This window comes from Crinia signifera, chromosome 19 (genome assembly GCF_055691185.1).
Source record: "Crinia signifera chromosome 19, ASM5569118v1, whole genome shotgun sequence".
In the NCBI taxonomy this organism is placed as follows: domain Eukaryota; kingdom Metazoa; phylum Chordata; class Amphibia; order Anura; family Myobatrachidae; genus Crinia; species Crinia signifera.
Genome location: NC_139226.1, coordinates 122,056,235 through 122,128,323, shown reverse-complemented (window position 1 = coordinate 122,128,323; position 72,089 = coordinate 122,056,235). Strand labels below are relative to the sequence as shown.

Here is a 72,089-nt window from a genome sequence, read left to right as displayed (position 1 = left end):
TTAAGGTACTTATGTATTAGCCAGGCACCCGGCTACGCTACGCTGACAATGTAGCTTTGGCTAAGTTGTCAGCGTAGCCTTTGCCGTGCGCCCGGCTAATACTTAAGGGGCTGGCGGTCGGAGGGTGGGAGATGCCGGCCGCCCTGCTATTACTTACAGCAGCCAGGGCGGGTGGCGGTGTGGTGAAGGCTGAAGGGTGGGCGGCGGAGGGGGGAGATCCTGGCAGCACTTGCTATTCAGTGTACTGCTGATGGGGGAGCATCACATGGTTTCCCTGCTCCCCCAGTGGCACTACTTTAATAGCGTACCCAGGGAGGACTGTCATGGCGGCCGTGATGCGGGGATCTGAGTGCCGGAGTTAATTTTATAAAATGTGGCGAGCCCCGCGAGGGGATGCAGATCCGCGTCCCCTCGCGGCACTCACCGCACTTTATAAAATTAACTTCACGACTACGTGGACACTGGGGGTATGACGTGGATAGTGGGGATATGATCCTTTATGTATTAGCACAGCTCCAGTTACGTAAATTAAGTAATTTGCGCAAGTTACCTAGTTTACGTAGCCAGCATAGTGGTGTATTGGTATTCTCAATACACCACTATGCAAACTACGTAATGGGCTAATACATAAGTACCAATGTTAATTCTGTATTTAAGGTAAAATGGGTACTTGTGTATTATCATGGGGCCCAAGTTTCTTACGTACGGCACCATAGGAAAATCGCATCGCATGGGCCATTGTAACGGCCGTGCGATGCGATGCGATCCAATCTTCCTATGCACTGCTCCCTTAGCCCCGGAGGATCGCATCGCACCTACCGCATATATAGGGTGTACTATGCCATTACATTACCTATACAATTATATAATTGTAAGACATAAATGAGATTTTAGCCCCCCCCCCCACTATCCACGCCACCGCGAAGTGTGGCGAGTGGCAGTGGAACGCGTCCTCAGACCTTTTCATACCCCTACTATCCACAATGGCGTGGAGTTGATCTTATATAGTTTGGCGAGCGCAGCGAGCCACCGAGCGTGAAGGGGACGCGGATTACTTTACATGTATTCCGCGTCCGCTCGCCACGCTTTGGCCTCGGTGGCTCGCTACACTTTATAAAATTAACGCCACGAGCACGTGGACACTGGGGGTATGACGTGGATAGTGGGGATATGATCCTTTATGTATTAGCACAGCTCCAGTTACGTAAGTTACGCAATTTGCGTAAGATACGTAGTTTACGTAGCTAGCATAGTGGTGTATCGGTATTCTCAATACACCACTACGTAATGGGCGCCCGGCTAATACATAAGTACAAAAGTTAATTCTGTATCTAAGGTAAAATGGGTGCTTGTGTATTATCACGGCGCCCAAGTTTCTTACGTACGGCACCATAGGAAAATCGCATCGCATGGGCCATTGTAACGGCCGTGCGATGCGATGCGATCCAATCTTCCTATGCTCTGCTCCCTTAGCCCCGGAGGATCGCTTCGCACCTACCGCATATATAGGGTGTACTATGCCATTACATTACCTATACAATTATATAATTGTATGACATACAATGAGGTTTTACCCCCCCCCCCCCCACCCACCCCCACACTATCCACACCACCGCGAAGTGTGGCGAGCGGCGGTGGATTGCGTCCTCAGACCTTTTCATACCCCTACTATCCACAATGGCGTGGAGTTGATCTTATATAGTTTGGCGAGAGCAGCGAGCCACCGAGCGTGAAGGGGACGCGGATTACTTTACATGTATTCCGCGTCCGCTCGCCACGCTTTGGCCTCGGTGGCTCGCTACACTTTATAAAATTAACGCCACGAGCACGTGGACACTGGGGGTATGACGTGGATAGTGGGGATATGATCCTTTATGTATTAGCACAGCTCCAGTTACGTAAGTTACGCAATTTGCGTAAGATACGTAGTTTACGTAGCTAGCATAGTGGTGTATCGGTATTCTCAATACACCACTACGTAATGGGCGCCCGGCTAATACATAAGTACAAAAGTTAATTCTGTATCTAAGGTAAAATGGGTGCTTGTGTATTATCACGGCGCCCAAGTTTCTTACGTACGGCACCATAGGAAAATCGCATCGCATGGGCCATTGTAACGGCCGTGCGATGCGATGCGATCCAATCTTCCTATGCACTGCTCCCTTAGCCCCGGAGGATCGCTTCGCACCTACCGCATATATAGGGTGTACTATGCCATTACATTACCTATACAATTATATAATTGTATGACATACAATGAGGTTTTACCCCCCCCCCACCCACCCCCACACTATCCACACCACCGCGAAGTGTGGCGAGCGGCGGTGGATTGCGTCCTCAGACCTTTTCATACCCCTACTATCCACAATGGCGTGGAGTTGATCTTATATAGTTTGGCGAGCGCAGCGAGCCACCGAGCGTGAAGGGGACGCGGATTACTTTACATGTATTCCACGTCCGCTCGCCACGCTTTGGCCTCGGTGGCTCGCTACACTTTATAAAATTAATGCCACGAGCACGTGGACACTGGGGGTATGACGTGAATAGTGGGGATATGATCCTTTATGTATTAGCACAGCTCCAGTTACGTAAGTTACGCAATTTGCGTAAGATACGTAGTTTACGTAGCTAGCATAGTGGTGTATCGGTATTCTCAATACACCACTACGTAATGGGTGCCCGGCTAATACATAAGTACAAAAGTTAATTCTGTATCTAAGGTAAAATGGGTGCTTGTGTATTATCACGGCGCCCAAGTTTCTTACGTACGGCACCATAGGAAAATCGCATCGCATGGGCCATTGTAACGGCCGTGCGATGCGATGCGATCCAATCTTCCTATGCACTGCTCCCTTAGCCCCGGAGGATCGCTTCGCACCTACCGCATAGATAGGGTGTACTATGCCATTACATTACCTATACAATTATATAATTGTATGACATACAATGAGGTTTTACCCCCCCCCCACCCACCCCCACACTATCCACACCACCGCGAAGTGTGGCGAGCGGCGGTGGATTGCGTCCTCAGACCTTTTCATACCCCTACTATCCACAATGGCGTGGAGTTGATCTTATATAGTTTGGCGAGCGTAGCGAGCCACCGAGCGTGAAGGGGACGCGGATTACTTTACATGTATTCCGCGTCCGCTCGCCACGCTTTGGCCTCGGTGGCTCGCTACACTTTATAAAATTAACGCCACGAGCACGTGGACACTGGGGGTATGACGTGGATAGTGGGGATATGATCCTTTATGTATTAGCACAGCTCCAGTTACGTAAGTTACGCAATTTGCGTAAGATACGTAGTTTACGTAGCTAGCATAGTGGTGTATCGGTATTCTCAATACACCACTACGTAATGGGCGCCCGGCTAATACATAAGTACAAAAGTTAATTCTGTATCTAAGGTAAAATGGGTGCTTGTGTATTATCACGGCGCCCAAGTTTCTTACGTACGGCACCATAGGAAAATCGCATCGCATCGGCCGTTGTAACGGCCGTGCGATGCGATGCGATCCAATCTTCCTATGCACTGCTCCCTTAGCCCCGGAGGATCGCTTCGCACCTACCGCATATATAGGGTGTACTATGCCATTACATTACCTATACAATTATATAATTGTATGACATACAATGAGGTTTTACCCCCCCCCCACCCACCCCCACACTATCCACACCACCGCGAAGTGTGGCGAGCGGCGGTGGATTGCGTCCTCAGACCTTTTCATACCCCTACTATCCACAATGGCGTGGAGTTGATCTTATATAGTTTGGCGAGCGCAGCGAGCCACCGAGCGTGAAGGGGACGCGGATTACTTTACATGTATTCCGCGTCCGCTCGCCATGCTTTGGCCTCGGTGGCTCGCTACACTTTATAAAATTAACGCCACGAGCACGTGGACACTGGGGGTATGACGTGGATAGTGGGGATATGATCCTTTATGTATTAGCACAGCTCCAGTTACGTAAGTTACGCAATTTGCGTAAGATACGTAGTTTACGTAGCTAGCATAGTGGTGTATCGGTATTCTCAATACACCACTACGTAATGGGCGCCCGGCTAATACATAAGTACAAAAGTTAATTCTGTATCTAAGGTAAAATGGGTGCTTGTGTATTATCACGGCGCCCAAGTTTCTTACGTACGGCACCAAAGGAAAATCGCATCGCATCGGCCGTTGTAACGGCCATGCAATGCAATGCGATCCAATCTTCCTATGTAATTTATTCACTGCTCCCTTAGCCCCGTGGGATCGCATCGCACCTCCCGCATATATAGGGTGTACTATGCCATTACAATACCTATACAATTATATAATTGTATGACATACAATGAGGTTTTAGCCCCTCCCCCCCCCACCCCCACACTATCCACACCACCGTGAAGTGTGGCGAGCGGCGGTAGATTGCGTCCTCAGACCTTTTCATACCCCTACTATCCACAATGGCGTGGAGTTGATTTTATATAGTTTGCCCGATGTATTCTGTGTGCGCTCGCCACACTATATAAAATCAACTCCCCACCGACGTGGATAGTAGGGGTATGAAAAGGTCGTAGGACGTGTTCCGCTCAGCTCACCATGCTTCAAGGTGGCGTGGATAGTAAGGGGGTGTCTAAAACCTCGTTGTATGTCATTATTGTATACCTAATGGCATTGTACACCCTATACATTATAAATAAAAGAGCACTGAATACATTACATAGGAAAATCAGATTGCATCGCATCGTACAGCACTTACAATGGCCCATGAGATGCGATGCAATGTGATTTCCCTGCGCAGAATAGCCCACTAAGCAAATAGCTTAGTGGGCGCCGTGATAATACACAAGTACCGTAAAACGTAGATATGTTGGTGTGGATAGGTGCTGCTTTGTTTCAATTTTTTTATTACTTATAGTCATAGACACTGTAGTTTATGTAGATGTTAGTGTATTGATGAATCATACAGGTGGAAATTAGAGCTGTGAGGTTCATAATGATTGTGGTTTATTAAAGTACATAATCAAAATGCAGTCCTATCAAAAGTCCTCTCAGATTCTGCCATAAGAGATAGTTTATTTCTCTCAGTATCCCTGGATACTTAAGATTGATATTTCTTCGAAATATGGATTGCACTGTTAAAGAGCCAATGATTAGAAAATCTCTCTCTTTTGTAGATAAGGAAAGTCAGGGGGTGACCCCACTAACACCTACTGGTAAACAAACATTGGTCCCAGAACAAAGGTGATGTTGTCACATGCTTTTGAGAATATCTTTATTTAAGCAGCATGGTATACCGCACTAAAACAGCCAAAACACAACGAAGACACCATGATACGAATTGTTCATAAATTAATTTAATATATCAGTGTCTATGTGAGAAACCTGTTTGTCATATTGATATACTGTAAACAAACCATAAGATAGTGCGTAGTCAGTAAGCAACCATATTTTAAAACACTTTATCCTTCCCTTGTTTTCACTTATTGTTGCCTTATGTGTGTTTTACATATTTTGCTAGTTTTTAACCATACTAATAAAGGTTACATTTGACTTTGTGAGAGACCATATAGGTGCACCACATCATAGACATGCTTTCTCTTTTCTTGCCCATGATAATCCAATGTTTTTGTCTAGTGCTGGCACACCTCCCATTAGATTAATTGTCATTACAATTATAAAATACAGAACAATACTATAGGGGGTTCTTTTTTCTTTCCCTCAAAAATAATGTGCGAGTAACAACCTCGCTTCACCTTTAACAGCCACGTTCAAGGGGTAAATTAGGTTCACTTCAACCCTGATGACGCTAGGACTTTTGAATGGACAAGGCTGCTACAGGAGGCTGGGCAAAGCAAACACAGGACTGGAGTCATAATGGGACACAAAAGGAAGGACCAGACACACGAGACAAATACAAACTTTAGCACACTACCATGTGCGACTTGCCTGGGACCACTGCAGCAGCTGTATACACGAGCACCACAGCCCTGGAGATGAAATTACCAAGCACTGGGTATTGAACCACAATGGCATTAGAGGTGCATTCCCAGGCAGTGTATAAATTTATTATTTATTTATTTATTTATTTGCAGTTTCTTATATAGCGCAGCAGATTCCGTTGCGCTTTACAATAGTAGACAGTGATAAAACAAACTGGGTAACAGACAGACTTGGTGGTTAGAGGGCCCTGCTGCGAGCTTACAATCTATTAGGTATATAGGAGGGAAACACAAGGACAGGCATCAGTAATAGCATAGCAGTCCCAACAAGTTACAAGTCCAGAAGGGAAGCTATATAATACATAAGTGCCTCAGAGGGTTATGCGTGTAGAACTTAAATATGATAGGCTTGCCTGAAGAGGTGAGTTTTCAGGGAGAGTCTAATTGTGCATGGAAGGGCATTCCATAGGATGGGAGCAGCCCAATGAAAGTCCTGTAATAGTGAATGGGAGCTAGTGATCCGCTCAGATGAGAGACGTAAATCTTGTGCAGAGCGGAGTGATCGAGATGGGAGATATTGTGTGATAAGTGCAGAGATATATGCTGGTGCAGTATGGTTAATAGCTTTATATGCAAGTAGAAGTGTTTTATATTGAATACGGTAATATACAGGCAACCAATGGAGGGACTGGCAGAGCGGATCAGCAGACGATGAGCGTCTTGCAAGGAAGATCAGCCTAGCAGCAGCATTTAAAATGGATTGCAGTGGTGAGAGTCTGTTCTTGGGAAGTCCAGTTAGGAGACTATTGCAATAATCAATGCGGGATATAATAAGTGCATGGATAAGAGATTTAGTAGTGTCTTGTGTGAGATACGGTCGTATTATGGATATGTTTTTTAGATGCATGTAACATGATTTGGAGACAGATTGAATGTGGGGAACAAAGGACAGGTCAGAGTCGAGGGTAACCCCTAAGCAACGAGCTTGTGGGGTAGGGTAGATTGTCGAGTTGTCAACAGTGATGGAGATATCAGGATGGTAACTGTTCTTAGTTGGCGGGAATATAAGTAATTCAGTTTTGGAAATATTGAGTTTGAGTTGGCGAGAAGACATCCAAAGTGAGATGGCAGAGAGACATTCAGAGACTCGGCCCAAAACCACTGGTGACAACTCTGGGGTTGATAGATAGATTTGAGTATCATCCACATATAAGTGATACTGAAATCCGAAGGAGCTGATTAGTTTGCCAAGCGAGGAGGTATAGATTGAGAAAAGCAGAGGACCTAAGACTGAGCCTTGCGGAACTCCGACTGACAGAGGTAGTGAAGAGGAAATAGAGTCAGAGAAGCGAACACTGAAAGAGCGATCAGATAGGTAAGATGAGAACCAGGAAAGGGCTGTATCATTAAGACCTAGGGAGTGTAGTGTTTGTAAAAGGAGAGTGTGATCCACAGTGTCAAATGCAGCAGAAAGATCTAGAAGAATAAGCAGTGAGTAATGGCCTTTAGACTTAGCTGTTACCAGATCATTCACCACTTTAGTCAGCGCTGTCTCAGTGGAGTGTTGAGAGCGAAAGCCTGACTGAAGCGGGTCTAATAGGGTGTTGGAGTTAAGAAAGTTTGTTAGGCGAGAGTAGACAAGTCTCTCGAGTAGCTTGGAGAGGCATGGGAGCTGAGAGATAGGACGATAGTTAGAGAGAGAGTTAGGGTCAGAATTGTGTTTTTTCAGAATGGGAGTAATCGCTGCATGTTTGAGCAGAGACGGAAAAGTACCAGTAGCAAGAGAGAGATTGCAGATTTTAGTTAAGGTTGGAATAAGCACAGGAGATAGATTTTTAATGACTTGTGCAGGTATAGGATCAAGAGGAGAGGTAGTAGAGTAGGAGGATAAGAGGAGTGCGGATACTTCCTTTTCATTTGTGGGCTCAAACGAAGAGAAAGTGCCAGAGGGTTCAGGTGCGGCAGAAAGAGGGTTAGAGATTGTGGAGCATACCATTTCGTCTCGGATGTTATCAATCTTGTCCTTAAAGTAGGAGGCAAGTTCTTGTGCACTGATGGTAGCCAGTGGGGGAGGAGGGGGAGGGTACAGAAGAGACTTAAATGTGTTAAAAAGTCGCCTAGGGTTGGTGGCATGAGAAGAGATGAGAGATTGGTAGTATGTTTGTTTGGCCGTGTCCAAAGCATTGCAGTATGAGTGGTAGCTAGTCTTATATGTGAGGAAATCAGTAATATTACGAGATTTACGCCATTGGCGTTCAACTTTACGTGACTGATTTCGTAGTTGTCTTGTTGTGTTGGAGTGCCACGGTTGGCATCTAAGCCTACGTGGGGTATAATGGGTAGCTGGAGCCACTTCATCAAGGGCTGTTTCAAGAGTCTGGTAGAGGTGGGAAACAGCAGAGTCAGGAGAGGTAAATGTAGAAATTAGTGAGAGCTGTTGTTGCAGGGAGGTGGAAAGTTGTGGAAAATTAATAGCATTAGTATTTCTGCGGGTTAGAGTAGGCTTGCATGATTTCTGTCTCAGTGAGCTTGAGGTAATGGAGGAGATTGAGAGAGTAATGAGATTGTGATCAGAGAGAGGGAAGGGAGTGTTAGTAAAATCAGAGACTGAGCACAGCCTGGTGAAAACGAGGTCAAGGCAATATTGTAAAGACAGATAAGGGACAGGGCCAGTTTGCAGAGCAGAGATGGCACAGGCAGATAGATACAGACAGTACACACAGCAGGACCAGACTGTGGGGCAGTTCTGGTTACAGACAGACAAATGGGTGAAAATGGGTGAAAACACAGGTACATAAGCAGAAGCTGTATTGGAGCAAGTATCAACTGGGACAAACAGGACCAAACACAGCACAGGCACATGAAGGGTTAAGCAAATTGGGAAACAGGATCCAGGTAGGTACAAACTCAGGGCTGGATAGGATAGGGCAGGGCTGGGCAACAACGGCCCTCCAGATGTTGATGAACTACACATCCCAGGATGCTTTTAATTAGTTTTGCTATGTGGCCATGCTGAAACTGATGAAAGGCATGCTGGGATGTGTAGTTCATCAACATCTGGAGGGCTGGTGTTGCCCAGCCCTGGGATAGGGTATAAAGACAAGGACTAAGTACAGGATATAAGCATAAGGGTTGGTCAGGAAAGCAAGCATGTTCTCTGCTGCAATGGCTTGAAACAAGCAGTATAACCAGCACAGAGCTTAGGGCAGGCTGGGTAATATAGGGAGCAATGTCCAATCAGAACAGCTAGAATGGACAAGCCTCCTTAATGAGGAAAGTCACTGCAGGTGCGCAGCCTGACACAGGCAGAATGCTAATTGCCTAATTATATGACAGGTGAAACTGAACACAGAACAAATACAAGAGTCAAGCTTCATTCACACAGACCCGCCAGAGGCGGCTCGTAACAGCAAGACACAAGGTCAGTTTTGCCAAATTAGAACAAAAAACAAAACCAGAAAATGAATGCAGATCCAAAACTAAAACCAAGGCAAAAACATTAGGGACTAATATCTAGTAGAGATTAATATGAGCTAAGCAACATTGTATACAGTTATTCTTTGTAAACAATATACATAATGAACAATTTATTTTGATGTGCTTGTTTCTATGACTGGCACTACTATTAAAACAAAGATACAGTATCAGAAAAAGGAAGAATTGTCAGTTAAAGCAAACAGGCAAAATAAATTAAACCTCTTGGAACAATTTGCTTTTATACTGTAAATTTGAGTTATTTTTAAAGCATTAGGAAAATGGAATGCAAGCTCATTGCCAAAGTTCCGTTTTAGCATGTATCAAGTAATGGTGCCCACACACGCACCGATCCCGGCGGTGCGATGCTATGCGATGGGGTGCGCGCTCCCGCGGCACCTCATCGCACAGTACAAAAAGTATGTGCTGCACATACTTTTTGTATCAAGCATTTGTGCGTGCATTGTATCACATCGCATGCACATCGCATGCACAAGGCATACGATGCGATGCGATGTGTGCTAGTTAAGCCCACAACGCACGCCGGGATCGATGCATCTGTGGGCACCTTAAGAATTCATTCTCTGCAGAAGAAAAACTTTTAACAAATCTATTTTCACAGCAACCATTTTTAACTATGTACACCTGAGTTGCGAATATAGATATAATTGACTTGATACAAGGTCAAGATTGAAAAATGTAGCATTTGCCAAAATTAGCTCCCTAAGGATCTTAAGGACTTGCCATACTGTAAGTTGGTTACTAACTAATGGATACTGGGAGAGAAACGGGTAAAAGAACAAAAACATTTTGAAAGAGGCACAAATGTAGAAAATTAAACCTTAGAGTGCTAGAGTACATGCTTTTATTCCATTAAGTTATCCAGATATCTTTCTGTCAATGTGCCTGGCAAAGAAATATTATAAAGGTAGAGCTTACATAACATTAATTGCACTATATCAATTAAATTGGTATTGAACATGTAAGATGTTCCATCTGTTCCATCAGTTGTAGTTTTAATAAATCAAGTACCAGTATAGCAGCTTGAAAAAAAATTATAGGAATAAAGTTGATGTGATTATATCATCCGGACACAAGGATTTCAAGTATGAGCACAATAAATTAGAAAAAAAATTACATGTTTTTGTGATTTTTTTTAACAAATACATTTTATTAGACTTACTTTGTTTACAGAGTTTAGCATTTTGATCTTATATTTGTTATTTTTATGTTATCTATGCAGTAGGAAGTGCAAAAATAGGTAATAAATGTATGGCCACAGTTTAAAGGCTCATATACACACTGGGGGATTTTAGAACTACAGTATTTCTAAGCGAGCTTAGACATCAAGCATTTGTCGCTCTGTGTGTATGGCTCAGAGTGATGGCTATGTGCGGTCCTGTACATCACCATCACCCGACTAGATCTTGACTACATGTAGTCAAGATCTGGTCAGATCACCAGTGTTCTAACTAGAGAGCACTGGTTAGAACATATCGCCCATACACATTTCGCTGTGTGTGTATGGGCGATCTAGCCATCGTGAAGCACAAAGGTGGTTTTCCTAGCCTGTAGGCTAGCAGAAATCATCCCATGTGTATGGGGCTTTACACATATGCAGATACTATTAAAATGGCCATAAACCTTAAGATTATTATGTGTCTAACCATGAAACTAGATGCTTAAACTAGGTGAAATAGAGAATTGCGATGGGATGTAATACAGTTTGAGTTCATCGGAGGGGCAGGATACCGGGCAAACTCAAACTTTTTTTTAAAGCTGCAGTTATATTGATAGGCCCTTGGATACTCTATGTAGGTCAAAAATTGGGGAGGGGGAATAGGGGGATTTTTGAGAGTGTTACCGCACTGATCAGTGGTAAATTACCACTTTTGTAATATGGTGTAGTAATGAATAAGTCTGTGATAACTGACCTGCACCTTAAGTTAAGGTATATGTGTCCTAGTGCACTTGTAAACTTGGTATGTCTTATCGTGCCTTTTAATTGGTCAGTGGTGCACCCCTGAGTTGAACAATAGTATTTATATTTCCAATGGAGAAGAAGAGGAAAAAGAAAACTCTTGGTGGGAGCACCCTTAAATTACTAAAAAAAAAAATATATATATATATATATATATATATATATATATATATATATATATATATATATTTGTATTAATACAGTTTTTAAAAATATTTTTTTAATGGATATACATTTAAATATTTTATGAAGAGTTCCTAGTCACAGCACACAGATGAATGCTGCAAAAATATTTGAAAATTAGTATAATAATTAGTATGTGAATTCATAGAATGTATGTGTGGGTATAGATACATACAGTATATAAACAGGTTACATACGGAGATTCAGTGGTGGGGCTGCCGGTGTTCTGAACCCTGATGCCAGCATCCTGAAGGAGGGAATCCCAACAGTGGTCAGGAAAGTATACCTACCTTTATACCTGCCCCCCTTAACCCTCCCTCCTCACAATCTAAGCCTAGCCAATCCACACCATAACCCTAACCCTGTATCCTGCTGCCTAAATCAAACCCCCCACCACAAAGCCTAACCTTAGCCTCTCCTCCCCACAGCTTAACTTAACCTTCCACTTCTGCAGCCTAGATCAAAGTCCCCCCTAGTGCTTAGTCCCCCTCCCAAGCACTCAGTGGCAGTACTCCCCCTCCACAATGGCAGTACTCCCCTCTCCCCAGCCCTCAGTGACAGCACCCCCTCCCCTACCCTCAGTGGCAGCACCCACACCCTCCCCAGCCTGAACCCCCTTCCAAGCCCTCAGTAGCAGTACCATCATCACACAGCCCTCAGTGACAGCATGCCCCCTCCCTGGCCCTCAGTGGCAGCACATACCCCCACCTCTCAGTAGCAGCACCCACCCCCAGCCCTCAGTAGCAGCACCCCATCCTCCAGCAGCAGCTAAGGAGGGGGACCTCCTTAGCTCTCAGGGGCAGCATCCCCTCTCCCCAGTTACAGCACCCCCCCTACCCAATACTCATTGGCAATCCCCCCCTTCCCAGCCCTAAGTGGCAGCACCCCCATCCTACTCCCCAGCACTCAGCTGCAGCCCTACCATTCCCCAGCTCGTAGTAGCAGCTCACCTTACCCCCTCCTCACAGGTCTGTCTGGGAGTTCCTGAAGTGGCCCCTTGTCCTTTAGCAGCACTTACTGTCTTCAGTGGCGCTGACTGTCCTCAGCGGCGGTGCTGACTGTCCTCATCAGCGGCGACAGTGTCTGTTCTCATCAGCAGCGGTGGTGTTTACTGTCCTTGGTGGCAGCGGTGGCATGGACTATTCTCAGCGGCAGTGCTGGCTGCCTTCCTTTGCCCACCTGTAAGCATTGCGCCGCAGCCATGCACTGTGCAGCCATTTTTTGGGGAGGGGAATCAGCTACTGTAGAGTGTAGAAAAACTATTTGGTCCATCGGGGGGGGGGTTTCTGGGTACTCAGAAACCCCCCTTTGTGCGCTACTGGGTTCATAACATCTATGTCAACATTCTGAATGTCAGCATTCAGACTATGTCAACATTGAGAATGTCAATATTTTGTACAACACACCTACATGGGGATATTTAACCAGCTCAATAATGTAGTCGTGAGACCTACAAATAGAGTTTATAAGGCAAAAGTGCTGCCTCTTGTGTTAAACTGAGGTTATACAGTACATCTGGGATTTTCCATCTACTGTACTGTGGCTGCTGGTAGTAGATTGAAAATGCTGGGTTAAAATCAATATATAATTCTACAATAGAGTAAAGTGGACAGAAGTCCCATATTGAAGATGGGTCGCTACCCTTCATTTGGCCTTCCCCAGTAAGTAAAGTTCTACTGGACTTAAAACAGACCCACTGCACTCAAAACATCTGAAATTTGGTTGCTCATTTTAATCCATGCTGTAGGAATTAAGCACTGTGCATTCCACTGTGGTATGCTGTCAAAGGTCAGACAGACTTCATTTTATATTGTATTCTCCTTTACAATAAGCAGAATGCCTGTAGAGACAAGTGTATGATAGAATTGTTGGTAGACAGTCATTTTTGCAGTTGCACTGTATGTGGTAATAGGTCTAATGAGTCTGAAGGTCTATTGAACCGAAGCGAAACAAAGAACATACATTTTTCAGATAATTATTTATAATTAGGAAAACACACATTTTAGAGATATTAGTTTAACTAATCTCATCATACTGTTTTGAAAGCATTCAGACACATTTACTCTAAGAATTATAAGAAATGAGTAGAATGTTGTAATGAGTTGTAATAAATGCATTAAGGAATTTTTATTGTGATTTTTTATGTTGGTTTAGTCTGCTGTTTACATTATAATTTCAGCTGTGGCGTGTACATCTGAATATAGTATACAATACTAAAATAGCACCCTTTTGTGACTGAAGGTGAAATACAATATTCATGCAGATGGTAGATGGATTTACATATTATTGTCCTTTTATATAGCTTATTCTAACAAGTGTGAACTGAGGAGAAAAACAATAACAGAAGTGTAGTACGTCTAGTCTTCTTAAGTTAACTTCACTCAGAATGTTTCCAGAATTCTGGAAAAAGTGTTAGGATACAAGATAGCCCTTCAACCCTTTTAGGTAGTTTGAGAGGCCCTAACCAATTTGATAACCTACAAAAGGCCAGATTTTAGCTGGTATCCTTTAGCTCTGGTGCTAGTTCTGCCTTTGACCCAGTCCCCTTCTCTCAACACAGCACGCATCACCCCTCACCCATAGCAATCCTCACTTTGCAATATTAATTTTGCAATCCATATATTAAGCATGTACAGTGTTCCACTGAAGGCATGCAGGCCAAATGGGTGTGTTTTAGCTGAGAAGGAACACGGTCACACAATAGTACCCCCAATTAAAATTATGCCACAAAGTAGTGTTACCTCATTCACATTACATCACACATTATTATCCCTTATTATATCACACAGTATTCACATTACACCAACCTGTAATGCCCCTTATTCGTATTACACCACACCGTGTTGCTCCTTATTCATATTACATCCCATTACATTGCTCCTGATTCACATCACACTACATCATACTGCTCCTTTTTCACTTTACACCACACCATATTACTCCTTTTTCACATTAAGGGAGGGTTAGCTAGAACCAGCCTGAAACAGGTTGGGACTATAAGGGTGCTTGAAATGAGTGGGTCTCCTAGCAGCTGCTAAAAAAAACAGTTTAGTTACTCCTGTAAGGTAAGTAAAAAAAAACAGATACCATATGGTTTCACTTCCACACTAGCAGCAGTTTAGAGGAGAGTCCATTCCTATTTTGCCCAACAGTACTAAATAATGTAGGATAATTACCACTCCTGATAGGTCAGTCCCATGGGTAGATGGTGCAGTCCATGTATCCAAGTGGTATCGCATCCGATGTGGGGGGATTCAGAGAACTGGGTGGGGGGATGTCGGGCAGGTGGACACAGAGAGCAAGGCAGGATGAGCTGGGCAGCAAGTGAATTAAAACAATAAAATAAAAACATATAAGTGATTATTCAGCAACTGACAGAGCTCTTTCAGCCAAACAGTGGCTGCCCATTTTTTTATTCTCCTGCAGCCCTGCTATTGGCTCCCTCGGTCCAGCTCCTGGCTCCCTTAGCCCACCACCCCACACCCCCAACCACACTGCTGTCTACCAGCGTCTGGCAAATAATCAATTTGCCATGCCCGCTCACATGCAGAGGCTGCACATGCACATCAATACCTATGTGCAGTCCATAAAAATTGCTCATTTGCGAATGCGCAGTGGAGCGATTAAACTTGATGTGATTGGATAGGAACGGTTTATGAAGGTTAAGTGGCTGGTTCTGGAATTTGATAAGCTTGCCTGAAAAGGTGAGTTTTCAGGGAACGCTTGTAGGTTTGAAGACAGGAGTAGTCTTATTGTGCATAGGAGAGCATACCACAGAGTGGGTGCAGCCCAAAGAAAGTCCTGTAATCGGTAATGGTAGTGAGTAATGAGTGTGGATGAGAGACATATTATAGTTTTTTAGATAATGGAGGAGATGTCAGTTGGTGTAGTTTAGTTTATGGTCTTGCGTGTAAGTAAAAGGTTTTTGTATTGAATACGGTAGAATACAGATAACCAAGGACTGATAGAGTAGCTTTGCAGTCAATGAGCCTCTGGCTAGGAAGATTAGCCTTACGGCTGCAATCATGATGGATTGTAGTGGTGAGAGTTTGTATTGGGGAAGGCCAATAATCAAAGCGTGAGATGATAAGGCAATAATCAATAATAATCAATGTGTGAGATGATGAAAGCATGGATTATAGTTTTAGCAGTGTCTTGTGTAAGGTAAGAGTGAATTTTAAATATGTTTTTTAGGTGCATGTGGCATGATTTAGAGACAGATAGAATGTGGGGAACAAAGGAAAGTTCAGAGTCAGGGATAACACCTAGGCAGGAAGCTTGAGTAGTAGGAGTGATTGTCATATTCTCAACAGCAATAGATATATCTGGTTGGTGACTACTATTTATTGGTGGAAATATAACTAATTCTGTGTATAAAATATTCAATTTGATGAGGCAAGACGATACCCAACGTGAAACTGCAGAAAGGTATTCAGAGACACGGCTCAATACAGCTGGAGACAGGGCCGGGGAAGATAGGTAGAGTGATATTCAAATGATACTGATATCCAAAAGAGCTGATTAGTTTGCCAAGAGATGAGGTATAGATTGAGAAAAGTAGAGGACCTAAGACTGAACCCTGAGGTACTCCAAATGAGGTAGCGAAGGGGAGGTGGAATCAGAGAAACTAACACTGACAGAGTGGTTAGATAGGTAGGATGAGAACCAAGAAAGGGCTGTGTTTTTAAGACCTAGAAATTGTAGTGTTTGTAAGAAAAGTGTATGGTCAACAGTGACAAAAGCAGCAGAGAGATATAGGTGAATAAGTATTGAGTAGGGGCCTTTAGACTTAGCAGTGGAATTGCCGTTCTTTCCCGCCTATAAGCTAACGCGCTTGACACCCACCACAAAACCAAAGAGTTATAGGGAAGGGAGGGTGGGGAAACTTCACAGGAGAAAGAGGAAAGCTCCTCCCACTCCTGCACTATTATTCCAGCTAAACAGGCCAAACCTGATGCCCCTTATTGGCTACACCGAGTCACATGCTAACCAAAGGTACACACCCAGCCTTGTCTGTTTAATACACTCCATGTCTATCCAGCCATTCTGTTGCACTTCAAATTAATCTAAATGCACAAAAAAAATATTGCACCTCGTAGATGTAACTTTTTAATACATGTTTATTTTATGTTTTCATTTACAGTATGTAACAGAATTATTTAGAATGCAAAAAAGTGTATTCTAATTAAATTGGGTGAACACAATGAGACAGGGATATTTGTGCTCCAAGGTCCACTAAGATACATGCATATAACTGGTTCATCATTGGCAATGAAAAACGTATTTAGAATATTGGAAACTATGCATTTGGTGAAGTGCAATTGGAAGATAAAGAAGATTTATGTTCCTTTTTTATATTTTGTTTTCATTACAGTTACAAAGTTAGATTGTCACAACTAAAGCAATTAAAATTTCAATCTGCAGCATATATTATACACAGAAACAAGACATCAATAAAAAGAATACAGTATAGAGAAATCAAGGGATGATAAATGCAGGAAGCATTCAGGCAAATGATGGGAAATTAAATGATCCATTCAATCAGCACTGTAAGCAGCACATAGGGAACTTTGCAGAAGCCATAGGGAGCTGAATAGTTGACAGCATTGGTTGATAAGGGTGAATGGGAATATGCAATACAGTGGTGGCCAAAAATAATGTCATGCTCTAGATAAAAGCTCATGTCCCACGTCTATAAATTACACATATTATAAGTAGTCTACAAAGAGCATCAATTACAAATCCCACATGCTACAGAAGATACGTTTGCAGTGCTTTATATATATTAAAATGGGCTCGTTTTCAACATTAGTTCACAGATCAGCGATTAGGAGCAAATGTCCTCATATTCACCCCATGCCTTTTAATTCCTATCTCCTGAAATGCATATTCTACATTGTAATGTTTCTTCACATCTGGTATCTATTGCTCAGTCCATAGATCATATGATATGTCTGCAAATGTGCTAGGAGCAGAATTGTCCCCTGCTGCCACCATGCAGAATACTTTGTCATGAAAAATGCTTCTCTGGAGATCATGGGAACTGCAGAGTCATTCTCAAGCTGTTCAAAAGGCAGAAATAACATGATCTCACAGCTGACTACTGAAAGTGTCAAATGGAACTAGACAGAAATATGCATTTGTCTATTTTTTAAGTATACTTGGCAAAAAGATAGTTATATTTTGTGATAGATGTCTGGTGGCTGAGATAGACAGCTCCACAGCTTTGTTCGGCTTTTATCTAAATAAAGAGGAAATAGAAAATAGAAATGTATTAGAAATATCATATGTTCAAGTATTTACTCAAAGAGGTATAGTATGTAATCATACCTCCCAACTTTGAAACGTCCGGAGGAGGGACGATTGAATGCGCGCCAGAAATTTAGGGGACGTCGCCTAACTAAATGGGGCATGGCCTATACTTGCGGCTCTCCCACGAGGCCACGCCCCCGTTTTGACGCTTTGGCGGCATGAACCAGAGGCTCGGTGAGCATCTAGCCATGCTCCCAGCCCCCTGGCTGCGGGAATAGACGCTGTGCACATCCCCACAATGTTATTTCCCGCTGCTCAGCAGCCGACAAGGGGGTCTCCCAACAGCCCCCCCCCTCGCCGTGGGACATTGTCGGCCATGGAATGTCCCCAAAAACCGTGACATTCCCACAGTAATCGGGACTGTTGGGAGGTATGTGTAATCAAAGTATCAACATTTAAATACCATAATGTCAATCATATAAATTTCAACACGCACACTGTCGATGGATCATGTTATTGTTAGGGTTACTCTGTTCTAAGGGTTATTACTAGGGCATTTAGTAAATGCACTAAAATGATGGGCGAAATGTAATAGGATGAGAGATACAGAACATAAGAGATTTGGTAAGAAAGCTCCAGTTTTTTTAAAGCTGCAATCATTTACACTTCGAAATCAAACTGGTTTTGCAGTATGGCGTTAATGGAGGACAGGAGGTAGGTCGAGACTCAGGAACTACAGGTCTAACTGAGGAAAATAAAGAAGAATGCAAAGAGTCAGAGACAAAAATGCCTCTGACTAAAGAGCGCTTTAATATGTTTTGTTTCCTTATAGCAGCTGCTTAGGTGGGGTGGGTCGGTCCCCAAGGTAATCAGAAAAAAAGAAGGGTATTAAGCAGCGCTGAATTAATGATGGTGAACCAATTCAGTTAAAAAAGAATACATTTATTGCAATACAAATGAATAAAATAATGATAAAGGATGTACATTAAAAACAGTAAAAAATGGTTGATCCAGATCTCACGTGGTAGGGAATGTCCACACTCAGATTGTGTACGACCTGTACTGTCCTCACCGACAATGGTCCCTGTCAATGGCAAGGTCCAGAAAGGGGATGGAGACCCTTATGGGGTGAGTGTGGTGGTTGAGGGAGTGCCTGATGTTTGGAGCCCAACTGCTACCTCACCATCATTTGTATCCAATTGGAGGAAACGATCCAGTTTTTATGGAGGTCCAGGACAGGAGGATCAATTATTTGGACAGGTACACCGGTGAGGTCCACTGAAACAACACAGATCTGGAACAGGAGTAGCACCTCCAACACGTTTCACTGGGCTGCCGCCAGCTTTATCAAGGTGTACTGCTAGATGTTCTGGGCTGGTATTTATGCCCAGTGTCATGTGGGATTCATTTGCATAATACATTGATTCACCATTATTTAACTTTCACAAATTCATTAAAAACTACAAGGAGACAGACCATCTATACTAAAAATGATATTCAATATGTATAAAACTCAGAAAATATGCATTGAAATACCAAAAAACTTGGTTAGTAATATGTTTTTATGTTATTAACATGTTTCACTTCCGGGTTATGGGGTTAACTTGGTGTAGTTCTAATGGGTGATTCGGTCACATGATCAAGTCACGTGTCCCGATTACCACCAATCATTGGTGCTCTTCAAGGCCATAATAAATAGAATATATGCAAAATAATGGTATATTTGGCTATGACAGCCTTGTATAATCAGAGGCGTTCCTATCTCAGGGGCGCGCCTTCTGTCATTCACATAAGGCTAATGTGAGGCAAAAGCTGGGGCAATTCCTACAGAACATAAAGCAGTTTCTGCAAGACATAGAGTCCCGCACTGAAATGTTTCCCCGCGGCAGTGAAACTTTGGTTCCTAGTGGATAAGGGAACCTCTATTTGTATACCCGGAAGTGACGTCCCGCGACTTGCGGGATTGCTTTACATACAAATGTAGAAATTTCATACATTATGAATTGGTGTTCCTAAAACGGATCTCTTTATTTACTCAGTGCATTGGCGTATTAGATGCCTTAACAATAGGTTGTGGCAGCATTGGACGTATTTCCCCCAGTTCCTTTCTGGTGGAACTACAGGACCCATAATCCTCCTTGATATATACAGGATATGATGTAAATTTGTGTCCCTGTTGTGTTAGGACGTAATGGGGAGTATTCTATGAAGATACCACGTAGTCCTACAGTACCCAGAGTTCTCAGTGTGAATCTATAAGAAAGGTTTCATTCATTTTATATGATAAATACTGCCGAGGAAAATAAAGAACTGAAATTGGCCAACTTGGCATATACGCTTGTTGAAGACTGATAACTCAAAAGGCCTACTTGGCTTCGGGGTACTGGAACTTAGCTAGAAAAGAATAACTTAATGGGCCGACTCGGCATAGAAACTCTGGGAGATCAAAGATTGGAACTCAAAAGGCCTACTTGGCTTCAGGATACTGGAACTCAGGTAGCAAGGATAACTTAAAGGACCAGCTTGGTAAAACGGAGAATGCAGAGCAGGAATAACCGGAACTGGGAAGACGGACCGACCAGGGATGTTGCCAGAACCAGTATTAGACCAGAATGTGGAGTAGTTAGTAGTAGTAGGTACCAGCAAAGGCTGAAGATATGGACCGGGACCACAGATTCTGAACAGGTACTGGCAGCATGCAAGGCCGAGATAAACAAACTGCTTCCTACTGAACCTGCAACTTAGGAGTTGAACCAGCTCTGAGACACTCAGAGAGGTTAAGGGAAGCCCCACCCGCCGGTCACAAGACACGGGCAAGATGTCGGCGTTCAGTCCCGGGAGTCGACACTGGACCCGCTGGGGACTGAACCCCCTCCAGAGATGCTCCCCCCACTGTACCTCACCAACTCGAACATCCAGGAGGTGCAAGGACCGATGCGCCCAGTGAGGTAAGTAGCCATACCCCCCACCGGCTCCCCATCAGGCCGTGACATTGAATTGCTTTAGTTTCAAAGAAAAGTGGATAAACTGAGCTTTTCTAAAACTTTTGATTGGTAGTCTATGTCCATTTTCTACAGACACATTTTCTGTACACAAAAAGCCTTTAAAATTACAAATGTATTTGAAGGCATTACAGTGTTTTACAGTATGTACTAAAAAGAACAAAAAGTATTGAAAGAATCTACCAAGGGGTTATGAATCTGTCAGTAATGTTTCACCACCTTCCTTGTTTAATGAAATAAGACAGACATATCTTAGTCTAACTCCTTTTGAACCCCAAATTCGCAGTAATTGATTTCTTGACGTTTGACATCTCGTCAGAAACACTAATTGAGTTACTATTTAATTAGTATGTAATGGATTTATATAGTTCCTAAACACTACAATGAACTCAAGGTCTGTGGAAGGACTTCAGACAATGCTTCATCAGCATTAGTATGCACTTAGCAAAGTATAACTAACTATAAGTTGCTGAAATTAGCATTTTAAAGGTTTACTACATATTTTTCATGGTCACAATAAGACAAATGTAAATTGAATTTCAAGTTTAAAAACCTCAAAGGGAGAGGTAAATTGCCACAAAGCTACAAAAAAAATGTTTTGTAAATCAATCATTTACTTGTGGATTAATTAACCATTTGAGTGCCATGCAAATTTGTCAAAGTAGGTGTGAAAATCGCCAAGCAAACATATTTGCTCATCATAAAGACCTGTATGTTTACCTTCTATAGAAAATATAATATTTTTTCGACAACATGTTTTATTTGAATTTATATAACAAATGTAAGCGACACTGCCAGTTTTAGCGGATAATCTGCACATTTACAGTATCACAGAGATTTTGGCACTCAAAGGCTTAATTCACCAGTATTTCTTGTGTGCATGTAGTGCAAAATATTCTAAATAACTGTACCCCCCCCCCCCCCCCACAAAAAAATACTATTCTCTTCATTTCAGCTTCAAATGAATAAAAAGAAAAAAGAAACACACAATTCATACAGAACCCATGACATTACAAGAATGAAAATTCATACCACAAAAACAAAAAGTTTTACCTGAGGAAAAAAAAAAACTGATAATGGACTGAAATTTTAAATACAGATATGGGAACACATAAATACCTTTTAATGGTATTATCAAATGCAGGGCTATTTTTCAGCAGACTCCAGCAGGAACTGAGGCCCTTATTCTAGTTCACTATTTCTGTCAAAATATTTCTTAGATGGACCAAACCATGTGCACTGCAGGTGAGGCAGGTGTAAAACCCCACCCAAATCTAATTCTCTCTGCACAAGTAACATCTGCCTCACCTGCAGTGCACATGGTTTTGTCCATCTAAGAAATGTTTTGAGAGAAAGAGTGAACTAGAATAAGGGCCTCAGTTCCTGCTGGAGCCTGCTGAAAAATAGCCCTGATCAAATGTAATCTGAGGATTTACAAATTTACAGATATAAAAGTATAAAAACTGACTTGGAATATAAATAAAGATCAGTGTAAAGAGTAGGGTTTGCAGGATTGCTGTAAAGGCTGAAATATACTACCACAGAGGTTCCCAATCTTTTTCTAATCACGGCACCCTAGAGTATCAGAATTTTTCCACGGCACCCCTAGGCCCCCAAAAATGTGTATCAAATTAAGTAAATTGTGTTTATATGTGCTTCTTAGGTTCAGCTATGTGGTAAAGGGCAGGATCTGGTTCTGATTGTACACATTTAATGATTGGCAGCCACCAGCACTGGTTTTGTCCAGAAATAATTGATTATAAATAATTTCAATTGGTCCTGGACGACCAACCCAAGGCACCCCAGGGAACCACTGTACTACCACCAGATATTTGGTACAGTTGTTCAATTGTGGAATTATATAATAAAGGACATTTTTATTAGCAGGGCTCTATGTGTATGGGGTCATTGGGTAGAATGTGTCGGCCTAAAAATGAAAAAAAAAAAGTTATGTTATGTCATGCTGGTATTCATACAATATTATTCAATTCAAAATTATATTTACTTATATTATGTGTTCGATTTTGTATTTATATACATCAGTGTGACCTCAAATGAGAAGGGAGATCTACTGCTGCTCACATTAATTTCTATGGGATACTGTATGTAGTTGACCTCATTCTGTGTACTTGTCTACTTTTGAAAACTAAAGATGGAGCACATCTCAGCCAGCTCAGGGAATCACCAGAGATTGCGCACATTGCACCTAGAAGCGTGGGTGTGTACTGCTACATCTGAGAGGAATCTTTTAAAATGACTTATATCCAAATGTAGATGAGCCACAAAGAAGTTAGCAAGAGCTACTGTACTTGCTAAAGAAAAGTCACTGATACATGTCAGGGATTGTTCATCTATTGTGTTTTAAACTTGGTTCCATATAAATGGCCACAGGTCATGCATGTAGACACCATTGCTGGGAAATGGCACTGATTATTCAATGTAATGTATCTATCTTTCATTCCTTTTTTCCCCAAAAAATATAACAGCTACAAAATGTGGGCTAGGCTAAATGAGGGAGATTGCTAGACTAATCAGGGAGAGAGGGAGATTGCTGTTATTTCAGGGAGTCTCCTGCAGAATGCAGGAGGGTAGGCAAGTATGGTGTATTCCCATTCCACAGATGTATAGGGACTTACAGTACTAAAGTTTTGCTATGATACCACATCAGTAGTGTTTCTTTTGTCCAGACATCCAAACACTAATTAGTGGAGCTATGGCGTTTGTATCTGCAGAAGAGCTCATTAAATTTAATGGGAAAACTCAGAAAAAGTTACTTTAAAATAAAAGTTTTTAATATAATAAAATTCCAGTTTACTGTATGTAATTCTCATTATGTAACATTCATTTCTGAAGTGCGCATCCATGTCTGCAAAATTATTTGTAATGCCGTTGCTGATTAGCTAATGGATGGAAATAGATTGCTTTCATTGAAGCCATTCAATTTAATCAGGCATGGACAAGTTTCTCCAAGTCTCACTCTGTACAGTAATTAGAGCCCCCCCCCCCTGTGTTGTGTCCTGTTGGCAATGCCAGCGCTTTTGCAACTGTGATTGACCCGGTAGTTATAAAAATATATAATACACATTACATATCTGTACAAAAGTCAGTGCATACTGCAGAGTGAGGTGATGCATACTGCAGAGTGAGGTGATATATTTTGAAGAGTAAGGTGATGCCTACTGCAAAGAGAAAATGGAAACCATGCACTTCAGTGAAATCAACCAAATTGGGTAAAATGGTGACCTGCACTGAACCGAAGTAGTAGTCCCATTTGAAGAAGTCCAAATAGATATTATTGTGGGAAATTTACTAAGATGTGTATTTTACTTCACATGTGATGTTGCAACCAATCAGAATCGACTTCTTATTTATTTAGCTCCCTTTAGAAGATAGTAGATAGCATCTGATTGGTTGCCCATAGCAACATCATATGTGAAGTAGAATTCACATCATAGTTAATTTTCCCCATTATGTCCTGGGTGCAGCTGGAAGTGGGGATCCTGATGCTTTAGATCAGGCATGTCCAACGTTGGCCCTCCAGATGTTTTGAAACTACACAGCCCAGCATGCTTTGCAATAGTTTTAGCATTCTCTAATAGCAAAACTGTGTCAAAGCATGCTGGGATGTGTAGTTTCACAACATCTGGAGGGCCAACGTTGGACAAGCCTGCTTTAGATGGTAAATAAGCCAGATCCAGGAACCTCAACAATAGCGTGGCTATTTCTCCAGGTAAGGTGAGGCAAAGGACTTCCAATTTGGAGTGACGGGTTGGTCAGATGAATAAGCAAGTAAAGTTTAAGTCCTTTACCACAGGTCAGGGTTGCACAATGAGGTTTGCCACAGCCTGAACAGAGCTTTGATTTCCCCCTCTACTGTCCCATATCTCCACACTAGGGAGGACATCTGGTGGCCACTGCTCTGCTGTCAACTCAGGGACCAGTTACCACAAAGTAACAGACCCACTGATCTTCTTTTAGCTTCGACACCACAAGGAAATCATTGTATTGCCACAGTCTAGCATTGGGTGATGCTGCTGCTAAGCACTGAATGGAAGCAGGAGTGTGGCTCCGCTGCTTGTGTGTGTGTGGTGGGGGGGCTGCTGGAACTGAGTACCACCTGTAATTGTGAGGTGGGACTAGCTCAATCTCCACCTTGGCCCTGCACAGCAATTCTAATAGAAAGCAATATAGTTTGCAGGGGGTGTCAAAAACCTACCACTGGCCCTTGCTCTGCCTAGAAGAGGGAGGGGAAGGGAAAAATAGGTGGCAGATGGAAATTAGTTCCACCACTTATCTAGGACTACTTTAAGTCCTGCCTGCAATTGTGTGACCAATTGTTGAGCAGACATTGGCTCCAGCAAAGTGAGGTTTGGCAAATTTCCTACTTCAGGAATTTACAATTACAATAGTGTTAAACCTGTTAATATTCACTGTTTTCTAGCAAGGGAGAGCTAGTATCACTCTAAGCTACAGTAGATCTTTCAACCATTCTAAGTGAATATAAACTAAAACTATTTAACCAAGTGTAAGTCTGTAGAGCTGTGCCAGAAACCCAAGAGACTAGGAACTGTTTCCACTCTATCCATAGTGGTAGACAGACACCCATCAGAGACAAGCTGTACCATCCTCGGACTCACCAATGAGTGATATTATAGACTGACTCCATTATCGCTCCCTGGAATGTCTGTTATCTGTATCTAATGTGTATGTTCTCCAAAATTGTTCAAAGAAAGGGTCTAATTATTGTTAGAGCTAAAAGGAAAGTTTATGTAAATGTAAGGGTAGGTCAGAGGTCTGACAAACTAAACTGAAAGAATAGAAGTTAATTTAATACTAAAGGGCATATCACACTGTGTTCTACAGCTTGATATACATTTCTTTGTTACATTGTATTTAATTACCAAATCTGTGCTAGTTTGAATGTAAATTGTTACATTGCTATTGTCTGATATACTCTTACATCTGTATTTATTGTTACCTTGCACATACTTGAAAAATAAATGTCAATTCAAGGATAAATTGTTTCTTGTAATACTTTGACATATTGGGGTTTATTCTAGTTCATTCTTTCTGACAAAATCCTTCTTAGATGGACAAAACCATGTGCACTGCAGGGGGGGCAGATGTAACATGTGCAGAGGGAATTAGATTTGGGTGAGTTATTTTGTTTCTGTGCAGGGAAAATACTGACTGCTTTATTTTACACTGCAATATAAATCTCACTTTGAAGAAAAACCCCACCCAAATCTAATTCTCTCTGCACAAGTTACATCTGCCCCACACGCAGTGCACATGGTTTTGTCCATCTAAGAAGGATTTTGTCAGAAAGAATGAACTAGAATAACCCCCATTGTTCAGATGTGCTCAGTTACTATGAGGAATATAAATAATCCTCAAACTGAAGCAAAAAGGTTTTCTTACTTTTACTGCACCAACAAGGAGCAACACAATATCTAGACCTACTTTTAGACACAGCTCGCACTCCTGAGGAAATTGGGAGGCCCTAGATAACAAAGAAAGGCCTAAAGCTGAGCCACACAATCTCTGACACCAACTATTGAGGACTCATTTGCTGCTGTATATCTATCTGTGGACAAATTGTGGACATTGTCTTCACTCTACTGGAATCTTCCTGCAAAAACATCAACATGAAGATTTCCACGGCAGCTTCGAATTGCTACTCAACCAGGTATACCTTCTTCCCTGCAAACCATAACCTACAGTATTGCATGGATCAGCATTGTGCTCTCCTTCTTGGGACTCTGATGGTCAAATGGTAAATCTTGCTACTTAGTCGTATTTGAAGATGTCCTAGTCTATTAACTTTCAATAATGTTTTATATGATTCTAATTATTAATAGATTATATCATGTTTAATTTTTTATTGGATATCCATATGAATTCTTAATCATACTGCTATTATAATAAATTGTTTAATTCTATTGAAGTCTATCAATTAACTATATTTTATATATACAGCCAGCACTGGTACACCTTTGTTTTTACTTTTAGACACCAAAACTACTTTTCAGAAAATACGTTTAGAATGAGTTATTTTGGTTGCCAGGTAGGAAAAAAAGCGAGAGTGGTTCCCCTCATCCAACAAACTACACAGCATTACAAGTACATGTGAGATGTTCTACTAAGGATCTACTAAGAATCCTTCTTAGATGGACAAAACCATGTGCACTGCAGGGGGGCAGATGTAACATGTGCAGAGGGAATTAGATTTGGGTGAGTTATTTTGTTTCTGTGCAGGGAAAATACTGACTGCTTTATTTTACACTGCAATATAAATCTCACTTTGAAGAAAAACCCCACCCAAATCTAATTCTCTCTGCACAAGTTACATCTGCCCCACACGCAGTGCACATGGTTTTGTCCATCTAAGAAGGATTTTGTCAGAAAGAATGAACTAGAATAACCCCCATTGTTCAGATGTGCTCAGTTACTATGAGGAATATAAATAATCCTCAAACTGAAGCAAAAAGGTTTTCTTACTTTTACTGCACCAACAAGGAGCAACACAATATCTAGACCTACTTTTAGACACAGCTCGCACTCCTGAGGAAATTGGGAGGCCCTAGATAACAAAGAAAGGCCTAAAGCTGAGCCACACAATCTCTGACACCAACTATTGAGGACTCATTTGCTGCTGTATATCTATCTGTGGACAAATTGTGGACATTGTCTTCACTCTACTGGAATCTTCCTGCAAAAACATCAACATGAAGATTTCCACGGCAGCTTCGAATTGCTACTCAACCAGGTATACCTTCTTCCCTGCAAACCATAACCTACAGTATTGCATGGATCAGCATTGTGCTCTCCTTCTTGGGACTCTGATGGTCAAATGGTAAATCTTGCTACTTAGTCGTATTTGAAGATGTCCTAGTCTATTAACTTTCAATAATGTTTTATATGATTCTAATTATTAATAGATTATATCATGTTTAATTTTTTATTGGATATCCATATGAATTCTTAATCATACTGCTATTATAATAAATTGTTTAATTCTATTGAAGTCTATCAATTAACTATATTTTATATATACAGCCAGCACTGGTACACCTTTGTTTTTACTTTTAGACACCAAAACTACTTTTCAGAAAATACGTTTAGAATGAGTATTTTGGTTGCCAGGTAGGAAAAAAAGCGAGAGTGGTTCCCCTCATCCAACAAACTACACAGCATTACAAGTACATGTGAGATGTTCTACTAAGGATCTTTGGGTGATCCAAATAAATCCAAAAATAAAAAACAGAGAGGACAATCTCAAGAAAGTCCATAGATGTATAAATATGAATCCGTTTATATGGTAGATTAGTAACTCCAGCCTATTTCCGAATTGTATTTTCCCACAAAATACGATGATGCCAGTCGTATGAATTCATATCCGGCATCGGTAATTTTTTGGACTCTTAGTAAATTTCCCCTTAAACAGTATGTGCTGCACAGTTGTGTCCTCTTGTTCGCAGTTTACAATATGTGATATACAGTAGCAAAGTGTTCACATAAAGGGGCCCATTTACTATAGTCTTGCATATGCAATGCTATCTGGGAGGGAATAACTACCTAGGATCCCATTGCAATATGTGTCCCTTTCGGCTAAATGTATGATCCTGCAGACAAAGGTACAGGGAATCCAAAAGGAGCCAATCCCTGCAATTTTATTCACCAGGAGCCAGAATGCCTGTGCATCCACTGTTAGCACCAATCCCTCAGCCAACACTGTCTGGCCATGACTGCGGTCTATAGCCCATAGCCTACAATGGGTTACCACCAGTGAGTAGTAGAAATTATTTCTTAATGGTACTATAAGTGCATGCTGTATGTGCATGCACCAAATGTGGGCATGGGCATGTGTCATGAGGGGGCATGGTCATATGAAACTAGATGCGTGGTTACATGAATTTATTTCTCAATGCCATTGGCTTCAAGCTCAATGCCAAGGAGGTTTCATACTCATTGCCATGGGGGATTAACTGCTCTTTGCCAAGGGGGTTTCATGCTCATTGTCACAGAGGATTACTTGCTCTGCCAAAGGCAGTTCATGCTCGTTGCCATGGGGGAGTGAGGCTCATGGTGAAAGCCACAAGCCTGGGAAAATGAAAGTTATGCCAGTAAAGTCGGCTCCTGATTGGCTAGAATTCATTCTTAGTCCAGATGCCGAGGAGGAAACATCTCTGCAGCTCTGACAGACCGGGAGTTTGCTGGAGTCGCCCGGCAGCTTAAAGAAGAAGCAAGAAGATGGAAGAAGAAGGAAGAAGCCCTGGACCAAGCCAGAAGAACTTCCATGGAGGACCTGGGTGAGTTGGATTTCCTTCCACAGGTCCACCAGGGATTTCTTCGGACCCGGACCTGACGGCGACGCCGACATGAAGATCGACATGAAGAAGAATGGCGACATGGATCTGGAACCAGGACAAGGCACCGGATCAAGACTCTGGGACCTACTTACGGGATCAAGATAGGTAAGTATCAGTGTGTGTGTAATGTATGTATTAAACTTTTATTTTACAGGTGTCAGTGTGTTTTTATTTAACTATTTTTTTACTATGGAACTACAAGACCCAGCGGGCCATTTAATGCCCCGCAGGCTGGGACTTGTGGTTCACCAAGTCCCAGCTTGCAGGGGAGGCTTGCTGGGACTCATAGTTCTACAGTTTAAAACAATAGTTTATTCTTCTATTTTTTACACCAGAATCAGCCCGATGCCCACCGCCCAGGGGCATCGGGGACAGCACCAGGCTTCAGCCTGGTCAGTTAAGTCCTGGAGGGAGGGACCCCTTTATTGGGGGGTCCCCACTCCCCCAGGACCCCTGGCCAGGCTGACTGGCCAGAGGGCTGAATGCTTTGGCCGGGGGGACTTGTATAAAAAGTCTCCCCCCGGCTGTGGCATTACCCTGCTGGCTTGTTTGGCCTGGGGCTGGTTCTTAAAATACGGGGGACCCCTAGTCATTTTGTCCCCTGTATTTTGGGAACCAGCCCCGGACCTGGAGCCTGGGGCTGGTTGTTAAAAATCGGGGAACCCCTATTTGTCGTGTTCCCTAATTTTTAATTACCGTCCCTGGCTCTTTTAGCCTGATGCTGGTTTTTGGCCGTTTTTTTCGTATATGACTGCTTTGTAAATCCCCCTCCGGAACACGACTTTGCATACGACTTAAACAGTCGTATGCAGTCGTAGGGAAAATACTAATACGAAAAACTAGGTTTTTCATATTAGTAAATTTCCCCCTATATGTCAGAAAAAACAATACAATAAAAATAAGATTCCTACAACCAATTGATGCGGTTTTCATGGGGAGTTGCTCAGACTCCTCAAAGACATATAGAAGAAAGACAACAAAGAGAAAAAAGTACGCAAAAGGTTAGGATAAAAATTTGAACAATAAAAGATTTTATTTGATAAGATAATTAAGAACTTTTGAAATAATATCAGAGTAGGCCTGTTTTAACTGCTATGAGCACATGCATGTAGCAGTTAAAACAGTCCTACTGTGATATTGGGGGACATTTACCAAAATGGATTCGTAGAAAAAAGGTGTATTCGTAGGGAGAAATACACCTTTTTTTTACGAATTTGTATTTTCGGGATTTACAATCCCAAAAATACAACAATTCGTAGTCCTAAAGATGGAACATTCGTATTTGTAGTTACAAATACGAATGTCTACACCATCGATAGAATACGACAGAAATCACCATTCAAAAGAATGGTGGTTTCTGATTTACTAAGCAGCCGTATGGATAATACGGCTGCTTAGTGGTGTAAAACACCAACGCAAATACGACAGGAAAATAGAACACCATTTTCATGTCGTATTTGCGTTTTTGCCTGCACGGATCAGTCAGATCCGTGCAGGCTTCGGTGTAAAAAAATAGAAAAAAAAAATAAATTAAAAAAAAAAAACGGCGTGGGGTCCCCCCCACAGCCGAAACCAGCACCAGGCTGACAGAGCCTGGAGCCGGTAATTAAAAATCAGGGAACCCGACAAATAGGGGTTCCCCGATTTTTAACAACCAGCCCCAGGCTCCTGCTCTGGGGCTGGTTCCCAAAATACGGGGGACAAAATGACTAGGGGTCCCCCGTATTTCAAGAACCAGCCCCAGGCAAAACCAGCCAGCGGGTAATGCCACAGCCGGGGGGAGACTTTTTATGCAAGTCCCCCCGGCCAAAGCATTAACCCTACCGACCAGTCAGCCTGGCCAGGGGCCCTGGGGGAGTGGGGACCCCCCCAATAAAGGGGTCCCCCCCCTCCAGGACTTACCTGACCAGGCTGAAGCCTGGTGCTGTCCTCGATGCCCCTGGGCGGTGGGCATCGAGCTGATGGTTTTGTGTAAAAAATAGAATAAAAACCATTGTTTTTTACTGTGGCACTACAAGTGCCAGCAAGCCTCCCCAGCAAGCTGGGACTTGGATAACCACAAGTCCCAGCCTGCTGGGCATTAAAGGGCCCGCTGGGTCTTGTAGTGCCACCGTAAAAAAAATAGTTAAATAAAACACACTGACACCCGTTTTAAATAAAAGTTTAATACACACATTACATACATACTGATACTTACCTTTCTTGATCCCGTAGGTAGCCCTGGTCCTGATGTCCTGTGTCGTCCTCCAGGTCCATGTCGGCTGTCTGCGTCGTCCTCCAGGTCCATGTCGACGGTCCGTGTCGTCCTCCAGGTCCATGGCGGTGTCCGGGTCCGAAGAAATCCATGTTGGAGCTGTGGAAGGAAATCCTACTCACCTGTTCCTGCGCTGAAGAAGTCTTCTCTTGATCCGACGTAGTCCAGGTAATCTTCCTGCTGTCGCCGGTCCCCGCTGTCTCCGCTGTCCGTGCATCGCGCTGAGGAGAGATGCTGAAGTTTCATATTCGGCGCCTCTCCTCAGACTGAATTCTATTGGCCGCCTAGCAGGCCAATCAGGAGCCGACTTTCTCGGCTCCTGATTGGCCTGCTAGGCGGCCAATAGAATTCAGTCTGAGGAGAGGCGCCGAATATGAAACTTCAGCATCTCTCCTCAGCGCGATGCACGGACAGCGGAGACAGCGGGGACCGGCGACAGCAGGAAGATTACCTGGACTACGTCGGATCAAGAGAAGACTTCTTCAGCGCAGGAACAGGTGAGTAGGATTTCCTTCCACAGCTCCAACATGGATTTCTTCGGACCCGGACACCGCCATGGACCTGGAGGACGACACGGACCGTCGACATGGACCTGGAGGACGACGCAGACAGCCGACATGGACCTGGAGGACGACACAGGACATCAGGACCAGGGCTACCTACGGGATCAAGAAAGGTAAGTATCAGTATGTATGTAATGTGTGTATTAAACTTTTATTTAAAACGGGTGTCAGTGTGTTTTATTTAACTATTTTTTTTACGGTGGCACTACAAGACCCAGCGGGCCCTTTAATGCCCAGCAGGCTGGGACTTGTGGTTATCCAAGTCCCAGCTTGCTGGGGAGGCTTGCTGGCACTTGTAGTGCCACAGTAAAAAACAATGGTTTTTATTCTATTTTTTACACAAAACCATCAGCTCGATGCCCACCGCCCAGGGGCATCGAGGACAGCACCAGGCTTCAGCCTGGTCAGGTAAGTCCTGGAGGGGGGGGACCCCTTTATTGGGGGGGTCCCCACTCCCCCAGGGCCCCTGGCCAGGCTGACTGGTCGGTAGGGTTAATGCTTTGGCCGGGGGGACTTGCATAAAAAGTCTCCCCCCGGCTGTGGCATTACCCGCTGGCTGGTTTTGCCTGGGGCTGGTTCTTGAAATACGGGGGACCCCTAGTCATTTTGTCCCCCGTATTTTGGGAACCAGCCCCAGAGCAGGAGCCTGGGGCTGGTTGTTAAAAATCGGGGAACCCCTATTTGTCGGGTTCCCTGATTTTTAATTACCGGCTCCAGGCTCTGTCAGCCTGGTGCTGGTTTCGGCTGTGGGGGGGACCCCACGCCGTTTTTTTTTTTAATTTATTTTTTTTTCTATTTTTTTTACACCATGCAGCCTGCACGGATCTGACTGATCCGTGCAGACTGCTAGAAATAATTCGTATTAGCAGCCGTATATACGGCCGCTAATACGAATCATTACACCATCGGAGGGTTACAAAGCAGTCGTATATGACTGCTTTGTAACTGATCCTCCGGAACACGACTTTGCATACGACTTAAACAGTCGTATGCAGTCGTAGGGAAAATACCAATACGAAAAACTAGGTTTTTCATATTGGTAAATTTCCCCCATTATTTCAAAAGTTCTTAATTATCTTGCCAAATAAAATCTTTTATTGTTCAAATTTTTATCCCAACCTTTTGCACAGTTTTTTTCTTTCTGACCAATACGCCTGGAAAATTAAGTGTATTTTCCAGGTGGCTTTGGCTACCAATTAGTGGCCGTATCCCACTAATTAGTGGTCGTATTTCAAATGCAGCCGCTTAGTAAATTAGGAATCACCATTCTAATGAATGGTGGTTCCTAGTTGTATTCATTCAATGGCATATACATTCGTATAGGATTATTAATTTTTTTCGGCATAGTAAATGCTGAAAATACGAATATGCCTAAAATTGGCGTATTTTGCTTATATGAATATGCCTATTTTAGATTGACATGCTCTAATGCGAATTCGTAATGAGCTGCAGAATTGGCCCATTGTGCATGCGTACCATACGCAATGCGCATATGCAAAGAGGCGTCTACATATTTGTAAGCATCCTACCGAGCACATTTTGCCTTACAAATGAGCGCAGGCAAAGTAGGCGTGATGTGGGTGTTTGTATGGGCGCGGCCACAAAATTGGCCAAAACTGGGTGGATACTGGGGCTTACACATGGGCGTTGACTGCAAGTGCTGGGTGTTGGCTTCGCACGTCTGCATAAGCGCTTATACTGCTCAACCTCTAAAACATTTGCAAGGAAAAAACAAGTTTAAAGTCTCGCAGGCCAGTCTTTTCCCGCACCAACATTCGCAACCCCAATCAACACGCACAAAATTGCTCAATCATTCGCACCTGCACAATATTCTAAAGTGTTATGTCCCATCACACCAGCATATTCCTCCATATCCAACAGTGTATGGCATGTTGCCTCAAATAACACCCATTTTACATTAGTCGACATGTGTCAACTCTTATAGTTCTATGTATATATTAGCATGTTTTTGAAAATCATTAAACACATCTATGTTGTTATTTATGTTATTTTACATTTGATGATTCTTATTCTCCCTTCTTGTAAATTGACTATTGATTTCAATCAACTAAATTAATTGAGGGCCATCATGCCATTAATTTATGTGTGGGTAATGTGAGCTGTGAGCGTGTTGTTAGTTGTGAGTAGAGAATCCGGTCCTGAGCCTGCTCGCTCGCACATACTGTTGACTTTGCTTGTGAAAAACCCGATGTGTGTGCAAACTATTTAGAGTGCAGTGCCAGTCCACTCCCCTGTTGCTGCGTTTGTGAGCGAATGCATTTGCATGCACTAAATGGCGTGACTACGCGTTACTCTCGTAAGGCAGCGTTCTGATGTGCGTGCGAGCGTGTCAACCTGAATAAGGGCCATAATGCAGAGGGCTTGTTGTGGTCCAATAATGTAATGTGGGTAATGTGATGCTGGTGTTGCATTAATGTTATGTGTGGGCTGGTAGTGATATGTAACAGAATATATATAACAGAATATATATACAGGTTGAGTATCCCGTATCCGTATATCCGTTGTGTGAATTATTCCAAAAACCGTAGTTTTTTTAGAATAGTTCGAAAAAAAAATGTATACCCCCCCACATGACCCTTTTTTTATATTTACCTAGTCCCCCGGCATCCACGGCAGGCCATCAGCTTCATCTCCGGTGTCTCCAGCGGTCCCAGGAGTGCATTGTGCGAGTTCCCAGGCACGCCGGTGACGCCACTGGCGCACTTAGGAACTCGCGCAATGCACTCCTGGGACTGCTGGAGACGCCAGAGATAAAGCTGAAGGCCAGCCATGGACGCCGGAGGACTCCATGGACGCCGAGGGACCATCCGGGACCCACCAGGGGACAGGTAAGTATGTAAAAAAAATATTCCAAAAACAGTAAAAATCCCTTATCCGGAATGCTCGTGGTCCCGAGCATTTCGAATAAGGGATACACAACCTGTATTAAAATTAGGGCTAGTATGTATTAATTGATATTGCGGCTGGGTAGGAACATAGGCTTATTTATTACATGTGATTTGTTCCTGGCACTTTTTGACTTGGATATTTTTTTTCTGTATGTGCTACGTATTCTGAATCGAATGCAATTGTACTAATTTATTCTGATTATTGTGTCTTTAAAATGTGTAACCGCAAAGTGTTTCTGAATTATATGTAGAAATGTTATCAGAATAAGAGTCTAGCAGAGGACAGAGCAAACCACTTCTGAAATGACTCTTCACACTCCCAGACTGTTACTTATTGCACTCAAAATAATAGCTTCAATGGATGGAATCTAAATAAATGTAACAAATCTGCTGTAACTTCTTAAACATACATTCATTGCTGGAATTTCAAAAGCATGCAAAAAGGCTTTATTGACCTTGAATGAATAAAGAGCAATGGAATTGAAATTATGAAACCATTTCACTAAATTTTGGTCAGGTTACTTTTAGATTGCTGAAAATTAACTACATCGGTACTATTTCGTTGGCCACGCACTGGCACGTGGCTCAAAAATGATTGCAATGCTGAAGAATGTTAAGTGGAACATTTTCTGGTTTGTCTAAAAATCTATTTTGCAATGAGCACTTTCAGTGTTTAAAAAAAAACACACACACACACACACACACACACACACAATCAGCAGTCTTGTCACAAGTAGTAGATTATAGTTACCACACCTCTGACACCCTTCCAGCACTTTATTGCACCCGGATCCAGACCAGCCGCCCAACCAACAAAATTGTCCACCCATTCCATCACCCTCAAAGCACCACCTCTGGACTTCCTCTTTACCACCTTATGGAGAACACTTGCATCCTAAAATGGAATAACTTCTCCTGGTGACTGCACTGTGGTAACTATAACCTACATATCTGCATTTGCAGAGACTGTCATATTGGTGGCCCCTCTGTTGGATTTTCATTTGTTCCACTCATCCAACAATTACCCCATTGGAGTTACATGTGGAATATTGGCGGTATTCATAGGAACGGATCCTTGCCCCTACTGCAGGTGTATTTGCAATTGTTTTTATGTGTTATTAAATTTGCATATTTTTAATTGTTCATTGGTGTATTAGCACTACTTTTTTTTTTCCCTCAAATCGGGCACCTTAACTCTAACCTTCCTATAATGCATCCCAACCCACTCCCCCCATATCATAACTCTAATCCCCCATCATAGTGCCTAACCCTCCATCCATGCATCCTAAAGATAATCTCCACCCACAACCCCCCAGCCTAACCCTAACCCAGCCATCATTTACAATCATAATGCCAGAAGTTAGGATTTCAGTGTTGGTATCTTTAGGGTTGTCAGTATTGCGGTGCCGGTCTTCAAGCTATGAGTCGAGACTCTGGTGGTGTTTCGACTGTCACCATCGTGAACGCAAGGATTCTAACTGCACCCCGGTTAAATACTGTCTGATTTAGCGTGTAGCCCACTGTACTACATTATATTCACACAGTTATCTCAATTGTGATTATTAGCGGAGCTCTGTGCACATTTAAATTCAAATTCAGCCCATGAAACATGCTAGCTTTTGTGGCCAGATGCAGAATGAAACAAATATTTACAGAAGTATTGAGGATTTGGCTCATCTCTAAAACACACACTAGGCTATCTAGAACCACGCTGTGTTTTTTCCAAGGTGGGAAGACGATATTTGATAAGTGCATCATCTACCAGTAACATGATAATTAGATCGACGGGATATATTCTAAAATACCTGTTTGTAGGTTTTCACTGGGAACTTAAAATAAAACACTAAAATAAAAAAAAATAAAAAAAAACAAGCAAGGATTTTAGATTCAGCCATGTAAATAATATTTTTACAGTTTCTGTATCATAGATGTATTAAGCTTGATAGCTGGTGCGTTATCGCTGCTTTATCATCACGTTACCAATTTATTGTGCTTAACCCTTTGAGTGCCTTGTGAATATGTCAAAACAAGTGTGAAAATTGCCAAGCAAACATTTCTATTCATCATAATGACCTTTAGGGGGAAATTTACTAAAGGAAATTTGTAAAAAATAGGTGTATTTGTATCCAGAAATACACTTATTTTTGACATTTACTATCACGAAAATACGGCAATTCGCATTCGTATTGATAGCACATCAATACGAATACGAATTGCCGTATTTTCGGGATAGTAAATGTCAAAAATAAGTGTATTTCTGGATACAAATACACCTATTTTTTTTTACAAATTTCCGTTAGTAAATTTCCCCCTTAATGTTTACCTGATAAAGAAAAGATAACCTTTTGTACGCAACATTTTTATTTGAATTTATATAACAAATGTAAGCGACGCTGGAATTTACTGTATAGCAGATATTGAGCTCTGTATAGGACTTTGGGCTATGAAGCACTAAAAAATGCACAGCAAACACACCAGTGGCAGTGATCAGAGGTAGAGTATGTGGGACTGTAGGCTCTGAAGCACAAAATATGCACAGCAAATATGGCTGCATCCATCACTTGCCAGGTCCATAGCTTTCAGATAGTTTGTGCACCCATCAAACACTTCAATCTTACCCCACTACTAGTTATGTACTATGGGCTGCAGTATTAAATCAAAGGCAGTCCAGGAGACATAAAGTTTAAGAAAGGGCACCTGGAATTTAAATATCTCACAATAGTAAAGAAAACACCTCTAATAATAAAGGGAATGTTTACAAACAAAAAAGTGCACACATGCCACACACCACACACAGTGGCAAGCAGAGCCGGCCTTAGCCTAAATGACGCCCTAGGCAAGATTTTGGCTGGTGCCCCCCCCCTTTCCCAGCACCATCAACCCTCATCATAGCAGTCATCATTTTGGTGCTCCTACCCGCAATATTTTAAATAGAAACAGCGCACACATTTGGTGCACAGCCCAAACAGGGGTGTGTTCTTGCTGGGAAGGGGCATGGCCACACAATTTTACCCTAATTCAAATGATGCCACACAGTAGTGCAACTTTATTCACATTATATCATGTGATGGTGTCCCTTATTCACGTTACATCACACTGTAGTACCACTTTACCTTATATACATTACTCCTCACATTATTCACATTATACCCTTAGAAAAAATCCTGAGAAAATATTGTATTTTAACCACCTCCATGGCCACACTGCAACCCAGCACAAAGCAGTGTGCGCTGGGCAGAGGAGAAGAACTGCAGCTGCTGCTGTCACTTAAGGGGAGGAGGCCCGGGGCCCCCACTGGGCCCTCCCATCAGACTTTGGCCTGGGTAATTTGTACCCCCTACCCCTTTCTCTCGGCACCCCTGATAATACCACACAGTAATGCCCCTTACACATGACACACATTATTAATGTCCTTATAACCATAATGCCCCTTACACATTATGCCAACCTTTATTAATGCCCTACATACACATAATGACACACATAATGCCCCTTACACATATGTTGCACATTATTAATGCCCTTATACACATGACACACATAATGCCCATTACACATATGTTGCACATTATTAATGCCCTTATATACATGAAACACATAATGCCCCTTACACATATGCCGAACACTATTGCACAACCAACCCACCCGCAGACAGCACTCGCGCAGCCGCTAAAACTGTGACCTCTGCCTCTGCTTGGATACAGATGATTCCTCATACATCTTGTCTCAATAGGCCATGCAGCTCCTGGCCAGTTCTGCTAACGTTGGGTGCCTTTTTTGCTGAAAATGTATCTTATTTGCATTGTTATGACCAGCACACACAAGGAGCTTCCGATGATTAAAATTATATGCAGCATGCCTATATTCTGTGTGCTACTGTGGCTGTACCTGCATACGGAATGCTATGTTACAGTGATTTCCATGAATACACTATTTCATATGCAGATACAGCCTCACTCACACACAGAATATAGGCATGCTGCATATCATTTTAATCAGCAGAAGCTGCTGATGCCCCTATGCATTCCAAATGCCCTAGGCAATTGCCTAGTTTGCCTATGCCTAAGGCCGGCCCTGGTGGCAAGGAAATGGAAGTTGGTAGAATGTTTACCTAATTGTGCGGTGTCCAGTCCTTATTAAACAAAGGAATATCCACAGCTCGACGGCTGTTTGTAGGTGAAAGCCGGTAATAGATAAACATGCTATGCGAGTCCGGAGTGCCAAGCCGCATTCACCGGGCAGTGTGTACTGCTCGTGCTGTTTCTGTATTTGAGCAAACACTCCAAGTTAGGATACAGTTTGCAGCGTGGTCCGGCAAGGTCATCCACAATATTGCCGATTGTGTTAACAGATTTTTGCCAACTGAACACTATCTACGTGTTATGCCTACATGCTAAAAAGGATTGGCACTTTTCACTATCTGTGTATATTAACCCTTGCCATACCAACTTCTGAATGTACGGACCTCTATATCATGCACTGAACTGCTACAAATATTGCTGTTAAATCGATATTGCAGTTTCTTGCACGATTATAAATAACTTGAGACCCCATATTCTAAATGCTACTCCATATGGACTGATTTATTTTAGAAATTATTTTTATATATATTTACTTTTTATTTTTATGTATATGTGTATTATATTATGGCATTTATTTTTAATGTTATTAATTTGTAACAATTTAAGCAGTGTGTCCGGATTTATCTTTTCATTCAGAAATATATCTTTCCAGCAGCGCAAAGCATCATAACTTTGTAGATTTACTATTCTGCCATACAGATGGAGCCGGGCCCCCTCTTGTTGGCGAATCGCCAGATTGTCTCTGCTGGCAATCCGCCAGCAGTGAGGCGCTCCATCTGCAAGCCGGCGGGGACCCGGGGGAAGCGCTGTCGGAAGGGGATGTGCACGAATCTCGTGCGCGCGCGTCCCCTTTCGCAGAGCAGATGGTGGCTGCCGGGGGATGGCGGCTGGTGATTCTGCCGCCATCCCCTGCAAAGACCAGGCCGGCTCCATCTGTATTTACAGATTTGTACTATGCCGTATTTGTATTCGTATTTAGCGGACAAATATACAGCCGCAAAATACAAATACAAGTCTGCAGCTTGCACAGATCGTGTTGCCTCATATAACACTCATTTTACATTAGTCGATATGTGTTAGCAGGGGCGGGCTGGGCCGGGGGGCAGAGTGCCATATGCCCCCCGGGCCGCTTACCCACCCACTGGCTGCGGGCCGTGCTGCGGCTGGATCAGCTTCTCCAGCCCTCCTGCACTGGCCGCGGCTTACAGAACACGGCCGCGGCTACAGGAAAATGGCCGCCGGCCCCCTGCACTGAGGACATGTTCTCAGTGCAGGAGGCCGGCGGCCATTTTCCTGTAGCCGCGGCCGTGTTCTGGAAGCCGCGGCCAGCGCAGGAGGGCTGGAGAAGCTGATCCAGCCGCAGCACGGCCCGCAGCTAGCGAGTGGGTAAGCGCTCTCCCCCCCCCCTCCCTCACCCCAGCATATGTGTTTCTGTCACTGTGGGGGCATATCTGGCACTGTGTGGGGGCATATCTGGCACTGTGTGGGGGCATATCTGGCACTGTGTGGGGGCATATCTGGCACTGTGTGGGGGCATATGTGTATCTGGCACTGTGGGGGGCATATCTGGCACTGTGGGGGCATATATGTATTTGGCACTGTGGGGACATATGTGTATCTGGCACAGTGGGGCATATGTGTATTTGGCACTGTGGGGTCATATGTGTATCTGGCACTGTGGGGGCATATGTGTATTTGGCACTGTGGGGGCATATGTGTATCTGGCACTGTGGGGCATATGTGTATTTGGCACTGTGGGGGCATATCTGGCACTGTGGGGGCATATGTGTATCTGGCACTGTGGGGGCATATGTGTATCTGGCACTGTGGGGACATATGTGTATCTGGCACTGTGGGGGCATATGTGTCTGGCACTGTGGGGGCATATGTGTATTTGGCACTGTGGGGGCATATGTGTCTCTGGCACTGTGGGGGCATATGTGTCTCTGGCACTGTGGGGGCATATCTGGCACTGTGGGGGCATATGTGTCTTTGGCACTGTGGGGGAATATGTGTCTCTGGCACTGAGGGGGCATATGTGTCTCTGGCACTGTGGGGGCATATGTGTCTCTGGCACTGTGGGGGCATATCTGGCACTGTGGGGGCATATGTGTCTTTGGCACTGTGGGGGAATATGTGTCTCTGGCACTGTGGGGGCATATGTGTCTCTGGCACTGTGGGGGCATATGTGTCTCTGGCACTCTGGGGGCATATCTGGCACTGTGGAGGAATATGCGTATTTGGCACTGTGGCAGAATATCTGGCACTGTGGCGGCATTTGTGTCTGGCACTGTGGGGGCATATGTGTATTTGGTACTGTGGCGGAATATCTTGCACTGTGGGGGCATATCTGGCACTGTGGACATCACATTGTGCGGTGTAATGGGCATCATGGTATGGGGCGTAATGGACATTACGGTGTGGGGAGCATTGGGTAATTGCCATCACAGTATGGGGTGTAATGGGCATCAAGGTGTGCAGCATAATGTGTAATTAGCATCACAGTGTGCGGTGTATTGAGTAATTAGCATCGCAGTGTTGGGCGTAATGTGTAACTGGCATCATGGTGTTCAGCATAATGTGTAATTGGCATTACGGCATGTGGCTTTATGTGTAATGGGTATTACAAGGTTCGCTAAAATGTGCAATCTGCAGGTACACAATACAATCATGGTACAGGCAACGCCCCTTATGATAGGCCACGCCCCTAATTTTTCGGCGCGCCTGCGGCGCGCAAAAGCATTCCTTCCGACGGTGACTTGGCTGATTATGGGCCAGTGCTCTGGACTTGCCCCCTAGGCTAAAAGTTGCCAGCCAGCCCCTGTGTGTTAGTTAGTTGGTGAGTAGAGAATCCGGTCCCGAGCCTGCTCACTCGCACACACTGTTGACTTTGCTTGTGAAAAACCTGATGTGTGTGCGAACTGTTTAGAGTGCGTGCAGTGCCAGTCCACTCCCCTTTTGCTGCATTTGTGAGCGAATGCATTTGCATGCACTATAGGCCTGACTACGTGTTACTCCCGCAAGGTAGCGTTCTGATGTACGTGCGAGCATGTCAAACTGAATAAGGGCCATAATGCAGAGGGCTTGTTGTGGTCCAATAATGTAATGTGGGTATTGTGATGCTGGTGTTGCATTAATGTTATGTGTGGGCTGGTAGTGATATGTAACAAAATATATATTACATAATATATATACAGGTTGAGTATCCCGTATCCGGATATTCTATTTTATTCCAAAACCCGTGTTATTTTTGGAATAGTTTTTAAAAAAATGTATTCCCCCCCGACCCTTTTTTATACTTACCTAGTCTTCCGGCATCCATGGCAGGCCTTCAGCTTTCATCTCTGGCGTCTCCAGCGGTCCCAGGAGTGCATTGCACGAGTTCCCAGGCTTGGATAAAGCTGGGACTTTATCTTGGATAGCGTGTCTGGACATTGTGCTTGCTGCTGGATAACTGACGGTGAATCCCGGGATCACTGTCACTCTTTTGCGAACTTTGAGGACTGGATTGTTCATCCATGTTCTCCACCACATCGGGTAACAGGCCATTCTACCATTCACCTATCCTTTTTTATCTGTTTATTTCTGTATTGTATTTGATTAAATGGTGTTATACTATTTTGCCATTTTTTTAAATTCCTTTTTGGGGAGAGTCGACATCGTCCACTACTCACTCTCTAGAGGGGACCTTACCAATTAAGGAAAAGGGGTACCTAATCTGGTGATACAGAAATTGAATATACAGAGGCGGAGAAGAGGAGCGTTATCATATAAGGTGGGACGTACGGTATTTATTTATCCACCTTTGCTATCGTGTAATTGGGAGAAGAGGATCGTATCCCTAATTAAAGGGACGTAATATTCTGTAAAGCGCCAGTGGAGGGGACTTTCTCCTTTTTTCTATATTCTGATTATTGTGTCTTTAAAATGTGTAACAGCAAAGTGTTTCTGAATTATATGTAGAAATGTTATCGGAATAAGAATCTAGCAGAGGACAGAGCAAACCACTTCTGAAATGACTCTTCACACTCCCAGACTGTTACTTATTGCACTCAAAATAATAGCTTCAATGGATGGAGCTAAATAAATGTAACAAATCTGCTGTAACTTCTTAAACATTCATTGCTGGAATTTCAAAAGCATGCAAAAAGGCTGTATTAACCTTGAATGAATACAGAGCAATGGAATTGAAGTTATGAAACCATGTCAGGTTACTTAAAGATTGCTGAAAATGATCTACATTGGTACTATTTCCCTTGCACTGGCACGTGGCTCAAAAATGAGTGCAATGCTGAAGAATGTTAACTGGAACATTTTCTGGTTAGTCTAAAAATCTATTTTGCAGTGAGCACTTTCAGTGTTTAAAAACACACACAATCAGCAGTCTTCTCACAGGTAGTAGATTATAGTTACCACACCTCTGCCGGGATACGGTCCATTAGGTCTACAGTAACTAGGTCTACACCACTAGGTCGACATGCAGCAAGGTCGACATGGGTCTATGTCGACATGGGTCTATGTCGACATGACATTAGGTCGACATGGGCTAGGTCGACAGTCAAAAGGTTGACATTTGGTTTTTCACTGTTTTTTGAGCCGACATGTACCGACAGGCAGTATTTCATGCCCTACCATCCACTAGGGTGTGGTGGGAGAATAAAATAGCGAGGCACCGTGTCCGAAGCATTGCGAGAGATGTGAGCAATGCGAGGAAATGCGTTGCATTTCAAACTGTGTCCATGTCGACTGTGTTGACATTCGGGTAAAAAAACAGTGGAAAACCCATTTCGACCTTTTTACTGTCGACCTAGCCTAATGTCATGTTGACCTAGATCCATGTCGACCTTGACCCAGGTCGACCTTAACCCATGTCGACCTTGCTGCATGTCAACCTAGTGGTGTCGACCCAATTCTTGTCGACCTAGTTATGGTTGACTAAATGATCCCAACCCCCTCTGACACCCTTCCAGCACTTTATTGCACCTCACCCCGGATCTGGACCAGCCGCCCAACCAACAGAACTTGTCCACCCATTCCATCACCCCCAAAGCACCACCTCTGGACTTCCTCTTCACCATCTTATGGAGAACACTTGCACCCTAAAATGGAATAAAATCTCCTGGTGACTGCACTGTGTTAACTATAACCTATCTGTATTTGCATATCCCTCTGTGGGATTTTCATTTGTTCCACTCATCTAACAATTACCCCATTGGAGTAACATGTGGACTATTGGCGGTATTCATAGGAACGGATCCTTGCCCCTACTGCATTGAGGTATATTTGCAATTGTTTTTATGTGATATTAAATTTAAATATTTGCAATTGTTCATTGGTGTATTAGCTCTCCTTTTTCTTTTTCCTCAAATCGGCTGTGTATGGGCACCTTAACTCTAACCTTCCTATAATGCATCCCAACCCACTCCCCCCATATCATAACTCTAATCCCCCATCATAGTGCCTAACCCTCCATCCCTGCAGCCTAAAGATAATCTCCACCCACAACCCCCCAGCCTAACCCTAACCCAGCCATCATTTACAATCATAATGCCAGAAGTTAGGATTTCAGTGTTGGTATCTTTAGGGTTGTCAGTATTGCGGTGCCGGTCTTCAAGCTATGAGTCAAGACTCTGGTGGTGTTTTGACTGCCACCATCGTGAACGCAAGGATTCTAACTGCACCCCGGTTAAAAAATGTCTGATTTAGCGTGTAGCCCACTGTACTACATTATATTCACACAGTTATCTAATTTGCGATTATTAGCGGAGCTCTGTGCACATTTAAATTCAAATTCAGCCCATGAAACATGCTAGCTGTTGTGGCCAGATGCAGAATGAAACAAATATTTACAGAAGTTTTGAGGATTTGGCTCATCTCTAAAACACACACTAGGCTATCTAGAACCACGCTGTGTTTTTTCCAAGGTGGGAAGACGATATTTGATAAGTGCATCATCTACCAGTAACATGATAATTAGCTCCACAGGATATATTCTAAAATACCTGTTTGTAGGTCTTAAGCATCTCACTGGGAACTTGAAATAACTAAAATAAAAAACAAGGATTTTAGATTCAGCCATGTAAATAATATTTGATAATTCCATTTTTTTTTTTTACAGTTTCAGTATCTTAGATGTATTAAGCTTGATAGCTGGTGCGTTATCGCTGCTTTATCACCACGTTATCACTTTACTGGGCTTAACCCTTTGAGTGCCTTGTGAATATGTCAAAACAAGTGTGAAAATTGCCAAGCAAACATTTCTATTCATCATAATGACCTTTAATGTAAAGAAAAGATAACCTTTTTTTTACGCAACATTTTTATTTGAATTTATATAACAAATGTAAGCAACGCTGGAATTTACTGTATAGCGGATATTGAGCTCTGTGTAGGACTTTGGGCTCTGAAGCACTAAAAATGCACAGCAAACACACCATTAGCAGTGATCAGAGGTAGAGTATGTGGGACTGTGGGCTCTGAAGCACAAAATATGCACAGCAAATATGGCTGCATCCGTCACTTGCCAGGTCCCTAGCTTTTAGGTTGTTTGTGCACCCATCAAACCCCACTACTAGTTATGTACAATGGGCTGCAGCATTAAGTCAAAGGCAGTCCAGGAGACATAAAGTTTAAGAAAGGGCACCTGGAATTTAAATATCTCACAATACTAAAGAAAACACCTCTAATAATAAAGGGAACATTTACAAGCAAAAAAATAAAAAGTGCACACATGCCATACACCACACACAGTGGCAAGGAAAAGCCCAGGCTATGGTCTTTCTCTGTGAATGATTTTCCTGCTAGTGCTATCGTTACGTATATGCACTAGAAGAATTCCAAAATGTGGAAGCCAAGGCCAAACGCAGTACAAGAAAATATGGCAACATAAAAATTGAGGATGCTACTGTGGAAGTGCAACAGATTAAGAGTATATTTGTTTATCTGACATCAATGAGGATGTTGATGATGAGAATGTTATTTTTGTCTTTCTAGTTCTCCTTAGAAATGTGCTACAGGTTGTGTTATCCAAATAGAAAGGAGGGGGAGGGAGTAGTATGACCAGCAAATAAGCGCACTAATATTTATTAGTGTTTACTTAAGGGATATACACACGGTACAATAAAATCATGTAATTTTAGCCCTTCTGAGCTATATTACTCAGTTTAGCCCATTTGAGCGATATCTCTTATTTTATTGCACTGTATGTTTGTTGCACCTGATGGCCAATGTCATCTATGACAAAAAGGTAGAATGTCATTAATAACCCCTTCCACCATCTGTGCATGCAAAATGCAGCATGGCCTTTGTTCCCCCACCACCACCTGCTCATCAAGCGCTTGCCGATGCTGGCACACCACCGCTTGCCGATGCTGGCACACCGCCGAGTCCCCTCAGCCACCGATATTGGTGGCTGCAGGGGTTGGAGGTGTCTACGTACCTTTAGACTGATATGGAGTTTGCAGCTCTGCAATGCAACCATTCATTATATTGCCTTCTCTTTCAAGCCTTGTCAGGAATCCTTGGCTAACAATATGTTTTATGGCATTTTTCTATTCTCAGAATAGACAAAATTCTGGCATTTTAAATTTATTAAATTTTTTTAATCCCTTGAGTGGTAGGTTTTGCTGGGGCAGGACAAACCTACAGGGGCAGGTTTGTCCTGCCCCAGCAAAATCAACCACAGTGGAAAGCCCCCCTCCCTCACCTCTGCTCTGGTGTTAGTACTCTGGAGCTTCCCTGCCACCGCTAGTGTCCCTGCTGCCTCTGTCACATTGAGCAGTGACGTCGGCGGCAGGCTGGGGGATGTTCGCGGCGGCTCGGGAGGACTCAGGGGCCTGAGTGCTCCCAAGTCCCCCCGAGCTGCCCCAAACTTCCCCGTGCCTGCCGCCGACATCACTGCTACTAAAAGTATGGTGGCAGGTGGAAGCGGTGGGGGGAGCGGTGTTAGAAGAGCTCCGGCGTGTGATTGCTGGAGCACAGGTGATGGAGGGTTGGGGGGGTGATTGGGGAGGGGGGGCTCTAGAGGTGCTGCGCCAGTGGTGCACACCTGGACACCACTGGCGCGTACCTATTTCATATTTGTGGTATGCCTGGAAATTTTCCGGGACAGCCCGCTGCGGCAGCGCAGCTGAGCCTGGAAAATTTCCGGGCATGCCACTCAAGGGGTTAATTAATCAAATAATTTTAAAATGTATAATTTTTCCAATCTTTGAATTAATCAATCTTCAGTCAATGCTTTACCTGCCTTTCACTACAGACAGTACTCCACCTCCATTTTTGAGTACTGCCCTGGGACTCCTTCTTTCTATGGGGTCATATCGTTTATTAAAATGACAACATATCTTCCACTGTTTCATAGGTTTTCTATATTCTTTAAGTTACTATTGTGTGTTTGTGCCAATGCTATGTTGCTTTATTTAGCCAGTCAGTTTGGGCCGATATTGGTGAACAATATTGTGAGCTGTGATATGGTCAAACAGAGGTTAATTGTACTGTAGGAATAAATACAGGCCACATGGTGCGATTTTGGCTACAATTTTGACCATATAGTCAAAATGGGATAGAAATAGGAAAGTTATTTAAAAATCGCAGTGTTCAGGAGGCTTACGATGTCGATGTGTGGCCCCAAAATGTCAGTATCTAAAGGGAAAATAGACTGTGCAGGAAAGTCTATTTTGCTCATTTCGCCTTTAGAATGTATTTGGCCTAGGGCAAAATAGTCAAAATCGCAAGTGCAGTTAGCCAAAATCGCAGTCAAAATGGGATCGAAATTGGATAGTCAATGTCATCTAGTAGCCCAAATCACACTGTGTGTACACAACTTAATGCTTGTTATTGTTCATTATTTGATGTATTTTCCAGTAAAAAAATCAATATGTTTGCAGCAAACCACTGGTTACAGCAAAACCTCAAACGGGCAAATAAAAAAATAATAAAAAAATAATAGGCTTTGGGGATTCTGCCTTTACTCTAAATTAGTGCTTCTCAAACTCGGTCCTCAAATACAGATGGAGCAGATCTCAATGGAGTTGCTCCTGGAGATAGAATTGGCAATCGCTGCCCAGCACCAGCTGACAGAAGGGGGAGTGCGCGCACGAGATAATGGTCATTCAGACAAATTGGTTAAATCAATTTGATTTAATATATTTATCCAAATAATTGTATTTATTGATTTCCAAGCTTTTGGGATTAAATGGTTGATTGTCATATGCTAACATACATTACCAGAGTTTTGTTCCCATCATACAGACTGGACAGATACATCTTTAGGTGTGTATCCAGCCTTTGCATGCCTTGAGGTCTGAGGCTGGGAATGCCTGCTCTAATGGGGCCTATACATGAAAAGATGTGCGCCAGCGATTTGAGCGATGCTAGATTGCTTATATAGCTCATCAAGATCACTCAGCAGACAGCGATTACCAGCAATGTGTCAGTGATGTGTGCGGAGCAATCTGTCAAGGCCAGTGTTCTCCGGTGAGAACACTGGTGAGAACACTAGATTTATAATGCATGCAGTATAAATCTAGATGGACTATATAGACTCACTGGGCTTACATACAGAGCGATTTTGGGCCATTTTCTAAGCGATCTAGTCAAATCTAGTCAGATTGCTTAGAAAATGACTCAATCTCTCCTTGTGTAGGCCCAATGAGCCCTTGTATAGCCCTTCGTTCGCAAGCATGGATGCGTGCACTCAGCGACCAGTTTGGTCTTCATGGATGCGTGCACCAAGCACATGCCCAGAAATGCGCATGCACAATGCAAAAACATCGCCCCAATGCGAATGCACACAAGCCTGCAAACGAACCAGAATAAGGTCCTGTGGAGATTATTCTGGTTCACTCACAAAGGCACAATCACTCTTGAATGGACAAAACCATATGCACTGCAGGTGGGGCTGATGTAACATGTGCAGAGAGAGTTAGATTTGGGTGGGGTTTGTACATCAAACTGATATCTAAATTGCAGTGTAAAAAGAAAGCAGCCAGTATTTACCCTGCACAGAAACAATAAAACACACAAATCTAACACTCCCTGCACAAGTGACATCTGCCCCACCTGCAGTGCAGCATGGTTTTGTCCATTAGAGAGTGATTGTGCCTTTGCGAGTGAACCAGAATAACCCCCAATTTGTAGAACGGACAGAAAACTCATGGATAAATAATGTAAACTCTGATCTTTGGTGGGAATAAAGAATAACCTTTTTTATACACACTCTACTTGTTTTCAGGAATTTAAGTATAAACAATCTAGAATTCTTGATACTTTGTAACAGTATGCTTGATAAGAGAACACTGCCAGGATATATGCAGAATACATTTGCCAGGATTTTGCTAAACATTTATTGAGAAAGATAGCAAAAAGGAGACATAGAGGCAAACAGTGTGTTTTTCCTAGTTCTATTTGTGGTTTTATAGGTAGAAATATTGTGTATATACATTTCTGTAGCTGCAATACTGTATGTATATATGCAAATATATGCGCTGTGTTTCTCTCCTCAGCCATCTCTTTGGAATGTTTGTTTTATTCAAGTCAGTCTGGAGAATGAGCTTCGAACAAGAAAGAGGTATACATATAAATAATATATTCACTTAACTGCAACACAGCAACTGCGGTAAGTAGCTTCTAAAACAGTTCAGATTACAGTGTTCAAATCACACACTGACAGAAAGATTCTCTGTAAATGCTTCATATCTGCATATTAATAGCTTTCCAGGAAATTGTTTTAAAATGTATTTAGACATTTTTTTTAATTAGATATATTTTAAGCTTTTGTTTTTTTTTAAACATAGCGGTTTATTTTGGCATGGTCTAAGAATATACATGTTTTAATTCTACATATAGATTCTACAGGAAAAAAAAAAACATGAATAATACAAAAACATTCTATAAATGTTTTAATTGTTATTTACATAAGTGTAGTTGAACAATGTGTGTGTGTGTGTGTGTGTGTGTGTGTGAATGTTCCACGATAACTCTTCAAACTTTGCACACTACCTTATCATCTTAATATAAGATCTTTCGAAGGTCGAAGATGGCTTTAATTGGACGAGCCCTTAAGGATGCTGTCAAAAGTGTCCATGATATTTCTGTTGTTTTCATCCATGTCGTTAGAAAGCTTATGACTTTCTGAATACAGCACAATAAACAGACTCCCTTAAGTGGACCCTTATACCCCTTTCACACTGCACTTGTTAAACGGTATATTGCCGTTTTTTCCCCTTTCAAAACGTTTAAGGCTGCAGTGGGAAAGTGCCAGAGTTGATTTACCGGTTAAAGATAACTGATATTTTAAAACGTTTAAAAAGTCCTACACATTTCAGAGCCGTTTTTTATGCAGTGAGAATGGTTCTGAAACGGTATTTAGAAAAAACAACAGATTACAGACCTGTGATAGGCTGCTGCAGCAGTTTCTGTCCTGTTGTGGTTCAGTAGGGTAGCTAAATAGCTGTAGACCTGCTCTGGCTGATGCAGAAGCTTCTGTCCTGCTGTGGTTGGAAAGGGAAGGTGAATAGTTGGACAATTGCTGTGCATGCTGCAGTAGCTTCTGCTCTGCTGTGGTTGGGTACTGTAGGTGGATAGTTGGAGACTTGATCTGGCTGCTGCAGCAGCTTTTATCCTGCTGTGGTTGGGTAGGGTTGGTGGATAGTTGGAGGCCTGCTCTGCCTGCTGCAGCAGCTTTTATCCTGCTGTGGTTGGAAAGGGAAGGTGAATAGTTGGACAATTGCTGTGCATGCTGCAGTAGCTTCTGCTCTGCTGTGGTTGGGTACTGTAGGTGGATAGTTGGAGGCCTGCTCTGCCTGCTGCAGCAGCTTTTATCCTGCTGTGGTTGGAAAGGGAAGGTGAATAGTTGGACAATTGCTGTGCATGCAGCAGTAGCTTCTGCTCTGCTGTGGTTGGGTACTGTAGGTGGATAGTTGGAGACTTGATCTGGCTGCTGCAGCAGCTTTTATCCTGCTGTGGTTGGAAAGGGTAGGTGGTACAAGAATTGCATAAGCATAAACTTCACCCGTCTGTCAGATGGACCTTAAGACTAGTCTTTACATAATTGGGACAACTGTATAAAATTACCCTGAAAAGTATTGGTTAGATGTGTAGGCATACACCATGGCTGTTTATTCTAGACCTAATGGTGCCCACACACGACGATTATCGTGTGCACTTTGAACCTTATAGTTCAAATCGCATTGTGTCTAGATCAAATTACGCTTGTTTTTTTTTCTGTTAAAGATGTTTTACACTTGGTTTTCTTTTGCTTCAGTAGGTGTTTTGTCTTTTAAGGCTGTTTTGAAAGATTTTTAAGTAGCTTGCCTTGGATATTCACGGCCTTTACATAAAATTGCTTGTCGAGGCTTGCGTCCTTTACCATACATTACTTTCTCTACTATTGTACAATTTGCTCACTCACTTTACACCATTCTGCTCAGGCAAAGGTCAATTGATGCTATATTCCATATTTTCGATCTCCAAGTCTTGTAGTCTGTAGTTTTCTGTGCTACTTTACATCAGATGTCTCTGATGAAGTTCACATGTGTCATGCTTGTGAATTTATCAATGTGCATATTGAAGTTTCAATTTCTGCTGATTTTTACGATTTTTAGTATTCAATCCCGTCTGGGACTCGCCTGCTACCCGCCTCCCTATGATTGTCGAATGCGCCGCCGTTTTTCTTCAAAGCTGCTGCATTTTCGCCGATCCGTGGACTTTCTGACACTCAATGGCCGGAACATTGAATTCTGACTGTTGAGTTACTGTTGGAACAGTTAAAAACCAGCCTGGGATTCCGACTGCCGGAATTCCAGATTGAATACCCCCCTTAAGCTTTTAAAAATGAAAAGAGGTGATGTTTCCCATAGCAACCAATTGATTATGTATATATGGACAACATTACCTCTTTTCATTTTTAGAAGTTTTAGTAAATGTACCCCTTAGTGTGACTTGTGGACTGTTGCTCATCTCTGGCTAAACATGGGTATATCAGCAAGGAATGAAAAATCAACAGGTGTAGAGAATCCTTAAGACAAGACAGCGCTTTGCTTCTTTGCATTTAGTTGAAACATCAATTAAAATAAGAAATGTGCATGAACTAATTATTGTGCATAATTACAGCTTGATGAAAAGTTGATTGCTTTAATTGCAATGCAAACATATCACAGCGGGAAAAAAAGAGCGCTGTATTCCATAATGCACAATACAAGGTGATTGGGGACAATTTAAACTTGCTTTGGTCATACGGTACAATATACAGTATACAGTATTCTGAATCCATGCTCTATGAACATCTAGTATTTGTGGGGGAAATTTAAATGGGTGTGAAGTGTGCAAGCTGACCTGAATTAGTCTGTAAGAGTGAATACACCATCGATCGAACTTGGCTGTATATGGCTATAGAGTTCTATATGATCGGCAAATTTACTATTATTCATACTGCTGAATTCGATCAGGAATGACCCCAGCCTCCAATTTCTCTGGTCGTTGATATCCTGAGCAAAGGACTAATGATTCCATATATTCCTCCTGGTACCTGGAAGAAAAAGTGTAACGTCTAGGCCTAGGGAATAAAGTAAGAATGTGCAAAAGAGTAGATTATGGATTGAGGGTTGAAATCAACTTCTTCCCATTATCATTTTGTGGAGACATTGGTGACCATTGTCATTCTTTTTAGATCCCTAATGTATTTACACGTGGCGTGTTTAGGCCCAAATTAGACCTATTCTCAAAACCGTGAATTCGCAGAGGCTAGCAATCCATTAAGCTGCCGCCGACTCCTCTGAAATACCGCGCATTAATGTGCTCGCTGTGTGAATGGCCACATGTCATCACAGGCGCCACCTAGCCCAGGACTTACTCGGCACTATGATAAAAAACAGGCTCATCCAGGGTTCTGCTGATGTCACGCATGCTCCCCTAACACAGTAAGGCATGCCTGCATTTTCCCTGTCACTCCAAGTGTTTTTTAGGGCACTCCCATGAAATGGCCAGATGCCACCCCCACATGCCCACCGCATGTCAATCCCCTTGCCTGCAGTCAGCAAACAGAAAAAGTTGCATGACTTTTATTATTATAATTTTATTTATAAGGCGCCACAAGTGTTTTGCAGCGCCGTACAAAGGAACAATACAGGGAGACAAAGCTTGGCATAACATCGAATAAATAACAAAAGTAGAATACAAATAAAGAGCGCCACAGTTCAATACACATTACAGCTTAAATATAAGTAGTGAGGACTCAATCAACATACAACTAGAGGCTTGAGGCCAATGATGGAGATGAGTATGCGGACAAAGATGGTCACTGAGTGTTGGAGTATAGGAGAGCTGTGAGTGAAATGTGAAGAGAAGAGGGCTTTGACAACAGGAGGGAAGAGGTCCCTGCTCAGAGGAGCTTACAATCTAGTAGGAAGGGGAGACAGACAGATTATAAGAGGTGCACGCGAGTGGGTGGTGGTTAGATAGCAGGATGTAAAAAGGCAAGGGGTCGGAGAACCAGCTGGTTTATGCAGTGGAAGGGTACGCTTTGGTGAATAGGTGAGTTTTCAGTGCCCGTTTGAAGCTTTGCAAGGTCGGGGAGAGTCTAATGGAGCGAGGGAGTGCGTTCCACTGAAGGGGTGCAGCACGGGCAAAGTCCTGTACTCTAGCATGGGAAGCAGTGATCAGGGTGGAGGAGAGACGACAGTCGTCAGCCGACCGTAGAGGGCTGGAGGGTGTATGAATGGAGATGAGGTTAGAGATATATGGAGCAATGGAATTAGAGATGGCCCTGTATGTGAGTGTGAGGTGTTTGAAGAGGATTCTGTAGGGGAATGGAAGCCAGTGCAGATTTTGTCTCCAATCCCAATCAAATAGTGAAAGCAATAATATTATTATTGCAGGTACTCTTTACCTAGCACGGCGCCCACGATATCCATCGCGGTCATCGGGTGTAAAAAATCGCGGGCATCGCGGGCATCGCATGCACTAAAGTTACGGGTGCGACGCGACCGACGCGATGCCCGCGATTTCCCATAGGGATCAATGATAAATTTTTCAATGGATGCGATTTTTCATTTCAATGCCTCAATGCCCGCTATTTTGCCATAGGAAACAATGTTAAATTTAACATTGATCCCTATGGGAAATCGCGGGCATCACGTCGGTCGCGTCGCACCCGTTACTTTAGTGCATGCGATGGCCGCGATGCCCGTGATGGGCGCCGTGCTAGGTAAAGAGTACCTTATTGCATATTGCTGATTATGACAACACAATTTAATCTACATTATATTCGTTAAAAGGCCAATAATGTTATATAATAATGGCACAAGAAAATATATTTATTCACAGTTTAAAGAAATGGCACAATTCACAATTTGATGACTTGATCAAATCCGGGCATTGCGCACTCGCATTGCAGCCAATACGTACGCAGGGTTCATTGATATTCAGCGGCTAAGCAAATTTGTAGCCATGCAATCAGGTCTGAATCGGGCCAATTGTTAGAATATCAACATTGGGGTTAGCCTGACTCGCCCAACCGCCGTGTCCCCGGCACTGCACGGAACCGCCTGCAACTGCCGGGGACACATGCTGCTCGGACCTCCGCTGACAATAACCCTGCACTTCTTGAGCCACCTGCACCTGCCGGGAACACCTGCTGCCTGGACCTCCGCCGCTGCCACCCACACCATCAGCACCCCAGGACCCGGTAAGAACCCCCTGTGGTCCGGGGGGGTTGTGACAATTAAGATCAAAACCAAATAAACATTGGCAGAGAAATGAACATAGCTAGGAACCTGAAAGGCAAAAACAAAACTCTAAGAGTTATGTGTGCAAATGCTAGGAGCTTTGGAAATAAAAGCCCAGAACGAAGGACCTGATTCAAACCCATTCGGTTTGGTCCAAATTCGGCCCTGTTTTAGAAGGTGGGGTCTGCGCATGCTCAAGTATGGGCATTCTATGAAAACGCTAAATGTTCCCCTGGGAATGCAGGCATCACCTTCACTGCTTGGGGCAGGTGGCTGACATCACATGACATCAGCGTCCATCCCCAATTCGGAGATCAGACTGACTTTTATCTGTGAACAGCAGAAAAACCATTCGATGGTGATGGATTTGGTTGGCGGGGGGGTGGGCGGTGGCACTTACCCACTCACTAGGCAGCAAATATACTGTATATATAACATGAATTGTGCCATTTCTTTAAACTGTGAATAAATATATATTCTTGTGCCATTATTATATAACATTATTGGCCTTTTAAAGAATATAATGTAGATTAAATTGTGTTGTCATAATCAGCAATATGCCATAATAATATTATTGCTTTCACTATTTGATTGGGATTGCAGACACATCAGATGCGCGTGTTCCAGACTCTAATCCATTTGCAAAGTTTATGAGTTTGGTAACCTGATTGTTACCTTGTGAATGAGGTCACCTGAATAGCTGCCTTTCATTCTACAAAGTGCATGGATTAAAGGCCATAGGATAATGGAAGAAATCAGATGGGAAGTGTAAAGATGTACTGGCATATAGTTCGCAAAAGACACCATTACAATGGAGAATTCATTTTCTGGCATTTAAATTTAGATTATACTTCAACTGTGCTAAAATAGAGGAAATGAAAAACAGTCATTATTATGCCTTGGCCATAGAAAAGCTCACAGCTGTAAGTTGTAATGACACAGAGAGAAAAGCTACTTGACTGGCCAGATAAATAAAAGGGCTCAGTAGTACAAGACTGGCAGACAGAGTCACAATTCAGCATCTCTACTGCACACAGAGATTTACGAGCATCTGTGCCAGGCTTGGACAATTCTTTATGCATTTCTACAATCTACTCAGGGGAATCAACATAGTTCAGAATAAATCCAATTATTTGATGGGATGCCAAGAATACTGTGATGCCTAAATAAATGATGTACCTAATATAACTGCACTGTTTCATGGCACAAATGCTGTAATAAACTGTATAATAGCATATTCCATAGTGTATTCCTCCCAGGGATGAAATGGGACTTTAAAGTTGCCCTCTAAAAGCGGCCTTCTGTAGTGGGCAGGGTTACAACATCATTGGCAGTAGGCAAGGCTCATGCAGCATAGAATAATATGAACAATACCCAGTGCAGACAATGCCACCAGTGCACAATGCATCCTATTGACAACCACATGCTACAAGGTTGTAACTTTGCCGTGTTTTATATTTATAGTATAAATACTCTATTCATCCTTAAAATTACAAATAGACTTGGTGTCTTGACTTGTAATTTTTTTCTGCATTATTATAACTTTGCCTAAATGAAATGTCCCTTATCTAAGTCTCAGTCAGACTCAAATACATACTCCCCCCCCCCCAGAGCCGGAGTTAGAGGTCAGGCTTTCCCTGGGCACAATATTTCTGGCCCCCTTCTTATTAGGCGTGTGGCGTGATGATGTCACATGCATTAGGCTGGACCCAGAGGGAGAAACAACATACTGGGCTTGGGCGTTCTACTCAGCTCAGTTGTCCCCACCCCTGTACACCCATTCTATACATGGCAGCCAATAGACTGTGCTTATAGTATATCCAATAGGTGACAGTGGCTCAGCTCAACGTGAGCCAGTGAGCCTCCGAGACACAGGACCGTGATTCATGTGACTCTTTTATTATGTGTGTGGCTGAGCAGGCAGCGGCGAGTGATGATCGGCACCACTGCCGACATGAATCATGTTGGTAGCGGTGCCACTTGTCACTCGCCGCTGCCTGCTCGGCCATGCACATAATAAAAGAGTCAGTGACTGAGGCTGGCAGCTGCCGCCCCTAGTAGGTATCGCCGCTAGGCCCATGCCTCAAGGGCCTAGTGACAAATTGGTCGAAATTGGATCTAGATTGAGGGGATCGGGCCCTAGTCGTCCTGGTGTGTACCCAGCATTACATTCAGAGATACAAGAACAGCCCCCCCTAAAAGTACTAATTGTATCTTAGTTACCATTATATCTAACTTTGGGACTCTGCATAACAGAAACACGCCTAGCAGACTGTCCTCCCTCCTTTCTATATCTCCCTCCCAGGGATCTCCCTGCTCTAACTGGATTGCCGCTCACTCCCCACCTCTACACCCTGTAAGTAGTCAGCAGCAGCGCAAACCCAGTTATCAGGAATCCCCCCATCTATCTCCCTGCACTTCCCACATGGGTACACATCCAAAGGTGTGCGGTCAGAGACCCTGCACTGGTATACTACCAGGGCTCTTTCCAGCATATTTAGGACAGCAACTGTACCTTCCCTTTTCACCCTAATAAACTGAGACCTCAAAAGACTCGCTCACCTGGAATTGCAAAGCCCTGAGTTCCTTTCCAGGAAGCAGCAGTCTTGAAATCAGAGGGTTTATCTCTCACAACTTTATCACGGCAAAATTATACTTTGCCCCTTCTTACACCATTTAGTAACTGATTCAGGAGTGAATATTAGCTGGTACACAGAACTAGCCTGTCGGATATCTATCAGAGACAGCTATTAATCCCAATTAATAACAATCTAGCATGGGATGTCTGTAGTACTGCATTTAACGCAAAAAATTATGCTCATATAAGAAATTGTGACTCAAGCTTGTTAAACTAACAAATATTACTAAAATTATTTCAGTATACACAGTCTCTATGTACAAGACTGACTAGAGTGATATGAACCAGCATATTACTCTGATCAGGTAATCAATTGACTAAACGAGACTGTCACATCAACATTTACTGTTGCACTGATTTCTTAACTTGATACAGAGTCACTCATTTCATTGATACTGTTTTATAGATAAATACAGTTGTTGAGACTTATTATACTGTGACAATACATATCTCATTGAAAGTGTGACAGTTTATGAAATATTTCGCAGTGTGTCGCTTATAGATATCAATAGATATCCATCCAACCTTTGTGCCAATTCCCAAATTCAGAAGAATGAAGTGTGCATATTGAATTCTTATGCATGCTCCAATAAGTGTTTTACACATAATTATTCTTGCTGAAGGGAATAACTAAGTACAAGTACCTTGATAGTGCTTTGTACTTCTAATATATGTTGTTTTCATGTTGTGTCAGTGTCAGGGGCGCTGGAACGTTTTTAGGTTGGGGGGGGCAAGATATAATCTCATTTTGGCGCCCCCTAAATTGCTATAGGTTACCCCCGGGCACTATACACACTGGCAGCGGCATATACACGTGGGCATTATACACAGGGCAGCGGCATATATGCGTGGGCATTATACACAAGGCAGCGGCATATATGCGTGGGCATTATACACAAGGCAGCGGCATTTACGCATGGGCATTATACACAGGGCAGCGGCATATACACGTGGGCATTATACACCGGACAGCGGCATATATGCATGGGCATTATATAAAAGGCAGCGGCATTTACACATGGGCATTATACACATGGCAGCGGCATTTACACATGGGCATTATACACAGGGCAGCGGCATTTACGCATGGGCATTATACACAGGGCAGCGGCATATACACTTGGGCATTATACACAGGGCAGCGGCATTTACACGTGGGCATTATACACAGGGCAGCGGCATATACATGTTCACATGATGCACATTACATACTATATAACAAACAATAATGACCATTACATACTTGACAACTAAATTCTGCTTACCTACATGCTCATTGCTAGGCAGTTCTTTCTTGATGCCAGGGGTTTCATCATGTTCGATGACAGGGGCATCATGTTTCATGCAATGGAGGCTTCATGCTCGTTGCCAAGGGGGGGGGGGGGGAATTGCTAATTTCAAAGGGGTGGGGGGTTGCTCGTTGTCAAGGGGGAGCCGTCGGGCTCACATAGCTCAACTAAATGACAGCCGGGCAGAGAGTGCACTGCTGCAAGTGCGCTGCCCGGCTGCAGTGGGGTGGGGGTTGCTCGTTGTCAAGGGGGAGCCGCCGGACGTAATGACAGCCAGTGGGAGCCGCCGGACGTAATGACAGCCGGGCAGGGAGTGCACTGCTGTCATCTGTGCGCTGCCCGGCTGTATATAATCAAAGCAGCAGCCTGGTGCGTCAATATTTTCAATTCTGCCGCCGCTGGACGGACACAAGCCAAAAGGAGCTCGTGATCCGGCAGCCGCTCCTGATTGGCTGCCGGACCGCGAGCTCCTATTGGCTCGCGGCCGTCCACACTACTAGGAACTAGAATTGATAATAGCCACTAGCGACGACGCTGGGCATGGTCACAAGGCTGCTGCTGCCTGCATTAATGGTACAGTAACAGAGACTAGACCCAGCCGGGCAGGGCACAGACAGCGCTCAGACTCTGCCTGGCTGTCAATTCTTAAGAAATACTGTTGGAGGGTATGCTTTAGCGCCTCAGTAATTTTGGGGGGGGCAAGCTGCCCCCTCGCCCCCCCCGTTCCGGCGCCACTGGTCAGTGTCAATGTGTGTCGATTTTATTCTTAAGTATATTTTGACTACAATAAAAGTTAAGTTTTAGACAAACTTTTTTTCAAATGCAGTGTCCCCCAAAAAAGAGAGTACCTTTTCTCTTGTCTACCTGTATATTCATTTACTCTCAGGGGAGCACCTCCACTAGCCATTTGAGTACCTTTACTTAGGCACCCCATTAAATTATTGTGGATCTATAATTGTGTTTTGTATACATCTTCCTACTTTTGTGTTTTATGCTTGTGCACCGGTATTCTCCCAACCTCCCCTTTCCGTAAAACATGTTACAGGCTGTGTTTGAAAAAAGTCAGTAAGGAGCTGATTGGCTGGACGTTTATTTCTCCTTATCACACTTTAATTTATCTCTTGATAAGGCTTAATACATCTGCCCCATTGAGTCTCAGGTATATAAAAACAATGTATAAGTTACACCCACCTTCATAATACTTACAGTATGGTCAGGGCTTGAAGCAGTCCTGGAGAGGTGGGGGGACATTTTTCCCTCTGCTACCTAATCCCTCCCCATCCCTCCTCATATTAGGCAGTGCTAGGGCCAGTGGTAGGGTTTTTGGCATGGTATGCGGTTACAGAGTAGACAATGTTAAGTTCAACAGTCACTAGGCCAAACACTAATTGTAGACAGTGACTAGGTTGACACCTTGAAATGGTCTACATACCCAAGGTTGAAAAGATCGTCACAAGTTTATGGACATAAAAACATGATTTTTTCACCTATTTCCACCATAAAAAGGTGTTTTTTTATACTTTACTATCCAAGTAGACACAGAGTGTAATAAAATAGTGTGCCGAGCACAGCGAGCCATGCGAGGGGACACGTTACACTTAAACCGGGTCCATGTTGACATATCTCAACCAAAAAAACATAAAAACCCATGTTGACCTTATTCAGGTCAACCATGTCTTTGTTGACCACAAGCCAGTGTTGACATTTTGTCAGTGCCAACTTTGGGTATGTCGATCATTTTAAGGTGTCAACCTAGTGACTAATGACCATTTGTGGTCAACCTAGTGACTCTAGACTTAGACTATGGGGTCGATCCCATTAGCTGTGAAGGGTGTGACGTGTCATTCAGGTGCCGTTCCAATGTGTTTAAATGCCGGCAACAGCACCCAATTTAACCCGATCTCGCACCCCTTTAACCCATTGCAGTCCAATTTTTATTTTATTTTTTTGCAATTCAGCCTGGTTTAAATGTTTAAATTAATTGTATTTTTTTATTTCTTATTTAAAAATGGTCTACATTGAATGTTGAACGATGTTAATGTTCTTATTTTAAAGGGAATCTGCTATTAATGCTAGGGCTGTTGAGCCTGACTAGATGTTGGACCTGAAAGGGTTAAAGATTGTTAAAATATTTTACTAGTAATGAAAAGTGCAGCAAATAAACCTCTTGTCCAATATCAGTGTTCTTGTATTACAAAAATTGTTAACAACTTCTGATAGCTGCTACTTTTTCTTAAAGCAAATTACTTATTTACTGTATTTGGGCTTTTCACACCAGCCATCTGTTGTAATGAAAGTTTATTTAAGAAGAATGCTTTCTGCCTTTTATTCTGTTTCATAGCAACGAAGTTTGTTTAATGTCTTAAAGCTGTCATTACCCAAATAGAATGAAGACAGCGACCAAACTTGTGTGAAATATAATGATATGGTGTAAACATCTACTGGATTTGGAGCATGTCAGCCTGTTGACAAGATAATGCAAGATTTAAGTGAGAGAAATAAATATTGATAAGGACATTTGAATTAGACGCTTTTAAAATGCATATTTTTTATGCCAGTGAAAGCTCTTGGTTGTTCATTATCATGTATTTTCCACAGAAAATGCAAGTTATTTATCAACAGTGGGCTTTGGCATTTAATTATATACAGTATATATATATATATATATATATATATATATATATATATATATATATATATATATATTTATTAAAACAACATAGTACTAGTCAAAACCTATCGGGGGACATTAGCATATTAATGCAGCAGTATTTCCTACTTTGAACCACAATTAATTTACATTATAGAGACAAAAAAAGGTACTGTAAAATGGAAGCTGCTTTATAAAACAGAGGTATTGAGTACAGCTGTGTAAGCTATTAGGGCAGTGGTTCCCAAACTTTTTTTAAATCACGTCACCCTTGAGCATCAAAATATTTTCAAGGCACCCCTAGACCAAATGCTTCTTATCGAGAAATTCAGAAATAAAATATTAAATGAAGTGCATTGTGTTTATATGTCACAGTTATCTGGTGAGGGACAGGATTTGCTTCTGTTTGTCCACATATATTATGATTGGCAGCCACAAGACACTGGTTTTGCCTGGTACATTGACCATAAATAATATGAATTGATCTTGGTCCACCAACCCAAGGCACCCCTGCAAGTGTCCTGAGGCACCCCAGGGAGCCTAGGCACACAGTTTGGGAACCACTGTATTAGGGGCACATTTAGGTGTTTTGTTTCACATGAGATGTTGCTATGGAAAACCAATCGGATCAAGTCTATTATCTTCTAGAGCAGCGGTTCTCAAACTGTGGGTCCTGATCCCAAAGTGGGTCCCGACCTACTCAGCATGGGATTGTGACTCCATGTTGCTGATGACTTTTGCAATCTCAGTCAGTGATTCAAGGAGTCTGAAAAATCTGTTGAATTGTCTGTAATTTTAGCCTCCTCGCATCATGTAGTGCCTCCAAATTGCTGCCATGTATGTGCTGTCTGCTGACTACACATGTGATGTGATGGGTTATGGTATATCAGACTCCTCCCATCACTCTGTGCCTCCACAATGCTGCCATGTATGTGCTGTCTGCTGACTACACGTGTGATGTGATGGGTTATGGTATATCAGACTCCTCCCATCACTCTGTGCCTCCACAATGCTGCCATGTATGTGCTGTCTGCTGACTACACATGTCATGTGATGACCTTCTGCATTCACTTGTTGGGGTCCCGTAAGTATTTTTTTTTTTTTTTTTTGTAAAACGGTTTTTATTTTACATGTTATAATACAAGCATAACATTTGCACGGTGTAGATGAGTATACATATCTGTTAGCATGTTAACTTTAACAATGGCTACACATTCTTCAGAACATTTTTTACTCTAATTTCTATTCAAACCATATCTCTAGAATGTAATCTTAAATTGACAAGACAACATGAGGGAAAGAAGGGGAGGGGAGGGGGGGGGGAGGGGATTATAGTAGTATCAATATCTGGTTTTGCGTCTCAGACTTCAACAGTGGTTTTCCACCCGCTGGGCAGCAGTCTGTCATACATTACTTAACTGGCTAGTTGTCTTAGTTGGTACCAGGATGTAGATTCAAAAAGCTTTTGGATGCGCTCCTGAGTTGCCTGGTCTAGGGTCATTATGTACATTTCCCATTTTTTATAGAATCGTGGGGCTCCCTTTTCTAGATCCGCTATTGTAGCCTGTCTTTCGTAAAATAATATGTTGAGTAATGCTTTTTTAATTTCTAAAATAGAGGGGGCTCTTCTATGTATCCAATGTAGGAGTATTAGTTTCTTGGCAAGGGTTAGGATGATCGTGAGGATCGGTATTATCTTTACTTTATTGGGTCCTAGGTCCCATATATGGAAAAGTAAGAATAGGCAAGCCGATGGATTTTTCTGCAGTTTCAGGGAGTAAGTGTGATTGATAAACCCCATTAACTTATCCCAGAAATTCCTGATCTTCCCGCACTCCCAGAAATTGTGGAAGTATGTTGCTTTTGACTTTTTACATTTATAACAGGCCCCCGTGTCTTCAGGGACAAAGTGGGCTCTCTGAACTGGGGCTATATATGCCCTATTGATAAACTTTATATGAGTTTCCTGTAAGGATACAGAGTGTAGATGCTTCATTGTAAATGAAAGTTTGTTAAATAATCTGGGAGGGGCAGGAAGATCAGGGACATCCACCCTCCATTTTTCATGTAGTTGACTATGATGGTGCGATATTCCGGTGGCCATCAGCAAGGAATATAGGTACCTTATTCTGTATCCCAATACACATTCTGGTCTCAGTAGGTTCTCTATGGGGTCAGTGGTCTCTTTTTTATCCATGGGGTGTTCTTGTGACTGTAGAAAATGTCTGGCCTGCAAGAACATGTAGAATTGCCTATTTGGTAGGTGAAATTTCTCAGCCAATTTTGAAAACGGAATTATAGTGCCCCCTGGGTCAAAAATCTTACGGATGTTGGTGATTCCTTTATCTCTCCATCCCTTAAATTCCACATTCTCCATGCCAGGAATAAATAGAGGGTTGCCCCATAGGGTGGTATAAGGAGAGTAAGTAGGGTTTCTGTGTAATAGTTTGTTTATTTTTTTCCACGATCTATATGTGTCTCCGAACAACACTGAGTCCCTGATCTGCTTAGGTATCATCTTCACCGGAGCATGAATCAATGCTGCCGGGGAGTGAGGTTGGAATATCTGTCCTTCCAGAGTGGGGGCAGTATACTCTGAACGACCCAGAAACCAATCTGTAATATACCTAAAATGGGATGCTAGTGAAAAGGCCTGTAAATCTGGCATGGCAAGCCCTCCATCTTGTTTAGTAAGTCTGAGACGGTCAAAGGGGATACGCGGCTTTTTGCCCGCCCAAGCAAATTTTATAAATAGAGTCCGAAATTTTTGTAGATCAGCTTTCTTTAGCTGTAGTGGTAACATCTGTAGTAAATAGGAGAGTTTGGGGAATGCGACCGATTTTATGACTGATATTCTACCCGCCAAAGAGAGCGGGAGTTTCATCCAACCTGTTAGCTGCTTTTCTACTTTTGTATATAAGGGGGGGAAATTAGTCATGTAGAGATTTTCTAATTTGTTGGGAATCAGTACTCCTAAGTATTTTAGAGTGGGGTGGCATATCGTGAATTGAAAAGTGGCCGATGGGGAGGAAAAGTAGGCTCGGGAGGAATGAAAGGGAAGTAGGCGGGATTTATCGTAATTTACTCTGAACCCAGAAAACTGAGAGAAGTGAGATATAACTCTCTGAATTGCGGGAATTGAGGAGGTCGGGTCAGCGATAAATAATAGAATGTCATCCGCAAATAAACTTATTTTAACTGTCGATGTGTGCATCTTTATCCCCTGAAAGTCTTGGGTAGCTCTCAGGGCTATTGCTAGGGGCTCAATTGCTAGTGCAAAAAGTAGTGGTGACAGGGGGCAACCCTGTCTAGTCCCCCTGGATATCGGCAGGGAGGCTGACAGGTAACTATTTGTTAGAATTTGGGAGGTGGGGTTTTTATACAATAATTGAATCGTGCGGGTGAAGTCGGTCGGGATCCCAAACCGCTCCATTGTATGGAACAGGTGGTCCCAGGTGACCAGATCAAACGCCTTTTCCGCGTCCAGCGAGAGCAAGGCATATGGGTCCGTCGTCCCGGTCGACTCCACCCATTGCATAACTGTAAGTGCCTTCCGCACATTAAGCACCGAGTGGCGTCCCCACACAAATCCCGTCTGGTCTAGGTGGATCAGGGAAGGGAGTTGGAGTTTTAGTCTGTCGGCTAACAGTTTCGTAAAAATCTTATAGTCCGTATTTAGGAGGGAAATAGGTCTATATGAGCCCGGGAGAAGGGGGTCTCTGCCTGGTTTGTGGATGATCTTTAGTATAGCTGAATTAAAGTACAATGGAGGGGGGGTGCCTTTTAATATTTCATTGTAAAGTGCGCACAGGGGCTTAACTAATTTGGGGGCCAAGAGCTTGTAATATTCGTTTGATAATCCATCGGGGCCCGGGGATTTTCCCGTCTTCAGGGTTTTGATTGTGGCTAGGATCTCTTCCTCAGTTATCGGGGCAGTTAGTGTATGTGAGGAATCTACGTTTAGCGTTGGATGTTCTAAAGATTCCCAAAATTTCTCTTTCTCCTGTGTGTTTATTTGAGGTTGAGAGTATAGGTTCTCGTAGAAGGTGTGTAGAGTTTCCGCTATTTGAGAGCCTGAGTGTACCACTGTGCCATCTGTTTTTTGTAGGGCCTGTATGGTGGACGGGGGGTGTTGACCTCTTAGAAGGTTTGACATAAGTCTACTCACTCTATTGCCATGTTTATGGAATCTGGCCTGGGAAAGGAATGTGAGTTTGGATTCTATTTTAGATAATACTATATCGAAGAGTGTTTTCTGCTCTTCATATTGGGCTCTGTTTATCCTTGTGGGGTTTTTTTGGAATAATTGGTATGCTTCAGTAAGCTTAGCTTGGGATTCTAGGTATAGTTTTTGGGCTTCCTTTTTATGCTTCGCTGAATAGGATATGATTGAGCCTCTAATTACCGGTTTTGAGGCCTGCCAAAATATGAGAGGAGTGTCCTGTTCTGCTTGCATATTAGTATGTTTGTAATCCATCCAAGATGCCTCCAGCATATTACGAAAATTTCCTGAGTCCGACAAATGGGATGGGAAACGCCACTGTCTCACAGGGCCCTTATCTATGTGTGTCGCGAGTGCCACCCAGCTGATCCCATGGTCGGATACGGTTATGGGTTCTAGCGCTGAGTCCTGCACCCCTGAAAATAGGGATGTGGACATGAGCACATAGTCGATCCTGGAAAGGGATCCATGCGCCGCCGATAGGCACGTGTACTCCCGGTCAACTGGGTGGCACACCCTCCAAACATCTACCAGTTGCAGCTGGGACAAAAGATACTGGATGCCATATTTGGCAGTTTGGCGCCTAGTAGACAACGTGACATTTCTGTCAAGTATATTAGAGGCCGTCAGGTTGAAATCGCCTGCTAGAACTATTTGCTGATGTGTATAGGGGAGAAGCCTGGTGACCATATCTATATTGAACTGGCTCTGGTTAGCATTAGGAGCGTAAATATTGACTAATACATATCTGGAGGAGTGAATAGTGACATCCGATATTGTATATCTACCCCCTGGGTCCGATTGTTCGGAATGTGTCTCGAATGGTATTGATTTCCTTATTAAAGTGGCTACTCCTCTGGCCTTGGAATTGTAGGGTGCTGATGAGATCACCTGCCAGCCTAGGGTATTTAATTTCGCTATCTCAGTGGGTATCAGATGGGTTTCCTGTAAGAACGCTACCTCAACCCCCACTCTGGACAGATATAGCAGAACTTTTTTTCTCTTTGCAGGGGAATGAAATCCCCCCACATTCAATGTACCAAATTTTAGGGAGGTCATTTAGCTGTCAGGAGACATGTTAACTCACAGTTTCGTGGAATCTCCATCTTGGTAATCTCGTGTAGCATACATCTCAGCCTCTGCACCGGGTGTTCTATGATTAAGAAGTATCTGAGTGGGCAAAACCATATTAAATATCTCTCAGTGATTTGGGGAAAAGACACAAGGGAGAGAAGGGAGACAAACGTTAACAAACTCAACATTGACAGTAACATACACATATACATAGATCAGGTGCTTCTGGTGCACCTAAACCTTTTGTATATCTTAATTAACTTCTGGTTGGTAATGGATGAGGTGTGAATAGGCCTTGCCTAAAGGGCTGAACCAGCAGACCCTGGACTCCTCAGCCTTACCAAGCTGGTATTATCAGACACCCTAATGGTGTGGACTTATCAGATGCCGACTAAATATAGACCTCCTTGTTCTCTATGACAAGGGGTGATAACTTGTAAACAACATTAATTTAAGCTCGCTGGTCCTCTCTTCAGACTATAAGTAACTTGGGTTTCACCAATATAAAGTCCCGGAAAAGAGAGAGGATTAGGAAGGTTGGGCTGGGGGGAGGGGGGGGGAGGGGTCTGTAATCTTGGAGGTTGTTCTCACAGTGTCTGTCATAGTCCTCAGTAAAGTCCTCTGGTAGGTACAGGGGGGGGGGGGGGGGAGTTTGGGGTAGAGCCGGTTTATTCTTCATCTTTCAGTGTAAACTGGCTGTTTCAAAAACAACAAAAAAAAAACAAAAAAAACAAATGTCTTTTTAGGAAAAGTCTCGTTCCGGTGTCAGAAAAAAGGGTAGATGGAGTGGGGGAGAGGAAATCTGGGGGGATTAACTTTAGTAAGAAGATGGGGTAACGGGGGAGATCAGTTCACTCATTCTGGTCTTGTGTGAAGAGTGGTTGAGAGGACATAAGTGCTGTTGCTGATGTCTCTTCGGGGGTTTCTTCAGAGAGGAAGGCCTCTGCATCGGACACCGTCGAAAAGTCTTTAAAGGAGGATCCCGAAAATATGCGAAGACGTGCTGGGTATAGCAGGGCAAACTTTCTGTTGTTTCTGGCCAGCTTGGAGCAGAGGGGTGTGAATTCTTTTCGCGCTCTTGCTACTTCTGCCGAGTAGTCCTGGAACAGAATGAGTTTAGCTCCATTCCAAGAGATGTCTCTTTTTCTCCTTGAGGCCGACCACAGTGCCTCCTTGTGGATGTAGTTAAGGCAGCGAAAGATAACTGGCCTAGGGCGTGCATCTGCAGAGGGTCGCTGAGGGCCTATTCTGTGGGCGCGTTCTATTATCATTCCTGTGCATTCTGTTGATACTGAGAGCATCTCTGGAAGTGTGGTTTGTATAAAAGAAAGTAGGGCTTGACCCTTCATATCCTCAGGTAAGCCCACCACTCTTAGATTGTTCCTTCTGGAACGGTTTTCCAGATCGTCGATCTTAGCCTGCATCTGGTATTGCGACTTCTGCATGGCTTCGCATTGGGTTTTAAGTGTGGTTACGTCCTGGAATATCTCTCCAGTCAATTGCTCAGTGTGGGCGACTCTCTTCGTGATTTGTTGGAATTGTGACTTAATGTCTTGAACTGCTTGGGTAACTTTTCCAGCATGAGTTTCCATAATGGGACCAATTGTGTCTTGTATGGCCTGGACCATGTCTGCATAGGTGATCGGACCCTCATGTACTTTTGGGGTTCTTGTGAGTTGTCGCCCTCGTGTGGGTGAGGTAGCTTTGTCTACCGGTTCAGCTTGCGTCGAATCTGTAATGGAGTCTGGTGAATCCTTCCCAGCTCCTGTTTGTGGGGTGGAGAGATTTGGGTTGTCTTGGGGTTCCCCGCCCTTCTTCCCCCTATTTGTTGTATTCTGGGTCTTGGACTGTGCAGTGGACGCTGCTTGAGTCGCCATTTTGTCTTTAGTTTGGCGGCTAGATGAGCGGTGTCGTGGGGTCTCCTCTTGTGCGGGCAATAGATGCCCTTTGTTCATATCTGCCAGGTGTCTGGGGAGCCGGTGTTGGCTGAATGAGGCCGGGGAGGGTTTTTTTTTTTTTTTTTTTTTTTTTTTTTTTTGTTCTTCTTTCCTCTCTTTATATGTGCCTCATTAGGCAGATTGCCAAAGGGTCTGGAGGGCAGGGGTATAATCTGGCCAGATAGGCTGGGTGTGAAAGTCCTGTTACTGGGGGTGGGTAACTGGCAGGGTGTTGGTCTTGCCCTTGGTGGATGGATAGGCGCAGGGTAGTGGGATGGGGTGCCAGGAGTGTCTGGGCTTGGAGTTAGAGAGCTTACCCCGTTCGCTGTTTCTCTCTCTGTGCTCCAGCGCGTGCAGCATGTATAGCTGCTCTGCACTGTGCTGGCTGAGCGGGGACGGCGTCTGAGCGTGTGGGAGCGTGTGCTGCTGCCGGTCAGCAGGAGGCTCCAGCGGTGGCTTCGGCGTCTCCGGGGCTTGTAAGTATTTCTGTCCGGAGAGGGGGGGGAGATGTCTATCCCCGTTAGGTGCCTCTGTCCCCCGCTTCCTCCTCCCGCGCCTCAGCGCGTCTGTATTACTGTGCTGCCGGGGGGGGCCGACGTGTCTGCCTCGTGGCGGCGGGGTCTGCGGTGCCGCGATCCCGGGGGCAAGCAGCTTCCTCCTCGTCCTGCAGCCTCCTGGTGCTTTGCAGATGTGTAGGGGAGGACCAGCGGGGCTTGGGTTCAGTCGGCTGGGTGATAAGGCTGGGGAGCAGACGGAGCTCTAAGCGGGAGCTGCTGCTTCCTCCAGCGCCGGAACCGGAAGCCCCGTAAGTATTTTTATTGTATAATGGGGTCCCAGAGCAAAATAGTTTGAGGACCCCTGTTCTAGAGGGTGCTAAATAAATAAGAAGTAGATTCTGAATGGTTGCCCATAGCAACATCCCATGTGAAATAGTGCTCCCATCTTAGTAAATTTCCCCCTTATTAGGGTATCGGGGATTACAGACTGAAAAAGGTCTAATATCGAATTCCAGTAGTGGATTGACCATAGACAATAACACATACTATACTTGCCTACTTGTCAAAGAGCATGTTATAAAATTGACCAAATAGTTCAGCACACATCTACATTATGCATGCAGAGGCACTTGTGCAGCCTCCTCCATTTGAGCACCCTCCTCTCTCCCGACAGAATCTACAGTGCAGTAGATTCTGCGTGCTAGAGGGCTCAGAATCTACTTTGTGTGCGTGGAACTCAGACATTTTTGAGTGAGCCCAGCCATGTTGCTGCCTTCATTGTGGGAATCCAGCAGGGTAAGTATTAAATAACGGGTGCAGTGTGCACCCGTTATTTAATAACGGGTGCACACTGAATGATTCTGCGCCTCTAGAATCATTCTGAGAAGAGGTGCAGAATATGAAACATATCTGCATCTCTCCTCAGTGCGATGCGGAGAGTGCAGGGAGCGCGGCAGCTTGAAGATTACCTGGACTACAGCGGACCAAGAGAAGACATCTTCACCACAGGACCAGGTGAGTAGGATTTCCTTCCACAGCTCCTCCATGGATTACTTCGGACCCGGACACCGCCATGGACCTGGAGGATGACACGGACCGCCGACATGGACCTGGAGGACGACACAGGACACCGGACACCAGGACAGAGGGCTACCTACGGGCTCAAGATAGGTAAGTATCAGAATGTGTGTAATGGAGGTATTAAAATTTTATTTTCATTGTGTAAGTATGTGTTTATTGTACTATTTTTTTAACTGTGGAACTACAAGACCCAGCGGGCCCTTTAATGCCCCGCAGGCTGTGACTTGTGGTTCTCCAAGTCCCAGCTTGCGGGGGAGGCTTGCTGGGACTCATAGTTCGACAGTTTTAAACAATAGTTTTTTCATCTATTTTTTTTACACCACTATCAGCCCGGTGACCACAGCCCAGGGTCACCGGGGACAGCACCAGGCTTCAGCCTGGTCAGGTAAGTCCTGGAGGAGGGACCCCTTTATTGGGGGGTCCCCACTCCCCCAGGACCCCTGGCCAGGCTGACTGGTCGGTAGGGTTAATGTTTTGGCAGCGGGACCTTATATAATAAGTGTCCCCCGGCTGTGACATTACCCTGCTGGCTGGTTTGGCCTGGGGCTGGGCGTATACCTGTGAAGTTATGCGCGTCCGCTCGCCACGCTTCGGGCTCGGTGGCTCGCTGCGCTCGCCACACTATATAAAATCAACTCCACGCCGACGTGGATAGTGGGGGTATGAAAAGGTCGTAGGACGCATACCGCCGCCCCTCGCGGGCTTACTGCGCTCGCCATGCTTCGGGTTCACGTTTATAGTGGGGGGTGGCGTGGGGGTGCATTTTACATTGTAAGCACCCATTAGGGTGCATTTAACATTGTAATCACCCATTAGGGTGCTTATACAATTTATAATCGCATCCCATCGCATTGTATGCTATATACAATGTAATACAATTTTAAAATTGTATGCCATTGCGCGATATCGCATCGCATACCATCGTATGCCTTATGGTATACAATGCGATGGGTGCTGCTATAATACACAAGTACCATAGGTTGTAGTACACAAAATTGCTTCTGTCCAAAACTGGGGCAAATTACTAGTTGCATTTAAATTGACGTAAACAGAGGAGTTCAATCACCCACCTAGTTCCTGGAAAACTGATGCGACATACTGTGGAAGTTGAATATTATACTGAATATTTTCAATCCACGCATCAAACATAGCAAGTTTACAGAAGATACTGTATAAGTTGGTAAATATTGACATTTTTTTATTTAAAAATGTCTAAATGCCTATTTAATGTTTATTTTTTAATTTAAGTACATTAATGTTTTTGTGTTCTTGTGTACATTAAGTAAACAGAACTGTGGACTGGCAAGAACAGAAAAACTAATTAACCACTTTGACAACTTTTTCCTTAGCACAGTATTACTAAACTCCTAAGCTGCCAAGAGCTGTGAAATCTTGAATTGCCTGGGGATTTTTAGACTTATTTAATGATAGCAAATCATTATTTTAAAAGTTGGTGTTCACCAGCAGCCAGATGACTAGTGTGGTTGTATACTTGAAGTTTTCGGATAACTACAACATTATTTTATCCCTACAGCTAAAAATACATCTTTCAAATATGAAAAGAAAAGACTTTCTCAGGGAACAATGAAATATTTATCAGTTAAACATGTTTTGTCAAATGTTATTTGGAGGCTGTTAATGTAATGTGGTACTCAGTGTGGTCTTGCAGTTATATAATGGTTTGAGCTAGTTTCAAGATGTTTTATATATTGTTTTACAGTATATAAAATCTATTTACTAGTACTAAACATACAGAATCACAATGAAGTGTTTTGTTACAGTAACTCTGATAATACTGAAATTCTATTGGGTGCTCCCACTACTTAAACTTACTGTATTTGGCATATTTTGAACACTAGCAACAAAGGGTAATTATTATTTTGAAATGTTAAGATTTAGATTTAGGGTGGGCAGACTTCCGCTTCCAGCTTTGATGGAAAGGGAGTACACGCTGCCACAGTTACATGGCTCCTGGAGCCTCC

General features: G+C 43.2%; 1 long non-coding RNA gene across 2 annotated transcripts; it reads right to left on the bottom strand.

Moving 5' to 3' along the window:
• Positions 1-16,803: 16,803 nt before the first annotated feature.
• Positions 16,804-70,174, bottom strand: LOC146042117 (uncharacterized). 2 transcript variants are annotated; one of them, XR_014463747.1, is made up of 3 exons: positions 69,996-70,174; positions 45,001-45,042; positions 16,804-17,805 (listed from the first exon to the last, which is right to left on the bottom strand). It is a non-coding gene; the product is annotated as an uncharacterized LOC146042117 (long non-coding RNA). The 2 variants fall into 2 exon arrangements; XR_014463746.1 differs by lacking the exon at positions 69,996-70,174 and adding an exon at positions 52,331-52,397.
• Positions 70,175-72,089: the final 1,915 nt, after the last annotated feature.